This window comes from Diadema antillarum, unplaced genomic scaffold (genome assembly GCF_040938485.1).
Source record: "Diadema antillarum isolate AM-2024a unplaced genomic scaffold, OU_Dant_1.0 seq00000675_RagTag, whole genome shotgun sequence".
In the NCBI taxonomy this organism is placed as follows: Eukaryota; Metazoa; Echinodermata; class Echinoidea; order Diadematoida; family Diadematidae; genus Diadema; species Diadema antillarum.
In genome coordinates, this window is record NW_027271581.1 from 1,026,937 (window position 1) to 1,099,025 (window position 72,089).

The 72,089-nt window shown below is 39.6% G+C and overlaps 2 protein-coding genes across 2 annotated transcripts; both read left to right on the forward strand.

Annotated features, from left to right (window-relative positions):
• The first annotated feature begins 22,733 nt into the window (after positions 1-22,733).
• Positions 22,734-26,235, forward strand: LOC139736992 (uncharacterized). Its single transcript, XM_071647666.1, has 2 exons — positions 22,734-22,908; positions 25,253-26,235. The coding sequence occupies exons 1-2, from the start codon at positions 22,758-22,760 to the stop codon at positions 26,233-26,235; spliced, it is 1,134 nt and encodes a 377-aa protein (XP_071503767.1). The 5' UTR covers positions 22,734-22,757.
• Positions 22,936-24,718, forward strand: LOC139737011 (uncharacterized). Its single transcript, XM_071647686.1, has 2 exons — positions 22,936-22,973; positions 23,015-24,718. The coding sequence occupies exons 1-2, from the start codon at positions 22,936-22,938 to the stop codon at positions 23,817-23,819; spliced, it is 843 nt and encodes a 280-aa protein (XP_071503787.1). The 3' UTR covers positions 23,820-24,718.
• Positions 26,236-72,089: the final 45,854 nt, after the last annotated feature.

The window sequence follows — 72,089 nt, forward strand, 5'->3', positions numbered from 1 at the left end:
ATCGCCGAAAAGGATTAACTTCACATCTGTGAGGCCATATTGGCGACCACAAGCATTATTAACAATTATGCATAAAGGAATTTTCAGTCGTATCTTTGTGTTTGTACGTTTCAGTATGATGTCAATATCACTTTTTTTCCCCAGTACGTGTTAAAGTTCCGTTTGAGACATATAGGAATATCTCAGAATATTACAATATCATTGTGACAGTCATTTTGGATGCCAAAAACTTTTGGCTGATTTGACAAATCCGCTCAACTGAGTTGAATGTTAGAATACAAATCATTGCTTTTCCCCCTGGGTTTAATCCCCCGCTTCGCGTTAGAGCACAATACTTCACCATTTAACTATAAGAAAATGTTAAGGAGTTTCCGCTTATACAGGACATTTATGGTCTCAAAACATTTATGTCTCAAAACCTTCAAAGACCTTCAGCACCCTCGAAATAGGGTAAAACCATCAATTTATTTTAAAATTTTCACCACTAAGAAAAAATATATTAACATTGGAATTTCTGCCACTTATTTTGGCTGTCATCTTGGACGTCTAAAAACCCTAAAGAATGGACAAATTTAAACAACCAAGTTTCGAGGGTCACGGTGCTGAATAGGGTCTAAAATTTTCGAAACTTTGACAGTTATTTTGGTGGTCATCTTGGACATCTCAAAACCCTAAAAAAGAACACGAATGTTGCATCAACCAGGTTTGGATTCAGCACCCTCAAAATAGAGTAAAACTGCCAATTGTTTTCAATTTTACACCATTTAGAAGGTAATATAGGGCTTACATGGAAAATTTCGTTTTTGACGGCCATTTGGGGGCCATTCTGGCGGCCACCTTTACTATCTCGAAACCCTCAAGGAAGCAAGAGCTGTATCCTGGAGTATCAAATTCAGCAAACTTAAAACAGGCTGAAACCACCAACTGTTTTATATTTTACACCATTTAGAAGGAAATAGGGGGGTCTACCTATGAATTTCCCTTTTGGGCGGTCATTTTTGGCGACCATCTTTACCATCTCTAAACCGTTAAGGATGCAAAAGTTGTATCCTGCAGCTTCGGATTCAGCACACTCAAAATAAGATAAAAACCACCAATTGCTTTCAAATTGTCACCATTTAGAAGGAAATACATGGGAACTTCCGTTTTGGGCAACGATTTTAACGGCCATCTTGAACATCTCAAAATCTTCAACAATGCAGGAGTTGCATCATCCAGATTCGGATTCAGCACCCTTGAATTAGGGTTGAACCATCAATTGTTTTCAATTTCTCACCATTTGGAAGGAAATACATGGGAATTTTCGGTTCTAATTGGCGGGCATTTTGGCGGCCATCTTGAATATCTCAACGAACTTCATGGATGCAAGAGTTGCATCATCCATATTCGGATTCAGCACCCTCGAAATAGGGTAGAATCATCAATTATTTTCAATTTCACACCATTTAGAAGGAAATAAGTGGGAATTTTCTGTTTGGGCGGCCATTTTGGGGGCCATCTTGAATATCTCAAAGTTATCAAGGATGCAAGAGTTGCATCATTCAGATTCGGATTCAGCACCCTCGAAATAGGGTGAAACTATCAATTATGTTTTCAATTTCTCACCATTTAGCAGGAAATTCATGGGAATTTTCGGTTTGGGCGGCCATATTGGCGGCCATCTTGAATATCTCAAAAACATCATGGATGCAAGAGTTGCATCATCCAGATTCGGATACAGCACCCTCGAAATAGGGTAGAGTAACCAATTATTTTGAAGTTCACACCATTTAGAAGGAAATACATGGGAATTTCCGGTTCTAATTGGCGGGCATTTTGGCGGCCATATCTTGAATATCTCAAAGAACTTCATGGATGAAAGAGTTGCATCATCCACATTCGGATTCAGCACCCTCGAAATAGGGTAGAATCATCAATTATTTTCAATTTCACACCATTTAGAAGGAAATACGTGGGGATTTTCTGTTTGGGCGGCCATTTTGGGGGCCGTCTTGAATATCTCAAACTCCTGAAGGATGCAAGAGTTGCATCATCCAGATTCGGATACAGCACCCTCGAAATAGGGTAGAGTAACCAATTATTTTGAAGTTCACACCATTTAGAAGGAAATACATGGGAATTTCCGGTTCTAATTGGCGGGCATTTTGGCGGCCATATCTGGAATATCTCAAAAAACTTCATGGATGAAAGAGTTGCATCATCCACATTCGGATTCAGCACCCTCGAAATAGGGTAGAATCATCAATTATTTGCAATTTCACACCACTTAGAAGGAAATACGTGGGGATTTTCTGTTTGGGCGGCCATTTTGGGGGCCATCTTGAATATCTCAAAATCCTGAAGGATGCAAGAGTTGCATCATTCAGATTTGGATTCAGCACCGTCGAAATAGGGTGAAACTACCAATTGTTTCCAATTTCTCACCATTTAGAAGGAAATACATGGGAATTTCCGGTTTGAGCGGCCATATTGGCGGCCATTTTGAATATCTCAAAACCCTCAAGGCGTCGGGGTAAAATTCGGAGCTTAAATTCGACTTACACAACACTGTACAACGGACGTGTCTACAGAATAGAGTCAATAATTAGCTCCAATGAAGAGAAGGATGAAACAAAATTCATCACGGGTAAACAAATAACAACTGTACAACTCATTTCGTATTAGGGGTATTTCTTCCCTCTAAAAGTGTGTCAACCTTTATATTAGTGTAAGCCAGTAAGAGGTTTGTAAGGCTATAGCATCTTCACTTTATCCAGTTTGCTGAGACCATGATTCTGACGCATATAGTGTTTTATCGTGAAAAAGCTGAAAATGTGAGAGTTAGTACTCTTTCATCTTTTCTTTTGTTCGAGCTTGACCATGGCAGGTAATGTTTCCCCATTACGAGACCTGATCAGGTTTACATCTGAGAGTGAGCTCTTTTTACCCGGTAGCCGACAGACGCGGTAACCATGCTTTCTCTTTCCCCGGCAGCTTCCCGGTCGAGCTTGATGTCGAATCAGCTTTGGTATAAGCTGCACGTCTATCCCATTGATCTCTGCTACCGGACATCGGCGGTTCATATGGAGGGTGTAATTCAGGTTGTAGTTGGCTCCACACTGAGATCTGGCTGCTATACGTTGTTTGCACCAGACGAAAGGCAAAGATGTAGAATGGAGATTTGACATTGAAAGGGATATGCGTGATAAAATTTCCAAACTTGCCTTTTGTGTAGAGTACCGTTTTTATCTGATCTGTTAGCTTCGTCTGTTTTCCTATGAATTATTACAGTCACACTATCAAAAAAACGTAGGCATATTTTGCATTCATTGTAGTTCGTTGTTGCATTGCCTTATATAGGTTATTGAATTCTGGCATGGGGAAACTGCTGTCATAAAAATCAGGACTAGATTCCTTACTACTGACAGAGAGAAAAGCCACACGGATTATTACTTTTAACATTTCTGGAACACACTATGATGCCTTATTTTTCTTCCAGCAGAGCCCTCAAGATCCAGGAAGAGTACTATTTCAATATTGGATCATTTTTGTATCAGTTAAATACAGGTAAAATCCCAGCCGTGTTTTCATCGATGTTCGTTAGGAATACGGTTCCAAGTCCATTTTTACCCTAAGAGACAAAAAACAAAACAAAACAAAAACAAAGCAAAACAAAACAAAACTTTTCGCCTTCTTCTGTATGTACTGTATCAGCTCTAAAATCAATATAGGGTAGGCCCTAACTACCACGGGACCAAAATTTGGGAATGACCTGGATAGTGAAATAATTGACTTTCAATCTCTCAATTTATTGAAGCATTGAACTATATTATTCTTCTTTCTAAAATCATATCTGCAGCGTCCTTCCTGGATTTTCTTCGACGTTTGTATTTACCTACTTCATAATTTCTTATTCCTTTCAATTTATAAATTTCATGTAAGAATAATTATGTCAAATGAATATCTGGGAATCTACGCCATACAAGCAATGCTTCTGTGGAGATTCCTGATATTTCACATGTTATGTCTAATTGTGTTACTTGCTTTATTCGACAATTTACTCATTCAATCTCCTGTTGTGTTTTTTTTTTGGTAAGTAGTTAAAACGTGGAATATGGAGCAATAAAAACAAACAAACAAACAAACAAACAAACAAACAAACCAATATATCATCTATTATTATCCACTCGTCTAATGCGATCGCGTAACTTTCAAACTTTCAAACTCACAACAACGCTATTCATGTAACAACTCACAATCAACGCTATTCAGACGGTATTTGTAATTACATGATAAAAAAAATAATTAAGACTACTCTGAATAAGTAATGTACTCAGTAAATTGACAAGGCATCTCAAAATCGCACACTGTGGCTTTTGAATTTTTTAACACTTAAATTGATTCAAAGACGCAGTATTCTCGGAGTGATTTTGTATTTCAAGAATATTAATACAGCAAACAGATATTTTACTAAACAAGAAAGCTCCCTATTCAGTGTACCTACATTAGGCGTAAGACAGAAATCATGGTGAAATTATAAGGGCAATAATGAAGCAGTCCTCAACAACCACTGACAACAAATTCATTAGCGTTAAAAGAAGGATGGAAAATTAAGAAAGCACTCTCAGTGACAAAAAAAGAAAGATATGAAGACCGTAATTATTTTGCTAACAATGTTGGATCAACAGACCCTAGTTTTCGAAAATATTGTTCTATATTGCAAGAAGAATATTATTCTTTATCTCCAGTTAATGATTAAAACAGACAAACAATTTCCGGTTTGGCTTGTCATCAACACCTTTAGTAGAAAGTTTATGTAAAAAAAAAAATATTCTAGCTTGGAACTGCAGTACTATTCATTCCAGACAACATAGTTTTGTTTATACAAAAAAAGAAATAATCGCAAGTGAAGAGATGACATCAGTGTCAATTCTTATAATGCTCATAATGTGATATTGTCAAAAGCATGACATACAAATCATAAAATTGGGAATATATACTTTGCTTGGTTTGGTTTATTTCTGCACTTTCTTTCTCAAAATACACAAAGAAATGAAAACAAAGTGATACAGATGATGCAAGAAAAGGAGATTGTAACATACAAATCAATGTAAGAAATGCCAATTTCATAACATCATCAGTCTGTTATAACATATGAATCAAAGCAACATACATACTGTATTTATATATGAAAAAAGAGAAATCAGTGTAGGGGACTGTCATCATAAGCAGAGGTTGACGTGGATGAGGCCCTATCTATATACACAAAAATATCATAACACCAATAGATCTACACATAAAACCTTTAATATTAACGTTTTATACTTCACACATTAGAGAAAGGAACAACAACAACAATAACGGAAAACAAAAACAGTGATTTGTTGCTTTAAGGAAAATGCACGCAGCACCATAAGTGATTGACTACTGGTATAATTATGTGACCCTGCATCACAAAACCAACAAAAAGTCGCCAGACATGGATTTTCAGTTACGGGCAGATTCTTAAAGAGCAGACTCTAAGCTTTAAAATGATGTATAACTCAATTCAAATGTTCTCCACTAAGTTATCTAAATAGTGGAAAGAAAGCACACACTATGGAAAAGAGTGAACTGAGAAAGGAGGCTCTGAAGTACAGGGTCTATTCAAGCGTTTAATCTTTACCTAGCTGTACAACCTGCAATGAAAGGGACAAAACACAGGATGTAAACTACCTGAGCAATAACAATAAACGGACTATCAGATCAAGATGAAATTGAGTATATTAACTCAATCTGTCCATGATTACTGCCAATTTTCAAAGCAGTAGAGTTATCCTTTCAAAAGTTATTAGACTTGAAAGTAAATAGCGTTTGGAGGATTTCAAGAATTCAAAATGGGACTGTAAGACATACGTGATAATTCTATTCTCCCCAAAAAAGGGTTGCAGAAAAACTGCTGAAAACACGCTTTCCCATTCATTTTATGGTCTCAAACTAAGAATAATGTAGAACAGGTAGCTCTTTCAGAAAATATGAGAAAAAAAAACTCAAGATTGACTCGGTTGACCCATTCCACCTTTTGTGGGTCCTCACGTACAACCTGCAATGAAAGGGACAAAACACAGGATGTAAACTACCTGAGCAATAACAATAAACGGACTATCAGATCAAGATGAAATTGAGTATATTAACTCAATCTGTCCATGATTAATGCCAATTTTCAAAGCAGTAGAGTTATCCTTTCAAAAGTTATTAGACTTGAAAGTAAATAGCGTTTGGAGGATTTCAAGAATTCAAAATGGGACTGTAAGACATACGTGATAATTCTATTCTCCCCAAAAAAGGGTTGCAGAAAAACTGCTGAAAACACGCTTTCCCATTCATTTTATGGTCTCAAACTAAGAATAATGTAGAACAGGTAGCTCTTTCAGAAAATATGAGAAAAACAAAACTCAAGATTGACTCGGTTGACCCATTCCACCTTTTGTGGGTCCTCACGTACAACCTGCAATGAAAGGGACAAAACACAGGATGTAAACTACCTGAGCAATAACAATAAACGGACTATCAGATCAAGATGAAATTGAGTATATTAACTCAATCTGTCCATGATTAATGCCAATTTTCAAAGCAGTAGAGTTATCCTTTCAAAAGTTATTAGACTTGAAAGTAAATAGCGTTTGGAGGATTTCAAGAATTCAAAATGGGACTGTAAGACATACGTGATAATTCTATTCTCCCCCAAAAAGGGTTGCAGAAAAATTGCTGAAAACACGCTTTCCCATTCATTTTATGGTCTCAAACTAAGGAATAATGTAGAATAGGTAGCTCTTTCAGAAAATATGAGTAAAAAAAAAACCTCAAGATCGACTCGGTTGACCCATTCCACCTTTTTTGGGTCCTCACGTAAAATCAAGGGGTGCGACCTTTTGTTCGTTTTGAGATGCAAGGACAAGATAGAAAGTGTAGGCGTGTGCAAGTGACAGTGCGTCGTGTGTGCACGTGACTGTGCAAGAGAGTATGAATGCTAATAGGCATATTCTTGGCGTAAGGCACGTGCTTGGCCGAAAGATCAATTCAAGTAAATGCCTCTGTAAAGTCATTATCATAGAAAAGAACTGGAGGGAATGGAATAAATCGGATAACATTTTTGTATGGTTAACATTAAGAAACAAAGGTTCAAATTCGCACCCTATGTGTCCCTATACCAGCACCCTGGGGTGCACATATAGTTATACCTTTTGTTACACAAGTAGGAAATCAAATACTGTAAAACGAGAAATGTTCGCGTGCATTTTAATTTCGCGAATTTCGCGAGCGCCAAGATTCGCGAAATTAAAATGCACGCGAAATTTCTTATCTACACTATATGCATTGAACGCAAGAGGCAATTCGCGAAAATTTCTTGCCGTGAAATAGGCCGTCGGCTCCAATTCGCGAAAATTTCGTGCCGCGAATATATCATGTTTTACAGTATCTTGATATTTATATTTGTACCTACTAAGATGCGGACATATCCATTAGAGTGTAATTTGATCTTACTAGTAAAACCTTGGTACTCGTGGTCCAAATTTTTAATTCACAATGCATTAATGTTTATAGTGCATGTTTGCATCCTTGATTAGCACAAAACCGAGGGTGCAAATTCGCACCCCTGCATGTTCAAAATTCAGCGTATTGCACATCTAAGGGTGCAAATTGCTTATTGCGGTGTAAAGTTGCACCCATTGGGGTAGTTGTATAGGGACAATTTGGGGGTTCAAATTTGAACCCGTATTTTTCAATGTGTTCAGCGCTGTCAGAGGTGAAAAACAAAAGGAAAATAATACATCGATCGAAGACAACTAACTGGAAAAATATTTCAATAACAGACACTTTCTTAGTTGAGCCCTAAAGATAAAAAAGTGAAGTACACTGCTTTACTTGATCAGGTATCGTTGTTCCAGACGTCGGGACCGTAATGTTTAATTGATTTCTGAGCTAAAACAGTTTTGGGGTCACAAGGTGGTAGTCTGTCGAGCGGCGAGTTGGATATGTGCATATTCAAGTTTAAGTGAAATATGTCATGGAATAAAAAGGGAAGTTGATTTGTTGCGTACATAAATATGCCTGTTTGTAGAATCTGGATGCCATGAAGCTTCAAAGTGAATGAGTGACTGAAGCATGAAGAACAATAAGTAATCTCAGCAATTCCTAGATAGGTAAAATATATAAATATTCTTTTTCTGAGATACTTATCAGTCGAGACCCGTACTTAAAACAAACAAAAAAAAAACACAAAAAGACAAGTATTGAATCTTTCGCGAAGATTCGTATTCTAAGATGAAAAGATACTATAAGAAGCAACAACATATAACTCTATGTTGGTGTATAATTGCACATTTTAAATGAGAAGAGGGCAGATCCACGTAGGGTTTTGCTCATCGTGTACGGTAGCTGTTGTTATGGACACAATACAAACTTGAATACGTCAGATACCATAAAATTTAACACTGTTTCCTTCGTTCTTTATTTAAGAAAGAATTTGCCCTTTTCTCATAAACTATTCGTTATTTTACAATCTTACTATAGTAACAACAAATATTTATAATATTGACAATAATAATAACCAAGGGCTCGTGGCATAATGGATAGGAATGCTGACTCCCAATCGGAGGACCCGAGTTGGAATTCCATCCAGATGATACTTCCTTGGAAAAGATGTTTTTATCCACCATGTCCATGTCGACCCAGGTATATAAACCCCTCAAAAAAGTTTGGAAACCTGAGTTTGATCAATCGTTTCTCATTTTTCCTTAAAATAATTTATTTGTGCTTAGTACCACACAAGGATTGTTCAATTCACTTTAAAATGATACCATACTTGTTATGATTATCGTATACATGGAGGTGCAGTCCTTACAAATATGAGGTAAAGTCAGAATTTAAAGGCTGCAAAATGACCCGATTTTTTACGTACTGATCAATGAATGGAGTTTCCTCGTTTTATAAGTGAGTTCCCCATTGTTTCTTTGGTGTTCATTTACTGAAACATCAGCATTTTTATCGAGTGAAAAATGTACCGGTATGTGTTTAACCAAACAGATAAATAAACAAACACACACACACACACACACAAACGATCATGACTCAAACTATTAAATTCATCTCACAGAACCTCGCTACATTAGCCACAACAAAGACATAAAGAAGTGAAATGGCATGGTCTTGATTATATTAGAGTTTCATCTTTATTTTTTCTTTATTTTGTCGTTATTTTGTCTTAAGTTAATGTTTACTTTGTCTATATATTGTCAATGAACATGATCGTGGCTCAGTACCTGGTGGACGACCCAAGTGCTTGCACCACCGCCTGGCACCGTGTCCTCATGTTGTTGATTAGCTTCGTGATTCGCTGCTGGGGAATGGCGTTCCACTCGTCAACAGTATCTGACGGAGTCCTGCCAATGTCGTTGCATTTCTGACTCTCTTCCCCACAGCTCAACCAAGTTGATCCCAAAGAAAAAATATTTTATGGGGTTGAGGTCAGAGCTGCACGCAGGCAAGTCCATTTCTCGTGATGCCCTCTCTCTCGAGAAAGTTGCGCCCAAGTCTCGCTCTATGACGTGTGGTTTTGCGTTGTCATCTTTTTGAAGCATCTCAGCTTCAATTTACCCTATGGCGCTGGCTTTTTGAACATTACTTACACGTGGAATGATGTACAACCATAAAATTCGATGAGCTATCAAAATTGCCTGGCATGGCACCACGGAAAACTTGAATGTTAAGGTAAGATGTCTATTGAAATTTGCCTTCATGGTTAACCAGTTGAGAACAAAAGACATAACACAATTTAAGAACATGTCCTCTATTTACTCTTCACGACCATTCTCATTCACAAGGACCGTTCTTCTTCATTTTGCAACTTTTCAATGCAGACCTTATCAGAGACTTTTGAGTACAGCTCTTTACTTGATAGCATAATCATAATGAGTAGGATATAATTTCAAAGATAAGTTAATAATTTTTTCCATTGATATCAAGCATGTACTGTATAGTGCTTACAAACTAGAGAAATTTAAACTGAAATTAGATTTCCAAACTTATTTTGAGGAGTTAAGATGGATGCACGTCACGAGACCGACACCCACGAGTCATACAGCCCACAAGTTATACAGCTCACAAGTCCTACAGCCCACGAGTCATACAGCTCACAAGTCATACAGCCCACCAGTTATACAGCCCAGGAGTTCGACACTGAGTAAATAAAGCCCAGGAGTTCGACACTGAGTAAATAAAGCCCACGAGTTCGACATCAAGTAAAATAAGCCCAGGAGTTATACGGCTCACGAGACCGACACTACGCACAAAAGGCTCATGAGACCGACAGTAAGCAAACAAAGCCCACGAGACCGACACTACACTTAAAAGGTCCACGAGACCGACGCTACGCATACAAGGCTCACGAGACCGACATGACGCAAAAGAGGTTCACCAGACCGACACTAAGCAAAGAAGGCCCGCGAGACCGACAGGATGAACAGCGCCACCTATAGACCAATAAATTGTATAGGGTGTCCTGATAATAGCATAGGAAGATATGAGAGATGGAAAAGAAGAGTTGCAATCTCCGGCAAGGTGTTACCCCATCAGTTGCCCCCCCCCCCCCCCCCCCCCCCGAAATGATCAGGATCTTTAATTGTGTTTGCATGGGTGTGTGTTTGTGAAAAAAAAATGAACAAAGTACAGTAAAAGTGTGTAACAGATCTTTCCACAATAAACCTGCGAGGGTGTTGATTTAGTATTGATTAAAAATAAAAAAAAAAAATAACGTAATCGTCTATTAAGGTAGCGTTAGGGATTCGGCAAAAAAACAGACGCATCCATGAAAACAGCTATTGTATTTCACGATAAAATGTACTGTTCGGAGGAGAATAACACAAGCCACAAAATTGAGGTGAATCCCTGCGATATAAAACGTTTTAATCAGTAGAATTACATTATAGTTACAGAGAAAATTACAAATAGATCTTACTGCAAAACGTCAAAGCAGGAGGGTAGAATATCTAAAATAGAATAAGCAACTAGTGAATTGGGAAAGAGAAGAGGTAAAATTTATATCTTGTCCATCTTCTAGCTAAAATCTGGGAAAGCCTATTAAAAATAGCATGATGGCGTTATCAAAGCTCTAAAATTAACCCATACATCGTTATTGCCCTCTTTTAAATTCATTTTGTGATTTTTTTGTGTCTCTTTTTAGGGGGATGAAGAATACTAATTCTTCTATTTTTTTGTATTTTTTTTTTTGGGGGGGGGGGGGGCGGGGGCATGAAGAATACAAATCAATTTTCTACTTGATAACAATGTCGCTCCCTGACACACTTGCCCCCCTCCCCAAAAGTATGTAGAAATACATATTTGATGACGTTCATAATTATGTAGATGGTCACCATCTTTCAATTGATAGCGTTACGAAATTACACCCGCCAGTACGTTATTTTTCCGTTCATGGAACACCCTGTAGAGGTGATTGACATGTAGATGGCGCTGTTTATCCTGTCGGTCTCGTGGGCTTTATTTGCCTACTGTCGGTCTCGTGGGCTTTCTTTGCTTAGTGTCGGTCTCGTGAGCCTTTAATAGTGTCGGTCTCGTGGGCCTTTTTTTGCCTACTGTCGGTCTCGTGGGCTTTCTTTGCTTACTGTCGGTCTCATGAGCCTTTATTGCTTAGTGTCGGTCTCGTGGGCTATGTTTGCTTAGTGTCGGTCTCATGAGCCTTTTGTGAGTAGTGTCGAACTCATGGGCTGTATGACTCCTGAGCCGTATAACTCGTGGGCTGTATGACTCATGGACCTAATATTGATGTCGGTCTCGTGGACCGTATGACTCGTGGGTGTCGGTCTCGTGGGATGCTCCCGTTTAGATGGGTACCCGGCAACGCTAGGGTAATAAATATTGCAGCCTTCGGGCGCCCTGGTAGAGCAGTGGCAACCCTATTAAGAGGCTACCCTGGATTAAGATTACCTCATCATTTTACAATAGGCCCTATATTTATCATAATACAAGAGGATAATGGCTCTATAAATAGACTGGATCATGACTGCGCGAAGCTGAACATAACGACACCACCACAATTTGATTACACCTTTCTAGGCAAGTAAGCAACGAAAAACACTGTATTTTTAATTGTTGTTGCCGCTGAGGAGCTATGTTGTCACAGTAACATGGCTGGTGTCTTTTCACCCAACTAATTCAGGGGAAAAGGAGAGTATATGATATAAGGTTGAGGCTGACCCGGGAGCCTCGGAAGTTATGGATTACAAACTATGAATTAGTCATCTCCCATAACACACACATACTCACACAGACAGACTCCAGGTTTATACTAGGTGTTACAGAAAACATTTCCCACTTTTGATCCTTCATTGTTCGAAGACTATACATCAGATAACACTGTCATTGATATAAGAAATAGCTGAATAGTATACAATTTAATTGAAAATATTTTGGATATGAGAGCATGAACCAGTTTCGTTAAATTCATGATTAATTTTAAAGTTAAGTTCCTGGTTTAGATCAAATTTGAACCCTCTGTACAAAATTGAAATCTACACAAGAACCAGTGATGTGTATGTGAGTGTGTGCTTACAATGACCCTGAACAATAGACATGAATACACGAGAACCACCTTTTTAGACCTCTGCTGACCAGGCTTCTAGACAATATTACTCCAAGGAACAGGAATACTTTTTAAATAATTCATGAGGGATTGCCCTGGGCACTGCTGGTCTGAATTCATGGTAAAGGGTAAAATGCATGCGCATTAAAAAAAAATGAGCACATGGTTTCAGATGCTTGCATACAATAAAGCTTCATTTCAGGATGAATAAAGACTAGCTGTGATAGTGGAATTTCTCATGAATATGTAATAGAGCATTCCAATCCTGGCCATTGTTCAGGACCATTGTCTGGGTGTGCTATACCACACACTCCCATACACACCCATTGACCCCTGTGCAAAATTAAAATTTTGTACAGAGGGTCGAAAACAGAGCAAAATCTGAAACCTAACTTTAAAATAAATCTTGATTTTGATGAAACCGTTTTATGCCTAACTTTTACATTCCCTCCAACAAAATTGTACACTCTTCAGCTACTGCTCATATAAATGTTAGTGCTGTCTGATTTATGGTTTTGGATCAAAAGTGGGAAATGTTTTTTGTAACACCTAGTATTAGCACAGTATATAGCAATGAAAGGACTTAAGGTGAACTAGGTGCTTTTACGCAGCCATTTTGATGACGTCATGGGTCATGTTCCCGAAGAGAAAATGTTCAGATATGAATGTTGTTCAAATAGAAATGTTATTGTCAAAATCTGATGGAAATATAACTCACCTGCTACGCTGCACACGCACATAGTGATTGTGAATAGCAGGGTCCAGTCGAAAAGATGTTTATCATGATGCTGAACAGAGATCAGATTGTGCGTGAAATAAAATAATAATGATGATGATAATAATAATAATGATAATAATAATAAATAACACTTTCAAAAATCAATAATTTAGATAACACATATCAAACTCATCAAAACAGAATAGATTATAGGTTTTCCTGGTCAATTTCATATTTCTGTCATTCAAGATCCTATTCCAAGCATTCAATTTCACGCATTCCAAGCTCGCAGCATTGAATCAGCAATCAAATTCAAAGTCCGGTCATTCGGATTCACTATCGGAGCATTTAAATTCGCTGTCGGAGCATTCATATTCAAGAGAGGAGCACGCATTTCAGCAATGAGTTCAAATTCATCTCCAGCTGGCATTAGAATCTTGTCGGTCATTCAAATTCGTGAATAGGCAACCAAGTTCCAAATAACTGCATTCAATTTAAAAGAAGCCCTAAGTCTAGTTTTCATTCAGCTTTGAATATATTGGGATTTGTGATGCAGATTATTTATTTTGCAGTTTAGGTCCACCGGTTCATTCTAAAATTTGAACTCGGTCTTCACGAGAAGGAATATACAGGCACATTAGGCACTATATAGTCCTACAGTCGAGCATAATAGGGAAGGTTGATTGACACCTTTTGAAAAAAACAACAAAAACAAACATTTTCGACTACATTGAACCTGATAACATGAGCATTGTATATTTATGGGATTATTGCATATTCAATGAAATTCAGGGATCAAATTCCTACTGCAGGCCACCAAATTCCTATTTGTTTGTTTGTTTGTTTGTTCATTTCCATCTGAGAAAATAGGTGGATAGCCCATATTCAGCTACGCTAAGCTGGTCTTCCATGGAGCCCAATTGGATGTGAGGTGGGACCACTTCACCGGGTTAAACACCCTGCTCTTTGCGATGAATGAATGAATGAAGCGGGATCTTTTACATGCATGAGTTGTGCAGTCAATTTAACGAGGAAATGTAACTATTAAATCTAACGAGGAAACGATAATGTATATGGGCCCCAGATGCTGTAATGACCTTTCCCCAATATAAGAAACTGCTCGTCTTTATATTCCTTTAAACGCAAATTAAAAGGGTCTTTATTGAGTGCATATCTTGCAGACACTGAATAATTTGTAATGTTTTATGTAATATTGTGGTATGTAATTGTCCGATCAAACATTCTTGTCAACACGCTGCAGATTGCATTTTGTGCCTTGCCATCAGGCTCTCCGAATTCATCATTAGCAATTCCACAATCTACTTCGTTTCCCTCTTTTTCTTCTTCCATCTACCTCTCTCTCACTGTCTATACCCAGAGCTTGACGGCAGGCACCAAATGAATTAATGGCTATACATGTTACTTATTGTGTCTTACTGATGATAACCTTGTGATAGTTTTAATGCAAGAACAGTTTATAGTGTATATACCAAATTATGCAAATCATGTTCAACTCCGGAAACCAAAGATAGCCTAGTCACAGTAATGAATCACATTTAAGTATATTTTTGTCCTTTTTTTATCACAAAAGCATACTCCGCTTTTCTTATATTGTACCATTAAATTGCCTAGTCTTATTTTCTATCCGTTATCCGTTTCTTTTTCACAAACGTGAAAAAGGTCCCGCCTTACTTCTCTTTGTTCAACCCCATTCAATTTTGACCAGTTATCATTACGATTGCTGTGTTATCACCGTGTATATTGTTTGTTTTCTGCACATTGTGTACAAATAAAAAAAAAACCCTGTATTATTATTTCTGTTGTAACATTCATAAATGAGAAGTATGAAAACAAAATGAATTGAAATTGAATTGAAATGCAGTAGATTTTTTTAAGAAAGAAGAAAGGCATACACAACCCATGAAGGCTTGCATATAGTGTAAAGGTTCTGTTTAAAGGTTCTACATTGATATGTGTTCAAGTATTCTTTCTTTTTCATCTCAATAAATTTCAAACTGGCAGGTCCAATCAGCAGTGCGTCCAAACAACACAACGACAATCTAATGATATGCCATGATGACCACAGTGACAATGCGTCAATAAAAGACAAACTGACACACAATGATCTCACTGAGTCACGCAAAAGTAAACCAATAAGATAGCAATAAACAACAAGACGTATACAATGTTTGTGTTATCAGTTTCAATGTTGTCGAAATTGATTGTTTTTTTTTCTTGGAAGGTGTCAATCTACCTGCCCTATTATGCTCGCCTGTCGGCCTGTATACAGTGCCTAATGTGCCTGTATATTCCTCGTGAAGCCCGAGTTCAAATTTTAGGATGAACAGGTGGACCTATACTGCAAAATAAAATCATCTTAAATTCCAATATATTTAGGGCTGAATGAAAAAGGAACACATTTAATACACGGCTCCAAACTAACTAAATTCAGGACTTCTTTTAAATTGAATGCAGGTATTTGGAACTTGGTTGCCTATTTACGAATTTGAATAACCGACGAGATTCCGTCGCCAGCTTGAGATGAATTTGAATGCTTACTGCTGAAATGCGTGCAGCTCCTCTCTTAAGGCCGTGTCACACCTCTCCGGGCAAGCTACTCGGACTTGTTGCTAGGAGGGATTTTCCAGCACGCAGGGGAATTTCCCCGGGCGCACAAGAATGTTTGCGAGTTTCGCACTTGTTTCTTACCTACTAGAGGCGTGCGACTTATCTTCTACTTGCGTGTATTCCGTGTGACCTGCCTGAGAGCTTTGAAACCGATCAGTTTACGACCGACTTACAGGTACTGAGAAATACCTGCGTTAGAGTTTCCCGAGAGGTGCTGCCGGTAAGAGTCTCCTACTGGTGTTCTGCTGTTCTTCATCTCTACGAGCGAACCCCCACGACTCACTCGGAACAAGTTTTGAGCATGCTCAAGGCCTTGTCATACCGTATCTGGGGAAGTTTTGCGTCTTGACTTGCGGGGAAACAAATTTGCAATCCGGAACTCTCCGCAGTTAGTCCGCACCTGACAGTACCTAGCGCGTATCTCGCCTGGGTTGTCCTGAGGTGTGCACGCAATTCCCATTTAACGGGGATGCCCGGAGAGATCGACGCAGACCGCCAGCAGGAGGCCCTTCGCGGCAGCACCTCGCAGGCAACTCCCACGCAGGTACTTCGCAGTCCCCGTATGCAGCCAAGATAATGACATTCTGTGGGACTTCTGCCATTCCTTCAGAGGAATTACTTCACTGAGTTGTCAGCACCCACGCGACTGGTACACAGGTCACACAGTATACCCGTAAGTAGAATTTAAGTAGAACGCGTCCAGCAAGTAGGACACATGCTCTGACTCGCCCAAATCCTTGTCCGCTCTCAGAAATTTTCCGGTATGCTGGAAAATCCCCAGAAAGGTGTGACAGGGCCTAAACATGGTTGCGAGTAAATATATTTGCGTGCGCACCACGGGTGAGATAACGTGCTAGTTACTGTCATGTGCTGGTCATCTGCGGGGACCTCCGGGTAGTAAAAATTGTTCTTGACAAGTCATACGCAAGGCTTGCCCGGAAAGGTGTGACACGGCCTTAAATTTGAATGCTCTCATAGTGGATTTAAATGCTCCGATGGTAAATTTGAATGCTCCGATAGTGTATTCGAATGACCGAATTTTGAATTTGATTGCGGATTCAGTGGTGCGAGCGTGGAATGTTGAAATTGAATGACAAAAGTATTAAATTGACCGGGAAAACCCATTAATTGAGATATAGCATTATGTACATTTGATATAGATTTTCCCGGCCAATTTCGCACTTTTGTCAGTCTAATTAATTCCTTATTGCTGCATTCAATTTAGCATAATTTAGCGTAGATGACATGTTCGCGGTATTTAAGTTTGATGATCTCTTCATTCAAATTCTTTTTGTAGCATTCAAATTACCTTTAACCTCTTCTAATTAATCCCTTTTCAATTGAAATTCGTAAGACAATCACCATTTCGTTATTTGTTCATTAATATTTGGAAGGAAATCACCATTTCGTTATTTGTTCATTCAATTTAGAATGATAAAGTCACATGATTGCGTAAATGCTGCGCTCGTTCATTCAAATTCAGTTTTGGAGCATCCAATTTAACATCTTTTGCAGTCAATTTAGGGGTGCACGTCACGAGACCGACACCCACGAGTCATACAGCCCACAAGTTATACAGCTCACAAGTCATACAGCCCACGAGTCATACAGCTCACAAGTCATACAGCCCACCAGTTATACAGCCCACGAGTTCGACACTGAGTAAATAAAGCCCACGAGTTCGACACTGAGTAGATAAAGCCCACGAGTTCGACATCAAGTAAAATAAGCCCAGGAGTTATACGGCTCACGAGACCGACACTACACACAAAAGGCTCATGAGACCGACAGTAAGCAAACAAAGCCCACGAGACCGACACTACACTTTAAAGGTCCACGAGACCGACGCTACGCATACAAGGCTCACGAGACCGACATTACGCAAAAGGGGTTCACGAGACCGACACTAAGCAAAGAAGGCCCACGAGACCGACAGGATGAACAGCGCCACCTATAGACCAATAGATTGTTTAGGGTGTCCTGATAATAGCATAGGAAGATATGAGAGATAGAAAAGAAGAGTTGCCAGGGTGTAATCCCATCAGTTGCCCCCACCCCTGAAATGATCAGGATCTTTAATTGTGTTTGCATGGGTGTGTGTTTGTGACAAAAGAAAATGAACAAAGTACAGTAAAAGTGTGTAACAGATCTTTCCACAATAAACCTCCGAGGGTGTTAATTTAGTATTAATTAAAAATAAAAAGTAACGGAATCGTCTATTAAGGTAGCATTAGGGATTCGGAAAAAAACCAGATGCATCCATGAAAACAGCAATTATATTTCACGATAAAATGTACTGTTCGGAGGAGAATAACACAAGCCACAAAATTGAGGTGAATCCCTGCGATATAAAACGTTTTAATCAGTAGAATTACATTATAGTTACAGAGAAAATTACAAATAGATCTTACTGCAAAACGTCAGAGCAGGAGGGTAGAATATTTAAGATAGAATAAGTAACTAGTGAATCGGGAAAGAGAAGAGGTAAAATTTATACCTTGTCCATCTTCTAGCTAAAAACTGAGAAAGCCTATTAGAAATAGCACGATGGCATTATCAAAGCTCTGAAATTAATCCATACATCGTTATTGTCCTCTTTTAAATTCATTTGTGGTTTTGTCTCTTTTTGGGGGCATGAAGAATACAATTCAATTTTTCTACTTGATAAAAATTTCGCTCCCTGACACACTTGCCCCCCCCCCCCAGAAGTATGTAGAAATACATATTTGATGTCGTTCATAATTATGTAGATGGTCACCATCTTTTAATTGATAGCGTTACGAAATTACACCCGCCAGTATGTTATTTTTCCGTTCATGGAACACCCTGTACAGGTGATTGACATGTAGATGGCGCTGTTTATCCTGTCGGTCTCGTGGGCCTTCTTTGCCTACTGTCGGTCTCGTGGGCTTTCTTTGCTTAGTGTCGGTCTCGTGAGCCTTTTTAGCTTAGTGTCGGTCTCGTGGGCCTTTTTTGCCTACTGTCGGTCTCGTGGGCTTTCTTTGCTTAGTGTCGGTCTCATGAGCCTTTATTGCTTAGTGTCGGTCTCGTGGGCTATGTTTGCTTAGTGTCGGTCTCATGAGCCTTTTGTGCGTAGTGTCGAACTGATGGGCTGTATGACTCCTGAGCCGTATAACTCGTGGGCTGTATGACTCATGGACCTATTATTGATGTCGGTCTCGTGGACCGTATGACTCGTGGGTGTCGGTCTCGTGGGATGCCCCCCCCCCCCCCCCAATTTAGCACACATACTTATGCTTTGGTTCTTTATTCTTTTCAACACAGTTATGGTTTTGTAATCATCATTTCATTTCATATTTTCGTATTCATTTTAGAGATTTCGGCTATATTTTTTTTTTTAAATCAATGTGCTTATTGAGTCTCCCAGTCCGAAGATCTGGCCGTTGAGCGCTTTATTCCGAGTGTGTCGGCCAGTTCTAGAAAGTCAAGGTTATGATCATCAATGCTCCTATTATCGCTCTGTCTTCTTTGGATATACGTCTGTATCTAACTTATGTTGTCAATTTGTCATGTCTGTAAGAAGATGAAGTTGATCTGAAGTGCTGGTACATGTAGGCCTATAATGACATGTATGAAAGAAAAAAGGAGTTACAGAACAAGAAACGCGTATTTTACAGGGTCAAAAATATATGATACTTTTACTGCTAGACAGTGTGTGGATGAAACAAGGGATCACATACAAATACACGTTTAAATGTTCTCCCCTTTTCCAAAAAAAAAAATAATAACTTGACGTAAATTTGAATTCAAATGTTTGGAATTTGACTGCCCATTCGATGGAATGACTTAAATACCCCTTTCGGTGTGATGGCGAATTTGAGTGAACGTAGAGTACCAGTCAATTTGAATGCCCCTTTTCCGAATACACATTCGAAAGCCACAAGTGCAAATTCCATTGATCAATATGCAAAATAGAACGCACAGGTTGTAATTTTGAAAGACAGACAGTGCGATAACGAGGGGTTTTGCTAAATTGAATGAATCTTCCATCAAGAATAAATGAACTGACAGAAGAGCGAAATTGGCTGGGAAAACCTATATAAACCTATATACTCAACACTGATTTCAAGGGATTGTATAGTTTTGGTTGAGACCTAACTTCAGGTTTTAAACATTTTTTTGTTGAGATAATGAGAAGCGTCTTACGAATTGTGAAAGAGCATTAAATTCCAAGAGGAATTCAAAGTTTATTTGATGAAAATTAAATTATTGCTTTTAAAATGGCTGAGATATCCAAAAAAAGAACAATCCTAATAAAACATAGTTCGGATACAAAAGGGAGTTTGTTCCAAAGAGATGGGGAAATAAGCCCTGTCACCATACCGGGTACAGGTGCGGAGACCATGTGCTAGTTGCACAGACTGGCGGAAGAGTGAAGAGAACGGGTTGAAGTGGAAGAGCGGAGAGCAATCAAGTCTTTGAGATAAGATGGGGCAAGATTATTACATATCTCAGAAACAATGAGAAGGAATTTTAAAGGTGATACGTTGATGTTGTATGGGGAGACAGTTGAGCTTATTGAGAAATATAATTACACCTCCTGATATTGTATGATTTTTGGCGAATTTTTCATATGGTAGGATATTTTGTGATGAACATCTTGAACATTTTTCGTACGAAAAACTGCTACCGATTAATAATCGATAATAAGGAAACAACCACTGTAAAACAAGACAAGTGGATAGGCGGTGGATGCCTTTACAAATCGTAGACTGTACAGTTCGTAGACTGTATCAGACGTTCGGCGTAATAGCAAAGACAATAGTTGCACGCTCCGCCAATATAGATTGTGCTTATTATTATTGATATTATTATTGTTATTATAGTTATTATTATCATTATCATGATTATCATTATCATTGTTATCATTATCTGTTATTATTTATTCGGCATTTGCAAGACAATACAAGTGATTCAGATAAACAAACAAAAGCAACAACAAGCAAAATACAAGAATACAAAATGTCAGACTTTCCTGGCCTGGTGAGCTTCGGTATTCCTAAGTTGCCGGGGTGGAAAAATACAATCAAAATCACTATGACCTTTGGGCCTCTCCAACGACCTAGCACATCATAGAGTAACTTGAAATTTTAGTGTTTTTTTATTCCTCTAGACCTTTAACCATTGACCACTTGTCCTTACCAATATCATTATACGGACATGCAGAAAGCTCGGAAAGCAGATTAGAAGTATGTGTATATGGCTGTGGCAAAGAGAATGTATTTTTTTTTTCATTTTCGTATACAGCTATAACTGTCCGTACGTGACCAAGTTTAAACAGCAGTATAGTGCACGAATTCGACATTAACTTACCATTTTATTGGTGAAGTATTACAGCCAAGAAACATTGGAGTCACAATCTAGATTAAGGAAATGTGCGACATAACTTCCACGCCAAATCTGAAATAAGTGTTGCATAAAGTCGGACTAACTCTGACGACCTCCTCCTATTGGTTGTGCCAAATACGATCTAACTGAACCCCAGGGCGGCACCAGCTCACTGCGAGGAAGAGGTACAACCAACGCGTGATCCTTGGGGATAATTGAACTGGAATATTCCAACACAAACCTCTCCGTGCGTGCGTTTGGGTAAACCGGTGTGAAAATATATAGAAGTTGCTACATGTAAAATCAATTAATTTCGATATATTATTTAATGAAGGGAATGTACGTGTACGACAAAACGAATAAAGCCACGAGCGCAAGTTACTTGTAGTATTGCTCTGTAGTTCTTCTGGTGTTGATTTGCAACCTTTCTCTCGCGTAATTAGCACAAAAGCACACTCACACACAGAAAGACACAAACGGACAGACAGACATCCACACACAAACACTCACATGCTTCTTTATAGATATACACTCAGCAAGAAAGAAAGTAAACACTTTTTCGAGTTCAAATTTTTCATAGAAGATTTTGATGAAACGTCAGTGTATTATACTAAAACTCATTAATGGTAATTCAGTTGGCTATCAACCTAGCAGGTCAATACAATGAGAAACTTTACGCATGAGTGCACACATTTGTTTTTGTCCTCCAAGGCACAAGAGTAAAAATTGAAAAGAAAAAATGACATATTGTCTTTCATTTGCAAATATCCTTCAAGAAAATAACGGTGACAAAATAAAAAAATAGTTTAACACAATGAGATATGGAATAGCAATACTATGTTTTGACTTTCTTTACCTCCTTAAAACCTCACACAAAAACCAAAGTGGGAAACTCAAGGAGGAAAACAAGAATTTTCTGTCAACTCAAACTTCAAAAATCATAGGGAGTAAAGGCACGAGATTATTAATGGGTTTTAACGGACTGCAAGGAAGTTAAAACAATTTACTCTTGAAGGACACAGTAGCGATGTTGCCGGGCAGATATAGGGCAGGGGGGATTACGCAACAGGTGACCCCTGCTCTTGCTGCCCCTCTCGTTTGCGGGGGTAAGCGCACGCGGTGAAGAAATTGCTTAGGTAGCGTCATTCGATGGTGGTTTGTCGTGGAAGCAGGAAGTAATTGAGGCGGCTCCTAATATTGGATTTCGTGCATTGTCTTACACATTGAACTTCGAAACTTTGTAGTTTTCTATCATCTTCGTGCTACTTTCCCTCCCTTGGAACTTTTTGGGGTATACCTTCTTGCCTTTGAAATATTGGATATCATACGTGAACTTACATCGTCGATTCTGGGGCACTGTCTTTGCATTTTCGCATCGGGACGTTTGGGCCTAATTTAATATCATCTTAGTTCTGCATTTCACAACGCCGGTTCTGGACTTTCACTATGCCGAAGTCGCGGAGTAAGATCATGAAGAAGGTGATGGGGAAGGAGCCGCCAGCGCCGCCCTCGTCGACGCGTCGTCGTGGTCGAAAGACAACCAAGAGTGGGGAGGAGGACCCGGCAGCTGGTCAAGGCGGATCGCCTGCAGCATCCGGTGAGTACAGTGTGTCTGCGTGTGGGCATGGTGACGCCTCTTGGCCCACCGTGGTCGACGCGGTGGTGCGTGAGCACCACGTGGCAAGCAAATCGGTAGATCTTAGTCCGGTTGGTCAATTGATTGACCCACCTGACACTTTTGATGCCCTTCCCCAAGCCTTGTCGTGCGTAGGGGATGAGCTGGGGAGCGTCGTCCCCATGTCGGTTAAAGAGAAAATTTGGAAGGGGGAGTTTCTTGATTTGGGCATCCTCCTCAAATCCGACGTAGGTTCCCTGAGTGAGGAGGCGTCATTCAGCCTCGTGCAGGCTGGAGGATCTCTGCAAGTCAGGAGTGCGAGTCGCACCCCGCAAATTGCAAATATTGATATGTGGACGTCGGCCTTTCTGACATACGCTTCGGTGTATGTAGAAAAGCATGGAAATCGAGCGCGCGAGTTGTTCAAATATATGGACACAGTTCGATCAATCGTGCGCTTCGGAGGCTATAATTGGCGCACCTATGATGTGCAATTCAGGCTGCGGCAAGCGCGACAGCCGCTCCGTTCGTGGGCGACTATTGACACGGAGCTGTGGCTAACCGTAGCCACAGCCCAGCCCAGAGCAGCGTTTCGTTCGTATACTCCGTTGCAGCCCTTTCGGGCGGGAGCTGGGTCAGGAGCCGCCACGTCATACCTGCGAGGTCGTCGCGGGGGGCCTTCCTCACCCCCGAGAGATAGGAGAGCGGGGGCAGATTTTGCACGCGGACGAGCCAATCACTGCTTCGCATTCAACGCGGGCTCTTGCAAGCGGGCGATCTGCAGATTCGCACATGTCTGCGCAAATTGCGGCTCCTCTACCCACACAGCTCAAGCCTGCACGCGGGGCGCTGTCAATGGCACCCAAAAAGACTCTCGGCCCATCCCCAATTAACATTGAGCGCGTGATCCCCTTTCTGCGCAATTATCCGGATAAGACAGCTGCAGTTAACATTATTGAGGGCTTTCGTTTTGGTTTCCGTTTGGGTTATACGGGGGAGCGGGTCGCTCACGAGTCACGGAACCTGGTCTCAGCGACAGCACACGCGCAAGTTCTACATCGTAAATTGTTCAAAGAGGTTAGCCTGGGGAGAATAGTCGGTCCATATGTCTCACCTCCTTTTCCAAGATTTCGCTGCTCCCCAGTTGGGGTGGTGCCAAAGAAGGTGCCAGGGGAATTTCGCATGATCCAACACCTGTCAGCCCCTCGCGGTGCATCCGTAAATGATTGCATTGACCCGCGCGATTGTCAGGTCAGGTATTCTACTTTCGATGACGCCGTTGACCTCGTAACGCGTTTGGGGCAGGGGGCAGTCATGGGAAAAGCGGACATACAGTCTGCCTTTCGTCTTATCCCCGTGCATCCTGATGATTTTGAGCTACTGGGCATGCGCATAGATGGTCTATATTATTACGATCGTTGTCTTCCGATGGGCTGCTCGGCGTCGTGCGCGATTTTCGAGCGTTTCAGTACCTTTCTTGAGTATTGTTGTAGAAATATCGCTGAGTCGGATGGCGTATTGCATTATTTGGACGATTTTTTCTTCGCAGCTAGCTCTCGACGTGAATGCGCCAGTCTAATGCGTTCTTTCCTTGCAATGTGTGAGCGGTTTGGGGTGCCAGTGGCTAATGACAAGACTACGGGTCCTGTCACCGTTATCGAGTATTTGGGGCTCACAATCGACTCTGTTTCGCTTACTGTACAGGTCCCAGCAGAGAAGGTGGTGGCTTTGCGCGCTGATCTAGAGGAAGCCACCTGTTGCCAAAAGCTTACACTCCGGCGTTTGCAGTCGCTAATAGGCAAGCTTAATTTCGTCTGTCGCGCGGTCGCACCTGGGCGAGCGTTCTTGCGGAGACTAATTGACCTTACAATTGGGATAAAGCAACCATTTCATAAGGTTAGACTGACCCGCGGCGCCCGAGAGGATTTGCGTGCGTGGCTCACCTTCTTAATGCAGTTCGTTCAGTTTTTATACAGACGCTTCGGGTAGCATTGGGTTTGGCATCTACTTCGATGGGGAGTGGGCGCAGGGCAGATGGCCCGCCGGGGTGCTGCGGGAAAAACATTCCATCGCATATTTGGAGTTTCTTCCCATTGTCATCGGAGTGCAAGTTTGGGGAAAGCGCATTGCTAATCAGAAGGTGCTGTTTTGCTCAGATAATCAGACGGTAGTGCATGTCATAAACAAGCAGAGCTCTAAATGCCCACGCATTATGGCCCTGGTCAGAATTTTCGTAGTGTGCTGCCTCGAGCGCAACATTTGGTTCAGAGCACGTTACGTCCCCGGTTGCCGTAATGACATAGCTGATTCTTTGTCTCGTTTTCAGATGGAGAGATTCCGTTTGTTGGCACCACAAGCAGATCCCCACGAGACCCCCCTGCCACGCCAGCTGTGGGAGAGCTTGTGCTAGAACGAGAGAGACTCCTATCCCAATCCCGGGCTGCTAGCACGCACAGCACGTATACACAGGCATGGGAATCTTTTCAATCTTTTCGATCGGCTTATCATTTCAGCCTCAGCGCTAACCCCACGCTCGAGCAGATTGTGCAATTTATAGCCTACCTGTCCCTTAACGGTTACGCAGCTGCCACGTTGGCCACCTATATCGCGGGGCTCTCCTTTCATTTGCAGTCACGCGGGCTACGTGACGTCACACAGTGCTTTATCGTTAGGCGCATGCTGGACGGCAGCAAACGTGGTCGCATCTCCAGGGACGTGCGCTGCCCGATCACCTTATCCATATTAAGCCGCATGCTTGTGGCTCTCCCACACGTGTGCGCTTCGTCATTCGACGCGTTGCTGTTTCGAACTGCTTTCCTAGTAGCTTTCTTTGCGTTTCTCCGGGTTGGGGAATTTACCGTCCGCGCCCGAAACCACACCCCCACTCTCAGATTGATTGACGTTCGCCTGCACAGCGGCAAGGCAGCTTTGGAGCTACACCTCCGTTCTTCCAAGACTGACCAGGGGGGTGCCGGTTGTTATATAATCTTGCCTAGCAACGAATCCAAGAGCTTATGTCCAGTAGCAGCCGCTAGTGCCTACGTGGCTGTGCGTCCACGTGGTAGCGAAGCTTTCTTCGTGCGTTATGACGGGGCCCCCCTAGTTAGGAAGGATTTCAATAACATATTAAAGCGCTGCGTGGAGTTCGTACGCCTCCCAGTCGCACTATTTTCTTCTCATTCGTTCCGTATTGGAGCGGCCACGTCAGCTGCCACGGCAGGCATTCCGGATGCAAGGATTAAAGGCATGGGCCGGTGGTCGTCTAATACATTTAGACGCTACATCCGAATTGATAAGATTTTCTCATAATAGCGCACATTATTGTGGCGCTTATTGAGCGTTTCGGGGTTTACAACCCAAGTAAAGTTTTGGTTTGAAAGCGAAGATAAGTTTTTATCAATCTTTTGAAAGCCAAATGTTCTTCACTCTTAGCTTTAATTATATGTTTCAAGTTGTGGTAAGGGCTACCCAATCGTTATTATCGTATACTGAGAGTTGTAAACTGAGAGTTATCAATATGCCAGTGCATTACAGTTGCATTACAGTTGCCGAACGCTGTCTTACATTAGTCAAAGTACAGATAGGGCAACAAAGTTTGTTTTCATGCCAAAGTTGGCACCCTCCCCCCCCCCCCCCCCCCCACCCATTTCCATTTCGGATACCGCGCTTCTCGTCTCTTTTTCTCTCTTTCTCTCTTATCACAATACAGGCGTAAGAGTGATCGCAGACGGGGATTCAGGGGAGCGACGAAGCGGGCTCGGGCTATCCTGCTGGGACTCGCTCTTCGGACATGCATAGTAATAAGGTCATTAGCATCTCCACCTTCGCGTTGCTGCCTGGTCGGCTCCGTTTACACAGGAGGTCAGAATCATCGACTTTTATAGTGTGCGTTTACACAGGAGGTCAGAATCATCGACTTTTATAGTGTGCGTTTCAACCCGGGGCAACTTTATCATATCATTCCTTGGTAGTCGCTGTCAGGCAACCATGATATCATCCCACTACCGATCTCGAACTGCCTGGTCTTGGTGTTATACATTGTTCCGAATGGATTAAAGCACGATACATATGAACTAACAAACAGACAAGCCAAAAAAATAAATAAATGAAGCAATATTCTCGCGTCATTATAATGTCAGCCATGGGCTGGAGCACAGGTGTATTTAGCGGCAGGGAGCAGTATTCTTAAATGGACCCAAACAGGCCATGGCATTGACTTTCGACAGAAGCCGGTTCCCCGCAGGATTGTAGGTTCTGCTTCCTCTTTTCCGCGTTATTCGGGTTTACATACTTGACTGTTTTACCTTGTATCATACATTCCCTTGTTTGGGCCCTTCAAGACACAGTTTAATATTGTGGCCAACCGTTCTCATATAATAATGTTAACTTTATTGGCATGGATTACAACTAAACACGTAGATAAATGAATACATTAGTAAGTAAATAAATTAGAAATATAATACAAACTCGTAAAGTAGCGGCCCGTCAGTGTTGTGCCATCTGGATTATTGTTCGGCCGTGTACATTCATGTTTCACTATTATAGGTTGTATATATGTTATATGCTAGTCTGGGGGTAGCGGGCATGCTCTAGTAGGGTCTTGATTGGTTGCGTATGAATTTAGGGGATTATAAAGGAGCTGCTCCGTTGAGCTCCTTGGATGATTGGAGATAATGATGTCCGTACTTCTCGGTGACTCTGTTATCCTATGGCGGCGGACCCTGGGGGTCCGTTTGGCCGTATTTTGATAAAATTAAGCCGCTATAGGATAACATCTGCTTTAAAGTACAGTTTGAATCGTTCATAATTATATTCCTCTCGAGGTAAAGGGGGCTTTGTTCTGGTAACATACTTTTGGATGCAATTCTATTTACCGGCGAGTAGCGAAGCAGGCTGACCTTAGTACCACGAGGATGGATTGTTATCTAAGCCCTCCGTAAATATGCGAGTCTTGGGGCAGTCGCGCTGGTCGGTGACTGCCTCAAGGCGCGGACGCAAGGGATCGGAGTTGGTATATGTGCCCTCGTGAAGCACTTGTTAATGCGACCAGAACAGGTGTTTGGGTTTTATTTCCTGCCAATTTCGCTATCGGTGCGGCGGGGCAGATGGACTTTTACGGGTGGCTTTGCTTTCGCTTGATATACCAGTTGAGTAACATTGGTTTACTATATGAATTAAGGGCCCTTGTCACAGAGGCTATAAACCCCCTTCATCTCGGGATGCATAATGCTGTGAAGTGTATTACTATTGTACGTGTTTGGAATGGTGTAAGAAGTTCTCACTATATAAAAATGTATATGCAAGATCGAACTCGTTATTATGGATAAGCACGTTGTCATTCGATTGTATGGATTATATAACTTATGGCTTCCACGATTAAACCACCATAACCGCAGATTTGGTTTTCCATGTCTTTTTATTGTGTCGTAGCAAGGAGTAATGGGTTTTAACGGACTGCAAGGAAGTTAAAACAATTTACTCTTGAAGGACACAGTAGCGATGTTGCCGGGCAGATATAGGGCAGGGGGGATTACGCAACAGGTGACCCCTGCTCTTGCTGCCCCTCTCGTTTGCGGGGGTAAGCGCACGCGGTGAAGAAATTGCTTAGGTAGCGTCATTCGATGGTGGTTTGTCGTGGAAGCAGGAAGTAATTGAGGCGGCTCCTAATATTGGATTTCGTGCATTGTCTTACACATTGAACTTCGAAACCCACCTCCTCCCCGTCCGCCTCCTGCAAATCTTGGATTGGTATTTCATTTCTTATGGGTGTTTCGATAATTGATAACAAAGTACATAGGGGGCAAGCTTACCTACGTATTTCCATACGGTCGTCGTAATGGACGTTTCGGTTTTGATGGAAACGGATGTGCCGATTAATGATTACAATATTTGAATGGATGTCAGGGAGGCATGGGTTGTAAGGTAACAGTGGGATAGTGTGGCCATTCTCAAGAGCGTAGCTTGGTTGCACCGCGCAGGTGGACCGCAGGGGAATTTTCCGGCGACATTTTCCCTTCATAATAATGGTGGTTGAGAAAGCTGAAGGGTTTTTTGCTGGTTTTTCGCCCCTGCTTGGGGGTTGCCACACTTTGCAGCCGTATTTTGATAAAATTAAGCCGCTATAGGATAACATCTGCTTTAAAGTACAGTTTGAATCGTTCATAATTATATTCCTCTCGAGGTAAAGGGGGCTTTGTTCTGGTAACATACTTTTGGATGCAATTCTATTTACCGGCGAGTAGCGAAGCAGGCTGACCTTAGTACCACGAGGATGGATTGTTATCTAAGCCCTCCGTAAATATGCGAGTCTTGGGGCAGTCGCGCTGGTCGGTGACTGCCTCAAGGCGCGGACGCAAGGGATCGGAGTTGGTATATGTGCCCTCGTGAAGCACTTGTTAATGCGACCAGAACAGGTGTTTGGGTTTTATTTCCTGCCAATTTCGCTATCGGTGCGGCGGGGCAGATGGACTTTTACGGGTGGCTTTGCTTTCGCTTGATATACCAGTTGAGTAACATTGGTTTACTATATGAATTAAGGGCCCTTGTCACAGAGGCTATAAACCCCCTTCATCTCGGGATGCATAATGCTGTGAAGTGTATTACTATTGTACGTGTTTGGAATGGTGTAAGAAGTTCTCACTATATAAAAATGTATATGCAAGATCGAACTCGTTATTATGGATAAGCACGTTGTCATTCGATTGTATGGATTATATAACTTATGGCTTCCACGATTAAACCACCATAACCGCAGATTTGGTTTTCCATGTCTTTTTATTGTGTCGTAGCAAGGAGTAAATGAACATTATTTCTTTATTTTATTCTTTTAATCCAGCAATTTAGCAATAATTCAATACCATTTGAGAACTAAATGATATTTACAACCTTCCTAATTTGAAAATGCACCTCAATTTTTTAAAATTTTGGTTGAGATTGCTTCTTCTCTCTTTATTTTGAATCTTTATTTTCCTCCACTATTTTTAGCCTTTGTTAATCTTTTGGGCTAAAAGATATTAATAGAGCTCAGAGATTTATTTGTGTTGCTGAATTCCTGTCTCCTAATGTGTTGAAATTGTCTTTTATTCTTAGACGGGTGGGCACTTAGCACGAAAGATAATTTGTTCATTTTTTTTTTTTTTTTTTTTTGGGGGGGGGGGGCAATTTTTACTTTTGTGCCTTCGTAGAGACAAACAAAGGTGCTCACTCATTGTGTAAATTTGTCCTTTTCATTGAACTCTGCTAGCTAATAATTGTGACCTTCTATATTGTGCATGATACATTTACTTTTGGCCAAATATTCTATGAAAAATATAAACCAAAAGTGTTTACTTTCTTTTTGCTGAGTGTATTTGTACGCGCATACGCTCATGTGTGTATACTGTAGGCCTATGCATATTAATATGCACACACACGCACAATTTGTTAGGTGTGTATGCTATTTCCATTTGAATTCGTACGGTATAGTTAAAGACGTGTTTCAAGACTCGGGTGTTATTCTTAAAGGACAAGTTCACCTTCATAAACATAAGAATTGAGAGAATGCAACAATATTAGTAGAACACATCAGTGAAAGTTTGAGGAAAATTGGACAATCGATGCAAAAGTTATGACTTTTTAAAATGTTTGTGTTGGAACCGCTGGATAAGGAGACTACTACAGCTTGTGGGTCATATGCGTACAACAGTATAAAGAAAATGTAAAAGAAAATTCAACATATTTTCACTTTTTTCGCATAATAAAAGAGCTCTTGACTTGCCTCTTTCTAAAGGCAGGGGGAATAATATTACCCATAACATTTGTCGGTAACGAGTCAGGGGAATGTGTACTTTTTTCAAAAGATGGCATTTTGTGAAATTCTCTTTATATTTTCCGTATATTGTTGTACGCATGTGACATCTAAGTTATTCATACACTGGAGTAGTCTTCTCATCCAGCGGTTACTGCACAAAAACTTCAAAAATTCATAACTTTTGAACGGATTGTCTGATTTTCCTCAAACTTTCAATGATGTGTTCTACTAATATTGCTACATTCTCTCAATCCTTATGTTTATGAAGGTGAACTTGTCCTTTAATTTAAATTTTGAAATCGAGTGTCAATTTTCCGTTGATAAACTTACTTATAACTATTGCATTATACATTGTACTGCAAATGTATACATATATATATTTTTTCTAAATTTTATGCAAAGTTCTGGTTCAAAGTGATGAAACCAAAACAAGTCTTTTTTCTCCCTTACCTTGGCACTAATGATCTTTCGCGTCTGATGAGGATATCTTTATTACTAACGGACTCTAGATAAACCAAGCCCCCAAAGCTGATAATAGGATATTCCAAGGCAAACAACGTCATGCATATAGTTAAAGTAAAGCCGATTTATGCCAATTCCCATGTCCTCGCGTGAAAGATTTATTGAATGCATTCAATGAATGGTTGTGAGTACAATGTTCCAATATTCCTGAGCTTTAGTGTAAAAATATGTGAGATGTGCTAAAATACATTCACCAAAGTGATGCCTTAACGACATCATACATGTATGAAACGAAAAAAAAAAAGACTAAGAAAAACACATTCTCGTTATATATGTTGAATGAGCGTTTATTGAACTCTAAATTTTGTCACTGTATGCGTTAAGTGTATGAAATACAAATGTGTTTGAAAGGACCTTAATGAACTATTACATCTTTAGAATGACTGTTGTATACACATTCTATCTGCCAATATCTACCAGCACTGATGCTTTTAGATGTTACGTTTTGTCTCAATACTTTGGGGGTTTTTTCGCACAATGTCAAAATCAGTGAAATGTTTGTGTTGTATAGTGCTGTTTTTTTTTTTCATCGCTAAATCTCAAGAGGTCGTTTTGCTATACAAATGTAATAACAGCTACACTACAACACACATAGCGTGTTAACACGTATCATATACATTTGACTACATTAACTGCATAGGGCCTACTCAAGCTACGGTCACGAAGGTTCGTACGAACGATGCGTTCGTACGAATGTCACTGTTCGTACGAATTCTGAAGTTCGTATAGATTCGTAGATGGGGCACAGATTCTTACGGCCTTCTTACTAATTTCGTACAAACGCTGTTTATTTCGCAAGAACAAATTGTGTACCTACGCCCTACGAGTCCCTTACGAACACCTTACAAACTCGAAGAATTGTTCGTAAGAACGCCGTACGAATCTCTGTTCGTAAGGCATTCTTACAAAGACATAAGAGTCCTCTATGAACAACTTAAGGCTTTATTACAATCATCGTAAGAATTTAAGGCTTCAAGAATATTATTGTCTCTAGACCCTGCAAAATCTTGCGTAGTTGTTACGATGTATGTACGACGCCTTACGAGGAGAGGGTTTCGTACGAAGTTAAAAAAACAAAATCTTGGACAAGACCATCGACCAGGCTACGAACTTACGAACGGTCTACGAACGGTCTACGAACGCTGGTTTCGTACGGCCTTCTTAAGAAGATCTTACGAAAATGTCTACAAATCGTTCGTACAGCGTTCTAGCAGTTCTTAATGGTATTTGTGACCGAGCCGTTACATTTGATCTGATACGATTTGATATAAACTTATTCTCTGTACACTGTGTGGCATCGCTTTTCAATCCCTTGTTTCTTCAGTGTCATCACACATTATGATAAAATCATATTCATAGTAAATTTGTGGTGCTACACAGCTTGATCGGCTATTTCTTACAATTTCAAGGATTTTCGTATGATATTCAAACTCAACAGTGCTAACAAAAGCAACATTATAACTTTGACTCTACTTAAACACACGCATTCCATGCTTTTAACCAAGGTTCTTTTTGCTGTCACGTAGGCAATCCCTCTCATGGTTATGCAACGCATTTAAATGCTTGTTTAATAATCTCCTCTTTACCGACCCTTTTAGTACAATGTACTACTATTCATGTACTAAGAATACCATTGGCACTGTGTGTGTAGTGCAGTTGCAAGCCCTACAGGCTATACTTTACCAAACGCTGACATTGCCAAGATTAAATTAAAGCTACTGATCATAAATTCTACGCAGGTCACTACTATTAGTATTAAAATCCCTTCATCCAAGACCACGGAATTCAACCAACCAACCAACAAATAATTCTTACTGTACGTTTACGTAATTTCTGTAGGAATACTCTCCACTGCACAAATATATAAACAAAATGAGAGAGAGAAAGAGATAGATAGAGAGAAGTGTTATAAAATGAATCAATGCTGAACTTGAAATATGACAGCTCAGTAACATGAAACAGAAAATAGTATACAGATATCCAGTGCTTGGGGCACCCTATACAAAAATGTGTCACAAGAAACATGGCGTTTGAAAACTGCTGTGGAACAGGTGAGGTTTCAGAAGATTTTTGAAGCTTTTGATATTTGAGATATTAAAAACATGAGAGAGTATATCTATATACGCTGTACGTATTAAAACTATATTTTTTAGCCTTTTAGATAAAAATTGACTATCGTCAACATCGTAGGGCAATATCTGTCATGAGAGTATATTCAACAATATTGCACCGCGCGAAATAACTAATTTTCTACATCTATATTACCAAACACTCTTGTCATATCAAATGTATGCTGCATCAGTAATACAACCATAATGTATATACACTGACCAATATCAACCACAATGAATATATACAGTAATCTAGATAAAGTCATGGATAATATTCTTAAATCGTTTTGAACACAATTAAAAAAAAACAACAACCGTGAATTAACCGAACACACTCATTTTTTTTCTCTTCCGTTTGTTTGAATCATTGACAAATAAACTATGACATTGCAACTGATAGGCAAATCACCCTTCATCGCGTAAAAAATAAACATCGATTATTCAGTGTGTTAATAATTGTACCATGGGCATGCAACCATATTCGGATAGGACTCAAACCAATGATTTCCTGATTACAAGATATGCCAGTTGATATGGGTGTCGTATCCACTTAGATTATTAAGTTTCCACCTGACAGCCAGTGCTGGTTCTTATCCCTTGTAGCAGCGAGTATACTGCATATTTATTCAGTAAGGCCTAATGGATTTTCCGTCGAATTCACTTTACATCGATGAAGATCAATTGGTTAATCAGTTTATGAATGAAAAAAAAAACACACACGTCAATGAAAGAATTCGTTAATAGGATTTTGAATCAGCTACGACGTGCGTTTCTCTACCTCTCTATACAATGGTGAAAACGCAACATTTTGACGGATATTCTTTTTAGAGTGACCCATCGCCCATGGATAAAAATGAAGTGAGTTTTCGGCTGCTGTCCAAACAGAATCAATGATGGAAATGCCGATTCATGGTTACAGGATGGCCGTATCGACCAGATTCAAACAAGATTTCTCAGTCAATATACACCCCAGCCTGAAATAGAGGGAGTTGGCTCAAACAGCAATAATTTTGTAAGCTTTTAATTGAAAAAAATGAAATTGTTACCATGGCAATGCATTTTTCAACATTAAAGAAGGATATGTTTTGCTCATTTTAAAATTGTATACGTTAATCACATGCACATTATCCCAAATTAAGTGCTAAAAAACGGATTGAGTTATGCAAAGAATCTGGTAATTTCTACGATTTTCTTTAAAATGAATGTTGTTACCACGGCAACACAATGTTCAACATAAACAAAAGATGAATATTGCACAATTACATCTAAAGCGGTCACATGTGCCGAATTTCAAGTAAGTGAAGTGCTCAAAAGTTGACGGCGTAAACTGAATATCCACAATATTTTTGTAAGACTTTCACTCAAAATATGCTGTTACCATGCCAACACATTGTTTGACAAATACCAAAGCTGAACTTGTTTTTTTTAATACAATGTATAATTACTACAAGGTCCTCCTCAATTGTTTTACATTCTTTTCGATACATAATGTTCTGTTTACCTTATTCTCTGTCGTCAAAAGAAATGTAACTTATATGTTTTGTCGAAAAATGAAATAAACTTTGAATTGAATTGAATTGAATTGAAATTTTCTACGTACATGGCGGTACTCTATTATGCCAAATTTCAAGCTAATTGCTAAAAAACTATGGGAGTAATAGCTGATTCCACAACATTTTGTATGATATTAATTCAAAATACACTGTTACGATCACAACACTCTTCGACAATAAGAAAAGATAAAGTTTGCACATCTACATACTATAGTGGTCACATGTGCCACATTTCAGGCAAAGTAATTCAAAATCGACTGTTACCTGATTCAAAGTATGCTTTTAAAATGGCAACACAATGTTTAAGAATGACAAAAATTACATACTAAAACGGTCGCAAGCCAAACGCTCAAAGACCGGGGAGTTAATTGAATCCACGATATTTTTGCAACATTTTCAGTGGAAAAATGCCGTTACCATAGCAAGGCATTTTCTTACATTGACATTAGATAAATTGATTTAAAACTCTGAGAGTAGTTCGATTAACAACATTTTGTAAGAACTTTTTGAAATTTGCCAGTGCCATTGCAACGCATTATGCGATACCAATAAAAAAAGGTGTTTTGCATATCTTCTCTAGATAGCGGTCAAACGTCAAATTGGAGTCAATTGCTCAAAAACTGACGGAGTTGTAAAAATCCACATATTTGTGTAATATTTGTATAAAAACTGCTGTTACCATGGGAACAGATTTCTTAACACTGACAAAAAAGGTGTCTTGCACTATACATTTCATTGATTGCATGTGCTAAACTTCAGCAGACTTGCTTTAAAACTGAGTAGTTCGATCCGCATCATTTTATGTTTTTTACCAAAATTGACTGTTACCATGGCAACGCATTACGGGATACTATAGCGATTAAAGATTACCTGCACATCTACCCATGATATCAGTCACACACGCTAAATTCTAGGTCAATGGCTCGAAAGAGAGAGAGAGAGAGAATAGTTCGAGAACCAACATTGTGCATAATTTTTACAAAGAATTTGCCGTTACCATGGAAACGCATAGATCCATATTGATAGAATAGGCGTCTTGAACGCCTACCTAACATAGCAGTCACACATGCCAAATTTGAGGTCAGTTTACTCAATAAATGAGAGAGTAGTTCGAGCCACAGGTTTTGCAATCGACTGACTGCCCGACCTGAGATTCCTTTACACTTTATGTGTCGGTTGGGCACAAGTTACAATCTGATATGCCTTGTGATCAATTGATTTTCTGTTTCTCTTAGCAGATGTTTTTCTCTTGTTGGAGCTAATGACTGAAATGTCGACAATGACGACATTTCGGAAATCATTGACCACGACTCCAACTCTACAAGCACGGTATCTCCATTTAGAGATTCATTGTAACGGTTATTATTCAAATACCTCGAGTATCGGATAATTGACGCGAGCTTACAGTGGACAGTACCTTGAAACGTTGATGGTTTAATTGTTTTTTTGTTGTTTTTTTTTGTTTTTACTGGAATATATCAAGCCACGTTCTAGTAATTGCACCTACACTTTAGACTATTCCCTTACGTATGAACTTTATACTCTGAAAATAGCAGCTCTGATCAAATATTTTATTCTTTCTAGGAGGTACTAGTCGATTACACCTCCTTGCTCATGCTATAAAAAGTTTCACCTCCAGTATTTCTTAGATAAATGAAGAGTTTGTTCGCAAAATACCAGTCATTATAAAGTCCATATTTGCCAAATGGATATATGTGCGATTAAAGGTCAAGAAAAATAGAAAGAATAATAAGACAAATTTACCTATATATGTGACCGTGCACCTCAAAACGAACATAAAGTCGCACACACTGATTTTGCGTGAGGACTGAAAATAAGTAATATGGGTCAACCTAGCCGAACTTGACTTTTTCATATTTTCTGAAAGAGCGGGTCTTCTTTTACATTATGCTAAAATTTGGTATCATAAAACGGGCAGGAAAGTGTGTTTTTTTTAGCAGTTTATCTCGAACATTTTTGGTAGAATAGTGTGATTAGGTGTGTCTTTAGAATCCCTTTTTCATTTCTGAAAAACCTTGTCCACACTCTTCACTTTCAACTCTAATAACTTTTAAAAGGATAGTGCTACTGCTTTGAAAGTTGGCATTAATTATGGACAGAATGTGTTAATGAGGCATGCTTAATCTAAGTTTAATCTGATAATCCCTTTATTGTTGTTACTCTGGTGGTTTACTTCCTGATTTTTGTCCCATTCATCGCACAGCCAGCGCGGTTTGGTAAAGATTAAGCGCTTGAATAGACACTGTACTTCTGAGCCTCTTTTCTGAGTTCACACTTTTCCTGAGTTTGTGCTTTCTTTCCAATATTTAGATAGGTTAGGAGAGTCCATCTGATTACAGTTATACATCATTTAAAAGCTTAAAGTCTGCTCTTTCAGAATATGGTCTTAACTAAAAATTCATGTCTGGCGACTTTTTGTTTATTTTGAGGTGCAGGGTCACATATGTAGTGACCAATATATCATTTAAAAGGTATTATTTTGTACTTTATGACAGAGACCGTGCTTCAACATTTTCAAAAATGGACTTATAGGTTTTTGAGAACAAACTCTTCAAATATGGGTGAAATGGGTATTTTATGTATACGTCGACATCAAGGGAATGCTTTGAAGAGTAAATTCATCTCTGAGAAAGAATGTTAGGACGTGTGTTTCTGCTCAAAACTCAGTGGAAATGTCAAAACCGTGATCAAGAGCTGATAATTAATTGCAAATGAATCTTAATTACTTATGGATTCACCCATTTTATAAAATGTGCATCGTAATTTTGACACATAGAGGCTCTCTTCAATATGACAGTACTAAATACCATAGTGAAACGAAAAAAAAATGCAAAAAAAGAAATGTTTATCTGTCCTTGCATTCAGACTTTTGTCATGTTTGCAGTGTAAATCTCCATGCGCATGGCGGGATAACCGTACGACATCACCGGAAAGACCTGCACGAGGCGGCAGAGGTGTGGTTCAGGAAGGCCGTTGTACACCACCTTGTCTCGATTCTTATTGGCTGAAAAGATGTGCAAGAAAACGGAATGGTGTTATAATTGTTATCATCATCTTCTATGAAGGTTGAAACAAGAACAATATATATTCAGGTTTTGCTCGATGTTGTTGCAGCTATATTTTGCATTTAATGTTGGATAAATTTGAATATATAGGCCTTAAGCAATTCAGTGGAACATACCCAAGCTTAACCCATTAAAGACGAGTCCAGAAAATACCAGGGCAGGTGTCTACGGGAATGCGTGTTTTAGCAAAATCAGTCTGTCCTCAACGGATTGAGCTTTCTCTGTCATCTCTAGCATCTGCGTCTTCGTCCATCGACCCTAAAGAGCACGACGGTTGGTTGTAGATGCATCCACCTCAATCTTTGGTTATCTGTTTTCTTTTACAAAGTTTCTTTGATGTGTCAAATAGAAGCTTAAATGAAAAGCACATCGAACATGATGAAGTATCCCAAAGATGAGAAGGTGTCCCAAGATGATGAAGTGTCCGAAGACCCCATTTAGTGCACTGTCAGCTCCAACTGCGGTAACTTTTACCAAAATTTTGTGGTACCGAGGGAGCTAAAGTGGTGAAGAAATATCCAAAGACCATACAGGGTCAAAGGATAATGGAAGCCGCCTTACATAAGATGATAGAGTGTCCGAAATGACGAGGTGTTCAAGATAACAAAATGTCCGACAATTATGAACTGTCCAAAGATCCCGTTTTCACACTGTTAGCCGTAATTTCGGTAATTTTCGCCTAAACTTTGCGGTACCGAGATGCCGGCCTCCGTACCGTTTTGTTTGTGTGGGTGTGTGTGTGTGTGTTGGTGTGTGAAGGAAGTCAGAGATCATGAAGTATCCGATGAAAAAAAAATACAACGAGCAGGCCCTGGTGCCTATTGAATTTTTCCTAAACCCACAGATAAATGTTGATTGAGTGAAAGCAGCAACACTCGTAGAACACAGTGAAAGTTTGAGTTTACAATTATAAAGAAAATAAAAAGAGAATTTCACAAAAATCCACTTTTGTATAAGCACGATGAAAGAGCACTTGACTAACCGCTTTCTCAAAGCAAGGTGAACAACCGCTACCTTTAACATGTTGTCAGTATAAAGTTGATAGAATGTGTTATTTTCATGAAGATTTTTTTTTTTTTTTTGGTGGAATTCCCTTTTTATTTTCTTCATATTATTGTTCACACATGAAGCCATAACCTTTAGTTGTCTCGTCATTCAGCGGTTCCGACACCAAAGCCTTAAAAATGTATAACTTTTGCATAGATTGTCCGATTTTCCTCAAACTTTCATTGATGTGTTCTACTAACGTTGCTGCTTTCACCCAATCCACATTGCTCTTTGGGTTTGGGTCCCTTTTAATCAAGGATGGCCTATATCGGAGGTACGCTTTCAAAAAGGTGACCCCAGGATCACAGAGTGGTACTCCCGGGACAAGATGAGACGCAGTCCCCTACCCTTATTGAGGGTGATGGGGTTATCGGAGTTGACATACAGTCAGACCATTATGTTATGTTACTCCCGCACGCAGTGCGCACGGGGCTGCTTCGTGCGGCTGCGTGCAGGTTCGTGCGATCTCGCACGGGAGCGTATGGCTCCGTGCGCCCCTGTACGCGCCCGTGCGTAGTCGTGCACCTCCGTGCGGATCTGCACGCCCCCGTGCAGATCCGCACGCCTGCGTGCGAATCTGTACGCCCGCGTGCGGATCCATACTCCCTCGCACGGGCCCGTGCGAGTGTGGCGCACGGACCCGTGCAGCTCTGCCGCACGGACCCGTGCGGCTTTGGGGTGCGATTTCGCACGGCCCCGTGCCGCCAGTGCTTGGTTCCCGCATGATCCCATCCCAACCTCCCTGGTTCCCGCGCAGTGCTTACATGGTACATGTACAGTACGTGTGTGTTATCAGGCGTGTACCGCGTGCGAGTCCATGCGCCATTCCCCTCGGTCGGCATAATTATGAAATGAGACGATTCCCGACAATATGTGCGTACAAGGGTTGTTATTTGCGCATTGCCAGTCAGTTGGCAAGCCGAAAACCCCGTCTAGAATATCCAAGTTCTCGCACGCGTGACCACGAGTTGACCCCGCAGAAGATGATCAGTGAATTACGTTTTCACATGATTTTTTTTTTTTTTTTTTTGATTTGACAGGTTACGGTTAGAACCTGAATGCAATACTGTTCAAATTTTCCACGAACGACATGAAAGACCATCAACTTCGAGCATGGCAATTACATTGTATTCATTACCGATGTACGGCACCGGAAATTATGGGTTCTCGTACTCGTCTAAAATTCTCCCACAAGTCTTCTTTTTCATCGTAGGGCACCAACGAACGTATATAGTAACATGTAAACGGAAGATTATGTAAGATGATACCTACAAGGTGTGACGTGCGTGATGATTAGATGGGTCAACAGCCAGCTGAAATCATAGGGATATCGGGATATCATGCCTTTACTCTGCACGAAATCGCGAAAATATCGTACTGTCCCACATATAGAAATTGACGTTTTCTGGATGCCCTTGTTTGTGTGTTATGAGCGACCCCAGCGTAACTGACATGGTCAGTTATAAGCGTCTACTAGCTGTGATATACTGTACTTGTGTCTGTGGTTGGGCATTATGTACAAGTAGCCTACTGCCTCTTTCTTGGCCTCTCTCTCTCTCTTTCTCTCTCTCTCTCTTTCTTCGATTGTTTGTCTTCCCTTGATCTTGTAATTCATAATACATTGTATGTTTATTTGGTTTGTTTTTGTCAATCCTGATGATTTCTTCGACTGGAAGTGCTGTCTGATTCTCAGTTTCTTTCTCCACGGTGAAAATCCAATTGAATTCCCACTGAAAATAATGCCACCAATCATTCAGTCCACCCTCTCTCAATTCAAAGCATCCTAGGCATACACTCAATTACCAGTATACTATAACTACTAGTTATACCGTTCACTTCCGTGAACACAGTTACATTACCCGTATATCGAAATTCCGCTTACATTATCCACTCTGTTATTGTTTTTTGTTTTGTTTGTTTTTTCTCGGTGAAAACAACATTTTGACGTAGCAAAAGAAAACTGTTGATCCCAAGGACTGGTACTATGGGAGGCCATTGTATCTATTCTCACTACATTAGTAGGCCTACATATGAAACTAGGCAAAGAACCTTTGATACATCATTACACATACCCTTATCATTATTTAGTAAAATACCAGTACATTCTTTTTCATTATTATTATTAATAACAGAGAAAGGAGCACAATCGACGAGTTGTTTTCCTTTATAAATGTATATACATACACGTGTATCCATATATTTATTACATGTAGGTGTTGAAAGAACTACATTGTAGTAAAGTTTCAAGGTATCCATCAATCTTCATGGCAATGTATCATACCAGTACACATAACAAAAATATGTATAGTATGTTACCAAAAGTAAGAGCTGTATAAGCAGTTTTTCTTACTCTTTAGCAGCATAGTCAAATGTGGTTTATACTATTTTATTCATTAATTGATTTACTCATCTATGTATTTATTCATTCATTTATTTTTGTTGATTAATTTTTTGGTGGTGGCCTTGGTCTCAGTCTCCAGCTAAGTCACATGTAAGACCCTTATGCAATTAAGGTACAACTGTCGGCGATCTTGTGAGTAGGAATGCGAGTAGGAACAGTCTGTCTCGACTACGACAGTGATGTACAGTGAACATAAAAAAAAAAAAAAAAAATATATATATATATATATATATATATATATATATACACCGTGTATATATTCGTCTGGTGCAGCTCATGTAAAAGGCAAAGGCATGTACCAGCTAGTTTGAACAATTGCAGAGCTACACTGTGTCAAGCAGATCTATGCAAATAATTTGCCATCAAGTTTTCACACTGGCAATAAACTACACTATATCATGTTACACAAACAGGATTCTGAATATTGCTTGAATATTTGTAAGTGAAAAATAAAGCTAGAATATCACAAATGCTTTTGAGGCAATACCATGTAAATTACAACATTGTACATGCCATCTGCACTTTTGGCAAGGTTTTACTTAATTGAGACAGAGATAACTTCAATAACAGTCCAAACTGCATAAAGGTTTGAGGGGGTAAAAATGCCCTTGAGTACTCTGAAGGCAGGTATGTGTATCTACTAGTACAGTGTATTCACACCCCCAAGGTTACACATATACATCAAATAGAGGGTCACATAAACCAACAGCTGCAAAAGAAATTTGAAGATGTGCATGACTACATATGAAGTGTATTTACTGTAAAAAAAATAAAACATGTTCAAAAAATATGAACTTCATCAACAGTCCAAACAGCAAAGAATTTTTGAAGGTGTTGTCTGTAATATGAAGCATGCTTATTGGAAACAAAACGGATATAACTTTGAATACACTTCAAAACATCGATAATTACTAGAAATCAAAGGAGAAAAATTTCAGTACAAGTGACCCTTATACGTGTAGCACCTGGCAAAATATTTATGTGAAGAGATCTTTCATCCCAACTTTACCATTATACTGTACACAATCTTATCTGAAATGTCCATAGGCAATCTAATCGTCCAAACATCTGTATTAACTGAATACACATGTACTGTTAAAGTGAAAATTTTGTGGTTCGAAATGTACACGCTTTCCGCGCAACCAGAAACTAGCGCGAAAATAAAAGCATGCAAATATTTTTGCTTGCCATATGTTTCTGTGCCTGATGTCCTGATTCCACAGATTTAAAAACACGTGAAGCTCTTCTTATCCGGCCAAATGCGAACAATATGTCGCTAAAAAATATATATCCACTTTTACAGTATCAGTACATGTGGACAAGCAGTATCAGACACATTTAAAATACATGTATACATGTACACAATGAATGTGTGTCATTTTTTCATGGACCTTATGAATAAGTGAATGATATTTGACCCCGTTACCAGTAACAACACTCGACTTGTGGAGTATTAATTGGCCTACATAACTGATAAGAACAAGTTCGTTCATGCGAACATACAGGCAGATTTGGTGGAAACTTTTTGTACACATTTGCACATGTAATGTATTATCATCTGTCTAACTGCTGTGTCAGAATCTTCATTTTCCTTATCCCTTCTTGACCGTTCAATTCCTTTTGGTGACAGACCTTGTGTATTTACCTGTTAAAAAACAGAATTCTTACATCTTTGAAACCTCTTCTGAAATGGGTCAGAACCCAGATATCAACAATACAAGATGAATACTCACTAAACCTCTTATAGTGCTTCATTGGTGATGTACAAACATACCTTCAGCGGCAATTAAGACATGCCCCCTGTTGAGTATTGGCTGGAAGTGCAGCTACTACTTCATATACAGTAATGTACTCGCTTTCATAACGTTTATCAAGGATATCATAGTTCCATGCATTGAATATCTGTAATGGTCGAACTTCACATTTACTACAACACCCTTTTGCTTTTCAAAGGACATAAATGTACCATCGTCTTTACTAAAAATTTGAAAAAAAAGTAAAATAAATGTTCTTGTAAAGATGAATGAAGAATTAAGTTGATAGAACATATATGTTTTATCAATTTCATTCTTCTTGTTGTATCATACCACATATTTAGCACCTTTGTGAGGTAGATTATCGTGATCACATACTGTTCATGGCCGGTGCAGCCATGGGGGCCGTGGGGGCTCAGTTTTTGTGCACCATACAGAAGGTGTCAGCACTTTGGGCCCCACACTTTTTTCAACCCGGAAATAGGTACCGGTAAGTGGCACTAAGAAAAATATAGATACACCTTGAAGTATGGTGGTGGTAAGGTTATGTTCTTTCTCTGAATAGCTTTTTCTTGCTTGTCAGGCGAAAACACCTGGAAGTGGACTGGTAGAGGTGAGCCGAGGACCTTTTTTTTTTTTTTCGCTTGTCAGCCGAAAAAACCGGAAGTGGATGGTAAGAAAAGATATTGTGTGTTTTTTTTGTCATCTTGTTGTTGGTTGTTTTTTTTTTTTCCTGCTTGCTAGCTCATGAAACCCGGAAGTGGGCCCCCACACTTTTTTGAAAATGCTGTGCCGGCCATGCTGTTCTAGGTTTTTCAATGAACTGACAAAGTCTCTTAATCAATGTTTCTGTTCTTGTTAGAAAGTCATTAAGCGCTTGCAACAACAGTGCTCTACGGTACTTGATAAAATCTGTCAGAGATTGAATGGTGTTCATCCAGGGAAACAAAATATAGCAGTGTGCAATATGATAAGTAGATCTTCTCGTTTATGTCCTGCAGGTTATCCTGGAGGCCATAAAGAGGAGAATCATCATAAATATGCACGGTCAGGTACCGGTACTGTACTGTGGTAACCGCAGCAGCGACCCCAACGCTACTGGTTACGACGCCCCGCGCCGGGGTTAGTACTGGGGATACCTACATGCAAGTGTACAATGCGACACAAATAGAGAAAGGATTAGAAAATGCATAACAATTTTTCCAACCATTACTCAAAATTAATCATAATTAGATGATATTCTAAACCATTATTCATAATAACATGTCCCTAACATTATGTTGGAGTAAACCCCAATTCAAGCAGAGGCAACTACAGACAGACATTGTACAATGTACATGTACTAAACATGTACACGTACTATACACACATTTACCTACAAGGAGTGTGATCTGAGAATTATCAATCATAACATATTTTTTTTTTTATCTCAGTGTCATTGACAGCAAAAAAACAATCAAACAAACAAAAGTAATAATTGATAACTCAGCTCACACGCCTTGTAATTGAAACCTCTACCAGAATAATTCAGACTACACTCTCTTAAACCTAATTGTCACAAGTGTGGAAGACTCTACATCTCTATGATTTACTGCAAATATACCGGGTACTTAAAAATTAAAATATGAAAAATTAAAAAAGCCCACCCAGTTCTCAGTCACTATACGTCCATTGCAACAGGGACAGCACTCGATGATTTCCTGAAAATTATCTATACCGTTAGTCAGGGCACCAGCTTGCCACATCTACAGGTAGGACCCAGGTTTCGACGCCCAGCAGATAATTCTTATTAAATTTTATACTCAATACAAACGTCTGACTTCAACAATCAACAAAGTTATCAATCACATTTCTAGTTTTTATAAACCCTGTTTGTCACTTGTCATCCTAATCTGATGGTGGAATATTTAGGGGAAAAGCAACACAGTGTCAGCAGAAATGCTGATATCAGCCATTTTTAGGGGTTCAAAACAATATGATGCATTTTGTATGACAACGCCGTAAAATGAAATTCACTCATGACCATTATTTTACTTTAGTATCAATTTGTTTGCCATATCCTGATGTTTGATTTCTGTAATCGCCTTAAGCAATTGCATGACTGAAATTCGTAATTAATGAGCAAACTTGTAGAAGGCGTTGGCTTTGAGAATGTGGCACCAGATTTCGACAATGAAACAACAAGTTCTTGCGCTGGTGTGATTGCTGGTTTGCGTTTACAATGTAGTGTATGCGTACTGTATGCACCATGTGTTTTATGTGTGATGCGTGCTGCATGATTGTGCGAAAAATCGCTTAAAATTGAACAGGAGCGCATTCAAATGGGAATTTGTTTAAGGCATATCATTATTGGCCTTTTAAATAGCTCAATTTCATATCGAAATTCTCAGGTAAAACGGTGCAGTTTTGATGGTAAACAAGGAAATGTGCTAAAGTGTCGAAAACTAACTACGACAAGCAGCCCCATACGCATCTACGCTGTGCATGATAGAATGGGCTGCCGGTTGCAGTTACGAAAACTGGCACCCTAGCTGTATACTAGTATACAGCGGCAGCGTTATTCTGATCATTAGTTCTTAGTATAGGTGATCCCGATGAGCCGTAAAATCCAATCCATAATCTCAGGGCCGCCAACATTGGAAACTAGTAGTAGATCTAGTTGTAGTTCAGTGTTAGACTCCCATGCTATAATTTGGGTGTCAAAATGAGTGAGATCAATAGAAATGCATGCAAATGAAATGAAGCTTTAGACGTGTAAACTGAGCAGTCAGTCTGAGGATGATGAGGTGAGTGAGCTGTGAGAAAGGACCAAAATGAGCAGAGTTGAGCGAGTCTCACTCTCAATGTGAGTGAGAGTTGCAGTTGGCATGAAATCTAACCTACTACTACTAGTACTAGATTCTAGTACATCTTTGCACACTGTACGGCTAATGAGCAGCGCTAAAGTAATTGTAAATTAGATGTTCGGTCATGCCATCGCCACATAGATTACACATGTATGCAAATATCACACATGATGTCCCCTGTCCCCCTATTCCCACATCCTCTCCCCCTATTCCCAATACTGGCAATAGTCAATTCTGATGTCTGGATGTGGGATGAGCAGTAATTAGGCGTACCAGCCTGTCTGCCTTGCCTTTTTTTTTTTTTTTTTTTTTGAACTGACGATACAGTGTAGATGAGGATAGACCTGGAAGCTCGACTGCTGCTATACAGCAATCTTCCAGTATCTTCGGTAAAGGTTTAGTAGGTAAATGATCACGGGCATGGCACCACGGGCCACGGCCATCGCCGGCCACGGAGTTTCATTTGACGAATTAGCAACGCTAATTTCAATGTATGGGACTACCTCCGCACAAATCGTCATCATCAGCAGCAGCACGGATAACTACAATACACAGCAACAGAACGAAAGTTCCATTACGCTGTGGTCAGGTGGAGATTTGACTTACAACTTATTTTAAGCGGCTTTGAATTTATCTGTGGATGGCATTGATGTATCATAGCAAAGGGCAGATCTGATCCAGAGTCCCGTATGGTTTGCTAACGGTGCATTTGCGGTCAGTCCTAAAGTCGACCCGCCTTTTGTTTTAGACGGTACAGATTGGGGACCCTAACTCTAAACCTAACCCTAACCATCAAACCCTAACCCTAACCCTTATCCTAACCCTGGCCATAACCCTAACCCTAACACTCAGACTCTTAGGCCCTAACCCTTAACCCTAAACGCTAACCATAACCCAACGTATTTCCCATAGGTCTAATATGCGCCATGCCCCAATCTGTGCCGTCTAGGGGAAAAAAAAAAAAAAAAAAAAAGCAGGCGGGACACAGAAAAAATGCCTTCGTTCGATCCAACCCGGTACCCGCAGAAATGGTTTGACTGCATGGGGTGGTCGGTTGGACCCTCTGGAACACCCGTAGGCAGTATGTGATTCCAAATTATGGTGTTCATGAAATTTTACAGTCCACTTAGAAGCGACAAGATCAAGATCTTATTGTTCGAAAAAAAGGTCTGCGCATTATAAGACTACTACTGTACACACAACAGTGGTACCCAGTGAACCGTTTTTTTCTTTTTTTTTTCTCTTTTTTTTTTTGTCCTTGTCGCAATCACTGGCTAGCTATGCGCCCTCACTCGGCTTAGAGCAGTTGATGTAAGAACAGAAAACTGTTGATCCCAACATGGACCTACAGGTCCATGATCCGAAGGACTCCTTTACAAGGTTACAGCTTGTTATTCCAAAGGCTCTTTATTCCTAAAATTCGTTATTCCAAAGGTTCATTGTTCCGAATTTCATTTTCGGATTAACTAATCTTCAGAATAACGAACCTTCGGAATAACGAACAGCACCCCTTTACAATGGGAGGCCATTGTACACTTTCTCTTTTCTACTACAGGCAAGAACTCTAGATACATTACTACACATGCCATATTCTCATAAATTAGTAACTTCCATACCGTTACCTTCTTTTTTCATTAATAACAACAATTATCTAATACATGTAGGTGTTGACAGAAATACAGTGCAGTTTAGTTTCAAGGTACCCGGTACTAGAGTCTATCCATCAATCTTCATGGCAATGTATCACACACATAACAAGAATAATACGTACACTACTGAAAGTAAGAGCTGTATAAGCATTCCACAGTTTTATCTATTTTTTTTTTTAGCAGTATAACCAAGTGTGGTTTAAACTGTTTTTATTGATTGATTGATTGATTGATAGATGATTGATTGATTGGTGAAAGGCAAAGGATGCGAGTCTTTAAGCCGGAAGTTGAACAAAGGACCTACGTTCCTTTGAAAGTTTGGGACATGACAAAGTCTCGGCCAGATCAGAAATAACAATCTCCTTTAAAGTGCCGCGGTGTATAATCTCAGATTTAAAGGTGAAAGTAAGGAAAGGACGCCACGTCTCTAAATAGCTCAAATTCGTCTAGGGGGATTCCAAAATAACATGCCAACCCTATATAGGTTTAAAATCTCGTCTCGCGGATTTTTGTAGTTAATCGTTGCACATAATTATCCCATGCACATACAATCGTCAATACACACAATAACAGCGAAACCACTCGGGTATATATTTGCTACTGAATGTGCCAGAGTTTTCTGCGAGTTTTCGCTATTATTAACAGACAAGTCCACCTTCATATTCATAAGGATTGAGAGAATGCAGCAATATTAGTAGAACACATCAGTGGAAGTTTGAGGAAAATTGGACAATCTGTTCAAAAGTTATGAATGTTTTAAAGCATTTGCGCAGTCACTGCTGAAAGAGCTAGGAGACTACTACAGTGTATGATGTGACATGCGTATTAACTATCCATGAGGAAAATAAAAAGAAAATTTCACAAAACTTTTTGAGTAAAGTTCACATTTCTTCAACATGCTACTGACGTATGTTAAGGGTAATATTACAAGCTAGTTCGGAATTCCACTCTGCGCATGAGCAGAAAAAAAAGGTCATTCGGACCAACAGGCACGTTGGTTTTTAAAGTCACTGGGATAAGCGTCTGTGATGTATTATTATGTATAATGATTATTCATGTAATCCCCATAAATGCTGCTTGCCAGCACATCCACCTGACAGCAAAAGTGGTATTTGGCAATATCGATAGAAAGAGGTTGTTCTTACATTCAATGTAAGATAATGAAACGGATGCTTTCCCAAGTGTTAAATGACGGATCATTCTGGCCATCTGGTCTATGCGAGTTCATTCTCTGTTTAAACAGGATTGATGAATACCATAAATCGTTGCGTAAAGCTTATGCATTATGTCGCTCTGAAAACGAGTGAAGAGCCCCTTAACCGACTGAGAAAAAAGAAAGGTCATTCGGACCAATGTGCCCATAAGCTAACTCCGAAATGGCTTATTCCCCCTGCCTTCTGAAAGAGAGAAGTTGAGTGTTGTTTTGTTATGCGAGAAAAATGGAAATATGTTGAATTTTCTTTATTCTTTCTTTATATTGTTGCACTCATGTGACATCGCAAGCTATAGTTGTCTTTTCATCCAGCCGTGACTGAGCAGAAACTTCAAAAATTCATAACTTTTGAACGGATTATCTTTGTATCGTTGTACTCATGTGACATCACAAGCTATAGTTGTCTTTTCATGCAGCTGTGACTGAGCAGAAACTTCAAAAATTCATAACTTTTGAACGGATCATCTTTGTATCGTTGTGCTCATGTGACATCACAAGCTATAGTTGTCTTTTCATCCAGCCGTGACTGAGCAGAAACTTAAAAAATGCATAACTTTTGAACGGATTATCTGATTTTGCTCAAACTCTCACTGATGTGTTCTACTATTATTGCTGCATTGTTCACTCAATCCACATGCCTATGAAGGTGAACTTGTCCTTTAACTTTTGTACCTGCTATAATGGGAGCTGCTTTTGTTCCTCGAAGCGAGAGGGTCAGCTTTCTTCTGGTGGTCAAGTCTTTTATGCTTTTTCATCTTGATGAATTTCACTAATCGTCCCCGATGCTATAACACAAAAGAAGAAAACGTTTTGTTCTTGTCTATGCGTGCCACGCGTACATTGAACAGAGCAGAAAAGGACCCTTGAACTATGCCGCCAGTGAGGTGGTACCACACGCACAATGTATATTCCCCAGCTGTGTGTTCGTGTGTTGTTGTCGTCAGTGTTCGTCTCCTAAGTTCGAAGAATAACTGAAGTCATTTAGACATGTAATCGATCAGGGTAACATAATATTATGGCATTAGTATAGAGAGTTGAAGATTGTAGGCCTAGTTATTTCGCTAGAGGCTAAGTATCAGAATAAGGCCATAGGCAGTGTTCGCACCAGCAATAAGTGTATGCACTATTAAAAATCAACGCTGGTTTTCACCCAAAGCCGATTTGGCTCACACTTACTATAAAGCACTTGAAATAATGTATGTGTATGTACTCGTATATGCATATGTATTACTATACATGTATGTGTACATCGTCCATTGTGTTGGACTTGGAATAGCTTTATAAGAAGAGGAAATCTCGAGTAAGGCATTAATTTTGTAGTTCCAGAAAAGTTTCCAATAACAAAACTTTCTAGAAGGCTGGACGCGAATGACGGCTTTCAGAGGCGTAAACCCGCCTTCATACAATGTATCGCACAGGGCGTTCTTTTAGTGAGGGTTAGGTAATATCATTAAGATTGTGTCATTTATTTATTTATTTATTCATTTATTAAGTCTTCTTTAAAAGCAGGTCAAGTAGTCCCATTCAGTGCCACAAAGGCCTGCTTTACAAGGGAGTCCTGTGTCGCTGTACATCGCAACATTACATGTGCACACACGTGGGTAAATTTAACAAAACGAACACACTATAGTAAATGGGATACGGCTAAATAGCAATCGGTTTGTAAGAACATAAAACACATAGGAAAGAACATAAAACGAGCAGAGGAAAAAGATGTATTCAAAGTTCATACACTTTGCTAGTGCAAAGGGTTCATATCAAATGAGACTTGAGAGATTGATGTTGGCGTACACGATTCATAAATGTTTGCAATGAGGAGGCTTTTTGAATACAAATGGGTAACTCATTGAATAATTGTTACTTGCAGCACGTGATAGAACATTTCTTTATTCATATTCATGATTAAGTTTGGGTATATGTAATTGGCAAAAAAGGTATAAAAATATCAAGATTAGTGGCAGAGTCAAGTCAAGAGAATAAGATGAGATCCAGTCTCACGAAAAGCGAACAAAGTAAAGAAGGTTTCAAAGAAAAATAATTTGCGTATATAATGTATGCCCCCCTTTTTTTCATTTGTGCACACTGAACATTGTCATATCTGTCGAAATCATTGATGAATACTTGTGCTGGCTAGGCATATTGTATTTCAAGAAGGATTCATGTTCAAATGGAAGTATTGTCTTGGACAAAGCGCACGTATACATTGGACTGTACATGTAACTTCTCGACGGAACGGAGTGTATAAGAGAGATTCTTGTTTCCTCTCATTTTTTAGAGGGGCAATCCTGACAATTTTTTCAATTTCACATCATGTATGTACATAAATGAACAGATCAATGTGATCCTTGAGCAGATGAGCCTATACTTGGAAAAACAAAAACAAAACAAACCCTAACAAATTACAATGAACAATGTGGGTGACGTATAGACTATAGGCAGATAGGGATGTCTACGCGCAATTCCGAAATGAGAACGCTTGTTCTGTGTGTGATTATGATATGCATAAGAAACTGTAAAACTCGGTTCCTAGCTGAAGTGTCATGTATCCAAAACTAAAAACTAAAACTGCAGTTAATATTTGTATGCCATTACCTTATTGAATGAGCTTATGAAAGAGTGTGGAACACTGACAGACGTGAACAGCGTCATCTCCGCATATAATGGCAAATGCATGTGTTGCGTTGTTGTTGTGTTGGTGTTTTCTTATTCTTGTTTTACCAATTTTGACACTTTTGGGTTTGCCGTTCCGCGTTCCACTGTACAGGATTACATCGTTTTGTAGTGTGCCATAAAGCTTGCTCTTTCATTTTAAAATTTGTGAATGTGCTTGTGTGTGTGTGTGTGTGTATGTGTGTGTGTGTGTGTGTGTATGTGTATGTGTGTGTGTGTGTATGTGTGTTTTTTCGACTGGAAATACAGGTCCTACACAATTATTCGTCATACTTTTAAAGCTTGAAAATCATTCTCAATGATTTTAGAACGCTAAACAGTATCAACTGGTGCGCTATACCGCTAGCGGGAAAATTTCCCAAGTCAGAAAATAGCGCGCTATCTCGAAACATCGGGCTGATGTGAAAACGCCTAGTGTTATCTGATATATAGTTTATGAATTATTAAGAATCACGAGTGGAAGATGTTTTCTGAAACACCTAGTACAAGTTTCCAATGTATTACAGGCACGACAGGCGCACTAGGCAGAAACCCTTGTGTGTAGTAAAGTCTGTGTGCGCCAAGACTATTACACGCTCCACTGCACTGCAGCCGCTCCCAACAAGAAAGAGATAAGATACAATGCACGGTAAACATGATAATAGGCATGAATGTTTATTGATTCATTGAGCTATTAAACATTTTGAATAAAAGTGCACATTTTCCAGAACGACTGAAATCTAAATCTTGCGTAAGCTAATTTTTAATTGAATTCATCGACCCTTGCAGGTTATAGTTGATCATGTGTCTAAGCTCCTTGATGGGCCCATTTGCAAGTATTTTGCTGACATTTTAAAAACTTCAAGTTTGAATCAATCTGTATAATGATGAAAGTGCTAATAACCTACATACGTACGTCTGTAGGATAAGGATGTAGGCTTGTAAGGTGATCTTTGTTTGATTGTTTGATATAATACTATTTATTTTCTGCAAATCAGCATACCTAACTTACATAAGCAGTAACATATTGGAAATAAATGATTATACAAAGTAAATTTAATACAGAGTCGTTTGACTTGCATAAACAATGGTAATAAAAGAAAATTAATGATTTGATTTACTATACAGTATGCAATCCTATGTAGCGGTGATTACAATAACAATGTAGCTAGGAAGCGGTTATGCAGAGGGCCGTCATTCCTTCCGCAATTCTCTGGGTGCTTACATGAAACAGGGAGGCGATTTCCTCTCACCTCCCTGCATGAAACGAGACCTTTTTGCCCGTCGATAAGAGGCAGACAGGTTGGTAATCCAGCTGTGAAGGTAGTCAAGCGGTACATGGCATCCCCCTATCCACGGTCAACTATAACATGTGCCAATGAACGATGGAAATATCGACCGGGTGCGAGGTATGAATAGAGCGTGCGCTGATGAGCCCACAGAATCTTTTGTTCTACACAAAACCAGGTACCTGAAAGAGGTGACTGGGGAACTAAAAGCGAACCCACATATCTAACTGATCTCAGCCTTGATCGCTATGTGCATGTTCGTACGAGTTCACATCAGAACAAGCAAAAAACTAAATCAGGAAAAGGCACATAATACTGTGAAACACGCAATTTTCAAACAGAAAGAGAACAAATGCTAATAGAATTAACTCTAATTTTTTTTATTAAACCCACTTTTCTGAGCATTAAAACACAAAGAAACATGACTTTAGGCCACTAAAGCAGGCACCCTTGTCTTCATTTTGGGAACCTGGTATCAGTTGCTCCCTCGGGAACCTGCCTTACCAGGTTCCAGTTATTCTTCCCTGAAAAGATGACCTGCCCGAGGAAAAAAAAAAAGTTACGTATACTAGATTCATTCAGCAGAAGGATGGATGAAAAGGACTGAATGAGTGCCTGAGAGCAGGGAGGTGAGAGTGAGTGTTGCGAGTTTGTTAAGGTTTATTTATGAGTAGATATGTCCAGCTTCCAATTCTTACTATGATAAAACTCGATATTCTACACATCAAAAAAAAAAAAAAAAAAAGGGGGGGGGGGCAGGAATTTTAATGTTTTTCATTGTTTTTTGGGGGCTACCAAATTTTCTCTCTGTCCACCAAAAATTTGACATTGATGATTTTGGTGGCCCCATCGGGCCACCAAATAAAAAAAAAGTTAGTGTGGAGCCCTGTGTTAGGGCTCTGATCATGGAGTTACCACTGAATAAAAGATGGACGGTGGTTCGAACCCCAGTTTGGGTTTTGCACAACATCTTGTTTTCGTTTTTGCTAAGTTTGTAACGCTGTATTCCGTCAGGCTTAGAGAGAGTAATAAAGTCAAAGACTTGATAGTTATTCTCTATCCAAGTCACCAAGACTAATAAATTCTTTTCCCATACTGGGGAAAACAAAAATCGCGACCCGCACAGTAGCGTGCCAGCTAGAACCTCTTTGGCCAGCACCTAGCGTGTTGACAAGGTCTCGTGGCTGAAGATCGAGTCTAATTCGGCACACCGAGAACTGCGAGAAAACGGATGAACGCAAGAGAGAGTAGCGCTCGGTCTCACCAGGGAGGTGGGTTCCACCTCCCTGGTCTCACGTTCATCCGTTGTCTCGCTGTTATTCACAGCCACAAGGCCTTGCCAAAAAGTCTCGCATTCACCGGTTCTCTCGCAACTAGTCTCTTTCACAGCCACGAGGCCTTGCCAAAAGGCTAGCCAGCACCACGCACGGTAGCCTTTTGTCAAGGCCCTCTCGCTGTATGGTGTAGCGAGCCCAGCCGAGTGGGTTATAGTGGCTATTGATATCATTCAATCATGAAAGAATTTTATTTTTGCGGATAGCCTGTAGTCACCCTAATCATGACTGCAGTGCATACATCGCCGGCAGGTAAGTTGGATAAGTGGATAAGCAACCCACAAGAAGATTGGGAACATCAAGGAGAAAAAATGAAGAACAAAGAACAGGCATACACAAATATAAAAAAAGGACAAATGAGAAGAAAAAGACAGACGGGCTGAGTAGTCCAGTGTTATTGTTCCATTACTCATAGCAGTGGTGGATCTAGAGTAAGTGCGCACACAGAACTCAGTGCTGTGGGTGCACCGGGCGGACACTCCTCTTATTTTTGGTTTAAACAAAAGAAATAAACACGAAGGACCGATGCGACCGCGCCCCTTTAATTTTGCAAAGGCGTGATCCCCTGTATGAAATTCCTGGATCCGCCCCTGAATAGAATTAGTATTTCGAGTGGAAATTCTCATCACGTGTAACTTTAACACTTATCCATTCATGACTTTGATAAACGTTAACGAACATTTTGTTTCTCTTTATAATAGTATATCAAAAGTGTTCATTAGGCAGTATGAACGTACATTAGCGAACAAAATTTGTAGTTCGAATCATTCAATTATTAAATGGTACATGTTCCCAAGATTCAGTCCTCTATGTTTGTTTGTTTGTTTTGTTCTATTTTGTTTGTTCGTTTGTTTGTTTTTCTTTTGCTTTTGGCGTCCGGACATAAGTACCGATTATATAAATAAGCAGTTGAATTGCCGGACGCTGTAGATACACGTGTACGTTCACCTCCATTGTGAGGACGGTAAAGCGTGCTACCTTCTCGCGAGTACACGTAAGACGCGATAATTGATTTATTTTTGTTTTACTCGCTTAGGCTCTTATACTGATGTCGGACACCGAAGAACGTATTCCGAATCACTTACCATTTCAGTGTATTAAAGGGAGAAATAAAGGTGCAGCATCTTAAGTACAGCGCTAATTGACCAGCTTTGGGACCGACTTAAACTAAGACGCTTTTGACTTTTTTTTTTTTTTGCTTTGTTTCACCAACCACTCACCAATGAACTTTTATAGTGATGTCGGACACCTAAGAGCGTATTCAAAATCAATGGCCCATTCAGTGTATTAGTATGACGGAGTATAAAAAGTGGAGCTTCAAAGCGCTCATTGTCCAGCTAATTGTTGGCCGTCTTACACGTAAGACGCTATTGATTCTTCATCTCTGCTTTATCCACCTTTTAACAATGGATTTTTCTCGTGATCTCGCACACCTTATAAACAGCGTTTTCAAAGTCAATTGCCCTTTTACTGTATTCGAGGGACAGCGCTAATTGGCCAGCTTGTAAAAGCCAGTGTGACTATAATATGTGTCATTTTCTCAGCTTGTTTAAGCCAGCGTGACAAGTGTATAATTACCGGGATTTTGCTCAGCTTGTAAAAGCCATCGTGACTCGTTTATTATTTACTCAGCTTGCTTAAGCCAGAGTGACTCGTGTATCATTTTCTCAGCTTGTCGCCCAAAGTGACTCGTGTATCATTTTCTCAGCTTGTCGCCCAAAGTGACTCGTGTATCTTGTTTAAGCCAGCGTAACACGTGTATCATTTGCTCAGCTTGTAAAAACCATCGTGACTCTTTTATTATTGGCTCAGCTTGTTTAAGCCAGCGTGACTCGTGTATTATTTTCTCAGCTTGTTTAAGCCAACGTGACTCGTGTATCATTTTCTCAGCTTGTTTCAGCCAGCGTGACACGTGTTTCATTTTCTCAGCTTGTAAAAGCTAACGCGACTCGTGTATAATTTTCTCAACTTGTAAAGAAAAAGCCGGCGTGACTCTTTTTTATTATCTGGAAGTCAGCGTGCCTCGTGGATTATTTTTCCTTGCTCATCGAAAAACGCAGGGCGAGTGACGTGTACTCTGTCGTTTCTATGTTATAAACATACTCTACTTTTATACGTGGCACCGCCATGCCACGTCTGAACAATGCCGACCGTGAGAAGGTCATACACTGGTGGCACGAAGGATTGACGGCCAAAGAGATTTTTCAAAAACTAAGAGAATCCCTGGTCGAAGTGAGCTCAATGACAGTGCGGAGAACCATCAAGAGGTACCTCGCGACCGGGTCAACTGGTGACCGTCCAAAATCCGGTGCACCCTCAAAGTTGACGGAGGTGCACAGGATGCTCATCGACGAAATGATGGGAAAAGATCACGAAACTTCCGCTAAGGAAATTCAGCGTAAGTTGGAAGTTGATTTCGGGGTTCGTGTCGCTGAACAGACAATTAACGAGGCCAGAAAGAAACTTGGCTGGAAGAGGACCCGCCCATGTTATGGTCAATTGATCCGCCAGAAGAACAAGGCTGCGAGATTGTCATACTGCCTGAGAATGGTGGAGACGCAGGAAACTTTCAGCAACGTTGTGTTTACAGACGAATGTACTGTGTACATTGAGAGGAATCGCCCCGGGTCGGGATTTTACTGGCGCAGGGGTACAGAGGCCCCAAGGAAATTTGATCGTCCAAAGCACATGGGCAAGGTGAACGATTATGGGCAGGAATATCGTACCATGGGGCGACGCGACTGGCAATCTTCACAGGGATAATGAGGAAGGAATTTCTCATCGAGAAGTTATATAGTGAGTACCTGCTGCCATTCACCGAGGCAACATTCCCTGACGGGAATTTCCGTCTCGTCCAGGACAACGATCCGAAACATCGGAGCAAAAAGTCCGTCGAATTTCTCCGCACAAACCACATTTCATGGTTCCCTACCCCACCCGAATCTCCTGACCTCAATCCAATTGAGCATGTTTGGGCCCACATGAAGTGGTTTGTGCGGAGACACGTCAAGGCGACAACAGAGGAGGAACTGAAAGTTGGCCTGGAGAGGTACTGGCAGCAGGTACTCACCCAAGAACTCATCGATCGGCAGATCGGGAATTTACGTCATGTAATTCCCGAGGTAATACGATGTGGTGGGGATTCCACCCACTACTAGGAGTGTTTTTTCCTTCATTGTTCCTTGAGAATATTGACGGGGGAGGGGGTGTCCTCATTTTCAATTCTAAGGGACAATTCGCGTAGTTAAACGCATCTACACAATTGTACTTTGCACACATTAACTGACGTGAATCATTTATACTTTTCGTGAATTTTTCTTGTGGAATGTATGATTTTTTGCATGCACTTTGTCATGACGTGTTACCGCATTGTAACTTTGTACGCAGTCAAAAGGCTGATGTGAGAAAACTCCGTCGAGTTGCAAGGAATCTTCTAGTTTTTTTCTTTATTATAATTGTTATTGTTGAAATTGATGTCAGTAGTTATGACATTGTGATTTTATGCAATTTTTATCATCAAATTATTAGTATTCTTATCACGTTTATGGTAATTTTGATTCTAATCTTTATTATTCTTATTATTGCCATTGAAAGACGATGTGTATCTTACGAGTTTTCATTACTGTTCTCCTGTACTTTTAATGAACTGTAATATACTTTTATGACGTGATTCAAACTTCATTCGCAGTATGCATTACATGTACGATACCAGCAACGAAGGGTGCGTCCAACAGTGTTTGTAGACGTATATTGTTATACAGTGTAATGAAACATATTTGTTGTTGTAGGGAGGTGGCTCCATAGATGGATAGATAGAAAGACATAATGTATAGACAGATACACATGTAGCTGTATGTCTTGAACCTGATTAGGAAATTCATGTACACGTGTAGTGCAATATGAATTTCAAGTGTACTTTACAATGTACATGTAGGCCTACGATATACTTCTGCTTTCGAACCTGTTGACTGACCAGGAAAAGCGTTTTGTTGAGTTGTAAACTAAACTACGACGTATGACGTGCAGTGTAAGCCTGTACTATAGTGTACAATAAGATGTTCATTGTGGATTGTTGACTTTATACAGCTTACGATGAGTAAAATGTAGTATACTGTGTACATGAACGTGTTATCATTTATGTAGCATTCTTCCATCACTCCTCGAAAATTTGGCATAATTGTCTGTTGAATTTTACAATGCTGCTTTTGCACTTTCGAATCTGTTATGAACGTAATTTTCAGTGAAACATAATGAAACTTTGATACAATTTATTTCGCATGCGATTGATGAATGTGTGGATTGTTTACATTTCTGTACGTTCATGCCCGGGAAACTCAGTATCAGGCTGACCAGGGTAGCTGTGTTTGCATGAGTACCCAACGTTTAGTCCATCAAAATACAGAACATTTCTGTCGGCATGTTACAAGACTTTAGCCATTGACAGGCGGAAGTACTGTACATGTAGAAGTTTCACAACTGCAAACTGTTATGTTTACGTATACATGCAATGAATGACAAGAAATTGCTAAGGTAAACATCAATGCACAAACTACTGCAAAGACTCATCGCATTATACACAAGTACATTCACAATAGTAAAGGTGCACATGAGTTAAGAAGAAGTACCTTTGTGTACATGGAAAAGCCAACGAAATTGCTTTCACGAAATCAAGTTATTTAGCATTAGTCTTGTGTGTTTCTACATTGTACACTGTTCATCTGCGCACGAGCACTGAGGCTAGGGGTCATGACATGTATATAACAAAACTACTGTACATTTATCGTGGATATCTGTTCGCTATGACACTGAAATTCACATGTATTATTAGATAAAGTAGCACGTGCGGGTTTGAGAGACGAGGTTGGGATGTTGCCCGTACTTGTATTTACTTGTGATAAGTATTGGAATTGCCTATGTCACTTAAATCATATCCTTCATTACGAAACTTTTTCTTACTTTGGATGAGAGACCTGTGCTGCATATTGTATATAATTATGTATCCTCACTTTGAAAATGAAGCAAACCTTTCTTTAACAATATCGATATAAATTTGAGATATAATTCGAAACCTCTTTCGTATAAAGTAACCTGTGAATCGCAATGGTTGTTCCTGAGTTAATGTTTGTGTACATGTAGATACTCACAATTCTTACTAGTGGGTGACTTAGACAGAAGTCCTTTGAAAACATGTTCTATATACTTTTCTTTATTACACTGTAGTTGTTTAATGGACGTTTTATGAAGAAAACATGAACAGAAAATTAACATGCAAGTACATACATGTATGTAGCCTACATGTACAAGTCGAAATGATAATATGTGCATTTGAGATTTCAGGCACATTTCGAATTCATTATGAAATGATATGAGAAAAATAAATACCAATCAACTAAATTGGTGGAGCCAAGAAGAAGGTTTAATAATTACGAGTATACATCTCTGAGTCTGTTGGGTGTAAGGTCGCATGCACTGAATGTCTGATGTGTTGTGTGTGTGTGTGTGTGTGTGTGTGTTGAGGCAAGATGGGGGAATGCTTCATCTATGGTTAACAATGAAGGTTAACATACCGCTGAACGTTATATATATATATATATATATATATATATATATGAATATATATATATATACATATATATATCGATACATATATATATAAAGCAGAGTATACGCATACACAGTCATATATGAATACACTATAGGTATTTACATACAAAATTCTCACCCAAATATATATATATATATATATATATATATATATATATATATATATATATATATAAAGATGAGTAACAAAATTGCAACAAAGTTCATGCTATATTCCCCTACGGTTTATTTCTTGACACAAATTTTCGAGCGTCTCGCCGCCCTTTCTCAAGTGTTGATACTTGAGTGCTAGAAAGGTCAAAATTTGTGTCAAAAAATAAACCATCGGTGAATACAGCATGAACTCTGTTGCAATTTTATTAATTATCTTTTCATCTTCATTTCATTTCATTTCATTTTTATTTCATTTCCGGCCAAAGCATATTATATGACAATTTCATATAAACAAATTTAAAAATTTTGCCAACACGTGGAGTATATATAGTATATATATATATATATATATATATATATATATATATATATATTGTATATATATATGTATGTATACATATATATACATATATGCATACATGTACACATATTGTTGCATACGTATATATATATATATATATATATATATATATACACACATCTATATATATATATATATATATATATATATATATATATATTTGCAGTATCGTCTTCTCGCGATCGCTTGCAGGCAAACAGGCATGGGCACGGAGCCACACGCAGGCGCACACATACTAGTAATGCAGATGCAGATGCAGATGCATTCTTACTCCAAACACCCAGAGTAAAACATGGGTATGGTGATCGTGCTTTTTCCGTTATGGGACCAAAATTGTGGAATCAGTTACCTCTTCAGTTAAGGGAACTGTCATCGACAGAGTCATTCAAATCCAAACTTAAAACTTATCTGTTCCTTTCATACTGAGGACTGTAATTGCTGTATGTCATTAATATTGGATCAATATTGTATTTTTAATTGGTATATGTTGTATTCTTTATTTGGTATATATGGGATTGTTTTTGTTTACCATTTTCTTATTTGTTGAAATGTTTGAATATGTATATGCATGTAAATATATGATATCTTTTCATTTTTGAAGCGCCATGAGCACTGAAAAGTGGACCTGTGCGCTATACAAGTAGCCACTATTATTATTATTATTAGTAGTAGTAGTCATGATCATGAGCACACACTTACAAAGGGGATATTTATGTACAATGCATGCACGCACGGCCCCCAATGGATTCGCACGCAGGATGCTAGTCCACTACCAGTACCTGGACTGCCTTCGTATACGGTGTGTACTAGTATGGTGTGTATGGTATGAGCAATATCGCACACGGAAATACCGTCGTTGAGGGCGTGTAGTATAAGGAGAGACCCCGTGCAGATCTTTTTTTTTTTCGAGGGCAGCAATTAGGCCCCCCCCCCCCCCCAAAAAAAAAAAAAAAAAAAAAAAAAAAATTGTTGTATTGGCGTAACACACCCGACCCTACTTTCTTTATTATTATTTTTTTTTGCTATCGATATCAAGTATCTTGTTGATTGCGATCACGATCGCAAAAACCCGGAAGTGGAAAAGGCTCTGGGGACATCGGATGTACGAGGAAGAGATCTAGCTTGCGACTCGACTCGCATAGCCTCGCTTGATCAGTACTAAGTACTAGTATGTCATCTGTTTCCCACACGGACGCGTATCTATATATATAATACGCGAAGTTGTTGTTGTTGTCGCGACCTTATGTACATTGTATTTCCTGTTTTATTCCGGCGTTGCTGGTTTGTCTATCTCCTCCCGAGCCGTCGGCTCCGGGCAGCTGCGACCGGTGCCGTCGGCCGCAGGAGAGTATCCTGCATCGAATGGCGCGGGTTTCGTCCCCTCTCAGCCTCCGTGTCGACGTCGAGGATGAAAAAGAAAAATTAATCAGATACTAGTAGATGCATAATGCATTTTTGTGCGTGACGAAAGAGCCGAATGTTTTAATATTCACCAATCCTGCGCTGGACTCCTACTTTCTCGATACACAGTAGTGCATCTTTTAGCTTGCAGAGACAGTGGGATACTAAAGATAATGGGTGCAGCGAAATTTCTGACATCTTCCGGCGGACACGCAGGCATGCACACAATGTACTCTCGGGTGGGTACGGTATGCCAGTGTGTGGCCTGCGCCTGTGTATGTATTGACGATGGTCACACGAAACACTATCTGGGTGCGCGTGATATGTACACTCATTATGGTATAATACACGGCGCGGTCATACAAGTACAAGGGCATTTACGTACAGCGACGTTCGCCATTATTGGCGTGCCCAAATGAAAACAACGAACGCTGTTATTTTATTGTATTTTGCACAACTGCAGGATACTATGCAGCTCAGGTATGTCATTTTGTTCACTCTCAAGTCGGGTATCATTGTACTCAGACTGTTCAGGACGGCTAAATATCCACTTAAATTTTGTCCTTGCCGATCGTACCCTTCCATATCAGAGTACACGCGCCGCTGTTCTTTCGTTTACTGCATGCATGCATGGCTGCTGTAAACATGAATATTCATGAGACAAGCGGACGCGGGGGAAACCCTCGCTTTGCTGACCGCCAATTTTTGAAGTTACAAGTGGACATCAAATGTGTGGTTCTATGGTGCATCAAACCAAGTTTTGGTGACAAAAATAAAAAAGAGGGAGCAAATGACGACAAAAATATTCTTCTTTCTCCCATAACGTGGGAAAAGAAATATTAAAGAAAAAATATGAGGCCCTGAGACCCACGGATTCCAATGACAATGATCTCTCCCTCCTCAAATATAACAATGATGATTATAATGATGATAATTATCATAATAATAAAAAAAAATGATAATAGTGATAGTTATAATACTAATAATAACAATAATGATGATAATAATGATGATAATGTACAGTCTGAAGCAGAAGAAGAAGGACATTCATGATTATGATAATAATGATAACAAAAATGTACAGTCTGAAGCAGATACGCGGGTGGTTCTATGATCCATCAAACAAAGGTTTGGTGATAAAAACAAAAAGAAGAGAGCAAACGAAGACGAAAATATTTCATTTCTCTCAGCACAATAGTAACAAAAACACTAGGGGTCTATATATGAAGTAGTCCTCAGCACAAGATTACGTATGTTAGTGCAGTGAGCAGTTTTGGACAGTTTGCGCAGGACTGTCTTCAGAAAAGCTTTTTATCAAGAGAAGAAAAATGGGGGATACAGATTTTTACAATTCTTAACAAATTAACATTTCCGCCTCCTTTGGTTGATCATTCCTATGTTATGACTCTACCATCTGTCTACTCTCTCCTCTCCCCTAAATAATATTAATAATTTTAGTAATAATAATGATAATAACAATGACAATAATACACTGAAATAATGATGATAAAACAATAGGCCAATGCAAATGAATGGGGAGGGGATGCTATGATCTATAACTTAAGAGTGGGCGGAAGAGACACAAACAGGTACAGGATTGTTTTGATGTTTAAAATGAATTTGCAATGATAATGAAGCTATTTGAAATGTATATCAGTCGTAGAGTAACCTTGACATGACGGAAAAAAAGATATTCACTATCCTTGACCGATAAACTTTTTTCCTTAATTCCCTTGATTCATCCCCATGTCAATGAATAATATAAAATGATAAAACCGAATGACTATGATCTCCCCTCCCACAAAATAACAATAGCAATAACAAGAACAATAATAATAATAATGATAACTATGATAATGATGGCGGGAACGATCCCAACCAATGGACTGGATCGCAGGGCACGTACTACAAATGTAATATTAAATTTTTGGGAAGGGTGGTCATTTAGAGGACAGCGCGTCACAATTAACGAAATGAGAAAACTTTCCTTTTTCAATTTCTTCAATAAAAATGTACAAAATCGTATCATGAGAAAAAAGAATAAAACCACTCAGACCCGAGGATTTCCACGGGTGCTGCTATAATAATAATAATAATAATAATAATAATAATAATAACAATAATAATAATAATAATAATGATAATAATAACAACAATAATAATAATATAAATCGTAACAATAATAATAATAATTACAGTAATGATAATGTACAGGGTGAAGGAGATAAACGGGTTAGAATATGTAGACATACATATTCATAAGACATGTGCGGACGTGGGGAAAAAAGGGGGGTGTTCTATGATCTATTAAACCAAGGTTTGGTGATAAAAACAAAAAGAAGAGAGCAAATGAAGACGAATATATTTTATTTCTCTCAGTACAATAGCAACAAAAACACTAGGGGTCTATATATGAGGTCCTGCTCAGCTCAGCTATACCGTTTTGCTTTTGTCGTTTTGGTTATTTTTCTCTGAATATTTGTTTTTGTATTTTGTTCGGGGGGGGGGGTGGAAATGTGTGTGTGGGGGTGGTGGTCATGGGTAGAAGAGAGCACACTTTACCAACGAAAGGATGAGAAAACTTTTCTTTTATTTCATCAATAGAAATGTCCAAAATCGTATATAATCCTTATTATGAGGGGAAAAAATAATAAAACCCCTAAGACCCGTGGTTTTCCACGGGTGCTGCTAGTTCTATCAAGATTTATACAGTGTATACTTTGCATTCAGACTGCAATGTACTAGTATTGTGCAGCGTTTCGCCATAGGTTCTTCTGTGGAGAACTTACGCGCATCTCTATATGTGGGACTGTATAGAGATCGCCGTGTGCGATGAAAAGATCGTACACATGAGGTCAATTTGCACCTATCTTATCTCATTCAAAATAGTAAAATATGAAGTGATAACATTCAGGATAGGGATTTCAACATCTTTTAATTCTGTGAAGGGGTATAATTCCAGTAAAATCGGCCCCATAAATGATTTGTAGAATAGAGGAACGCAGCACATTCGGTGCGGCAGTTGTGACTGTTTACTGAGCACGAGTTGTACACGTAAAATGCACGTAAAAAAAAAATCAGCCCGCCCGACCCTATTTGAAAATCTCATGTTACGCCAATACAACTTTTCTCTCTCTCTCTCTCTCTCTCTCTCTCTTTTTTTTTTGGGGGGGGGGGGGGGGGGGGGGGCTTAGTGGACTCGCGCGATGCGAGGACTGTCGCGATCGAGAAGACCTCGCGCTACCGCCAATGATGGCGTATGAGAGAATGAGAAAAAAGAAAAGAGTCCCGCATCGGGACTAGCAGGATGCTGGATTCGCACGGATTCGCACGGTAGCGTGCCAACACCACGCACGGTACCGTGCCAACACCTCGCACGGTACCGTGCCACGCACTCGACGGTGGCACGCAGCTGCACGGAGGCGCACTGACTGGCACGCAGCCGCACGGAGGCGCACGAGGGCGCACGAAGGCGCACGAGGTCGCACGGGGTCGCACGGGGGCGTACAGAAGCGCACGCACCCGCACGAGGCCGTACGAAATGGCACGGAGCCGCACGCACCCGTGCGAAACCGCACGAAGCAGCCCCGTGCGCACTGCGTGCGGGAGTAACATAACATAATGGTCTGACTGTATACGGCTTCCCAGACTACAGCTCAACCACCGAGGCGCTTTGTCTAGAATGAACAGATCTTCATCTTCGAAGTTTATGTTTAATAGTTGTCTTCAGATGGCAAAAGACGGCCGAAATTGTTGGCAGAAGTCCTTGTTCTTCAATTCCATAGCTCCTTGTGAAGAGCCTGCTTGATTTCACAGATGCAATTCTCATGGTAACCCGCCTGCTTTTGGCAATGAATGGTCAATGAATGGGGGAGGGTGGTATCCCCCCCCCCCCCCCACACGAGGAAGATTTTGCATTTTCTGACCTGAAATTCAGCGATCTGGCGCACATTTTTGGTAAAATTTTGGGGTTTTTCCTTTAAAAAAAGTAAGAAAATGAAATATTCCTATATAATTGAATGACTAAATCGTGGTATTTCAGCTCTTAATTGCTCTGCCTGTGCGACATCACTGTAAAGGCCTACTAATTAGTGGGGCCTATCAGCGGCGTAGCCAGGATTTGATTTTAGGGGGGGGGGGGCGCGGTTAGATGCGATGGAGCGAAGCGAGCGAGGGGGTACTGGAAGGGTGTGGGAGGGGGATTTTCCCTTCGACGGTAAAAACCTTTTGCATTTTGATGTTGTAAATGGTGCAATTTGATGCATTTTTGCCTGTTTTATCGCCTTGAAACAGTCCCACATGATTCAGTTCATTTTGATGTAGATTATCATTGAACAATTTTGCCTACAAAATTGTATGATTCAAAATAAACTTATTGTACCAATTATTACACTGAGTCTGGTGCAATCTTTTGGTACATTACCCCCCCCCCCCCCCCCAAAAAAAAAAATAAATAAATAAATAAAAATAAAAATTAAAAATTAAAAATTAAAAAAAATAATAAAAAAATAAAAAATAAAAAAAATAAAAAAAATAAATAATAATAATTGAAGAAATAAATAGGGCTTTTTCAGGGAAGTGTTAAAATCATGGAATTTACAATGCAGCTCTTATTCCGAGTGTGCATCATCTGGGTGTATGTACAAAGTCTAGTGAGGTAGATCTATAGGGGAAGGGTATGGGAGGTCGATTTCCCTCCCACTCGACCGAGCTTTTGCGTTATGAGAATTGAAATAAAGCGATCTGAAGCACACTTTTTTTCGGAAAATTCGAAAATTGTCATTCCCCGAAGTATACTAAGTCTATAGAGGGGACCAAGCAATATTCGAGGAAACTTTTTTTTTTTGTTTGTTTTAGAACTGAAATTCAACAATCAGGTGCACACTCTTGTTAGAATATCTGGAAATTTGTCAATCAGAGAAGGCGGGAGGGGAGAAGCCCTATTCCCCATTCCTACACGAGGGAGATTCTGTATTTTCTGATTACATTTAAACGTTTTGGTGCACACATTTTTTTTCAATTCAATTCAATTCAAACTTTATTTCATTTTTCGAAAAGAACATAAACATTTCACTTTCTTTGGTAACAGAGAATAAGGTTACATATAATCAAAACAAAGTAAATTGAGAAAACATAATTGTGGAACCTTGGGGTAACAAATATGTTGTAATGAAAATTGACTGAAGTGATATAGACGATACAACATTACACAAAATATCGAAAAATGGAGGGACCCACTAAAAAGACAATGCTTGCAGAATGTGGGCCCCTCAGGAACAGAATGTCAATAGAAAATGAACTGATGCAAAAAGGGGGAAAAAGGTTAGGAATAAAGTCAGGAAAAAAAGTTTGGAAGCCCAATAAGAAGCCAGAGTAAGAGACAGACACACATACACAGGCGAATGACCATTAAACGAGAATAGGGATGACAAAATCTATAAAGGGGGACTAAAATACAAGACAGAACTAGACAAGACTGACATAATAGGAAGACAATACAACGGACAGAAAGGCAAAACAGATGCAGCGATCCTCGACAGAACTATATCGAAAAAATAATGGGATGCGTGATAAGAATACGGAAATACGGAAAAATAGAGAGAAATAGATGCGGAAGTAATACAAGTAAAATCGAATCTACTCTCTAAGTGTCTCAGGACAACGGGGACGAGAAAATACGTGACAGTGTACTATTGGTAATCAAAATTCTTCGAAAAGAAATTCAAACGAGCCAACAGGCTGATTCAATTCGTAGGAACATAAAATTGCAATAAAAAAGACTTTAATCCCCTTTTAAATGAAAATATAGAGGATGCATTTTTTATGTCATTATGTCATTTTGTGGGATATTTGTGGCATATTTGTGTCATACTTGGAAAACTGTCTATGTTCAACATGTAGCCACAGTCTACTTGTATCCATGAAGGAACTTTCGAGTTTTCGGAATAAAAGTGATAAATCTTGTGCACTTAGAATTATTCAGAATTTTTTGTAAATCTTAAAAGTGTACTAAGGCCCGGAAAGGGGCACAGAGGGGAGGGTTTGGGATGAGATATGATCGCCCTCCTTTGATAGCACGAAAGATTGTTTTTTTTTTATATTGAAATTAAGAAATCTGATGCATACTTTGGATAAGATATTTAGACAAAACGCAAGAAAATTTTCCTCATTATTGGGGGACAAAATAACATGTTTGACCCCCCCCCCCCCCGCCACCGTCGTCCAGAATCAACGTCCCTGCATACGAGTGGGCTTTTGCATTCTTACAATACAAATACAAATGAAAAGTTTTGATGGAAAATTCGGAAAGCTGTCAATCCCGAGAGTGTACTAAAGTTTTTTATGGGAAACAAAGCGGGGAAAGGGTTGATTGACAGAAGATATCCCCTCCCACCCGTGGTGGATATTCTGTGTTCTTTTTTTTTTTTTGTAAACTGAAGTGATAGACCTGGTGCACACTTAAGATAAAACATTTGGGAATCTGTCCAGGGGGGGTATCCCCCTCCAAAGCGATTTTAGAATTGAAATTTTGCAATGTGTTGCACACTGTCCTTGGATGAGATATTTGGACAGTTTTCTATCAAAAAACGCAAGAAGATTTCCCTCATTTCGGAAATCATTGGCATTATAATTATACGTTTGCCTCCCCCTGCATTTTTAGAATTCAAATAAAAATATCTCGTAAATACATTATGAGGTAATCTCGGAAAAAAAAAATTAATCCCAGAAGTGTACGCTACTTTTTTTTTTTGAGGGGGGGGGGGGGAACCCTCCGTTAATTGAAAGTATCTAGATATCTCCTCCCACCCATCACGGAACTTTTGCATTTTTTAAAACTGAAGTAACAGACCTGGTGCACACATTAGATGAAACATTTTAAGATATGTCAATCTAAAGTGTATCAAGTAGAAAGGACTGAACGGGGAGGGTGTGGGAGGGCGTAGTCCTATTGCCCTCTTAATACCCGATAGAGATTTTGTATTTTCACAATTGGAATTCAGCCATCTTTGGGTGAAATGTTAAGACAGTTTTTTTCCCAAAAAAGTAAGAAAATTTCCACATCTCTGGAATTACGAGGAGGAGCAAAATGATATGTTTGAGCCCAATACTTTTATGGGGGAACCACCCCCCCCCCCATCGACGCCTCTGCATATTTATGAGGGAGCTTTTGTAAGTGAAAGATCTGCTGCACACTCTTTGATAAATTAGGAAATATGCATCAATCTCAAAAGTGTACAAAGTCTATCGAAAGGGATCCATTGTATCGGAACTTTTGCATTTTTATAATTGCAATTCAACGACCTGGTGCATAGTTCTGGCGGCATTTGGACAATTTTCTGCAAAGAAAGTTCGAGATTTGCTCTCATTTCGGGAATCGCTTGGGGGACAAATGATTTGTCTGCCAAAACACTTTTATAGGGGCGTGGCCTTTTGTCACCCCTCCCCCTTCCCCCCGAGATAGATTCAACGCCCCTGATCATCCCTGAGTATGCCCATAGATGCATCCTGACCGAGTCATCAGAGTCATCGTTGTTTCTCAGCAATGAATCAGGAAATGGAGGGGGGGGGGGGTTCAATTATGGCGATATTGTTTTTGTTATTGCTTGTTTGTTTCTTTGTTTTCGTACATATTTTGCAGAGGGTCCCGAGTTGCTCCCGTCATGTTTACATGTAGGCCTAGCTATTTGACGTGGTCAAAGTCTGGGCCATACCTTACAGTGAATGTTGATATTACTATCTTCGCCAGCGAGGGCTTGAGAAAATCATGTATATGATTATCCTACAAGATAGAATATTGTTCAGCTCTGTTACCTGTCTGAAGACCAGCGTACGAACGTCATGCCATATACCAAAATTGATACGATCACATTTCGGCTTCCTCCATTTTTTTTTTTTTCAAATTTCAGGGGGGGGGGGATGATTGTACAGGCCACCCCCCTCCTCCATTTCAGGGGTGTTGGGAGATTCATACCCCCACCCCCCCCCCTCCGGGATTTACGCCCATGACATATATATATATATATATATATATATATATATATACACACACACACACACACACACACATACAAGTATGTATTATACGTGTATGTCATTTATGTATATATATAGGCCTATATGTATGTACGTATACAGCCGCATCAACATAATTATGTGCTCCTGCTTTTGATTCACAAAGTACATTAATTTACTAGTGTATTATAATGCTCGCATTATTTTCAATGTAAACCGTTGTCCGCTATGAAGATAATGCAAAAACAAAAGCCTGATAATTGAATAAAAATTAATTCTGCTTCCTGTTTTGTATTTCTTTCCTTGATTGTTGTTTTTGTTTTTGTTAATCATACACATCATCATTCACGCACAAAAAAAGAATTATCATTACCTTCTCTGAGCCTTCATCTTCATCTTCTTTCACCACGACGATGCTCTCTACCTGCAGTCCGCATCCAACCTTGTACTCTTTTACCCACGCGGGATTTTCCACTTCAACACCTTGTGTTGCTAATACAACTATGCAGGTCGGTTTCTCCAGTTTGACCTGTTTTCAAAATGTGAAGACATACCGATAATCGTATGGTCAGCTCAGAAGGGAAAGGGAATTTAAAGTCAATAAAACATCTTTAACAGTACGTGCTTAAGAAATATTTTAACATTTTGTTTACTTGTTTTATATGTTTCGTTCGCTCGACATGATCCTTCACTATGTTGTGTGATAGACATAACTCTTACAAATTTCCTACTTTGGGCTTTCATTGGAACTTGTAGTGACTATGTTTTAGGAAACTCTTCTTATTTGTATCTCTGTCCAAAATCTTGAAAATATTTTGTTGCGACACGGATTGTCGCCCCTACACGGATTGTCGCCTCCTGCTCGGGGCGACAATCCGTGACGGGCGTTGGCGGCACGGATTGTCGCCCCCTACACGGATTGTCGCCCGCCCTCGAAGCACATTTTGCTGGGTAATATCGTTCTGGACATAATCATTGAAATACTAACACATAACTTACATGGCTACATCCATGCAAACATGCCATGTAAAAAGTCATGGTGAGGTTTCAAGGAAGTGTGTATGTGCGCGTGCACATGATAATTTAGTGTCCGTTTGTGCGTGTGTGTGTGTGTGTGTGTGTGTGATGGAAGAATGTGTTTATTATATCAGGTTTTTTTTTGCGTATGTGTTTTTAGCTGCCCGTGGGGAGGGATACCTAGTAAGCTGTTGCTGGCATAAACATTGATATTGATTTTATCAGCAGCTTTGAATTTGATGAGTTTGTTTGGCAGATTTGTATATGGAGCTTGCGTGCGGGCGGATGCTGCTTTTCTGCATTTGGACTACGTCACTGAGATTACACGTACGTTTGTACGTTCATTTACGAAAGATGGAAAAATTGTTTTCTTTGATTCCTCAGTATGAGACGCTTATATAATTGAGAATTGGTAATATCTATTCAGAATTTTGCAGAGGAGTTTGTTCTCGACATGAAATTGCTGTTTGTTGTAAGTAGAATGCGTTTCCAACTCAAGAGAGCTGCATCTTGTTTGTTCTACATGCGAACCTCCGTGATGAAAACTATGCTATGTTTGTTGGGTTGTAGAGACTGCCTAGATCAGATACATCTTAAAAGGGTATGTTATTATTCGGGAGTGAGGATTAAAGTATGGGATAGTGAAATAAGAGGTCAAAATATTGAGTTTCTGTAAAATGCGCGTAAAGTGGAGAAAGTGTTTAGCGGAAGAGCAATATTTCAACAGAAACGACGAATTTAGTTAAATCATCAGTTGTCTACCATTACGTACAGGTTAAGAGTACAATCTTAATATTCTGCAAGCACGTACACATGTCCCTTCAGATATTTCGTTAGGATTTTGAACTGAATCAGATCTTTGCAAACTATGTTAAATGGTATTCAAATGTATGTGCAGTACTATTCGTCACGGACGTTCGCTGCTCTGGTCATGGTAAACTTCAGCGGTGAATAAAAACTTGTTCCTCTGGGAACATCCTAGTATAATTGGGTTCATATTAAAGCTTGAGTTATGCTCTTTCAGGTAAGATGAATAATTTGGAGAATGTCCTACTTTTTAAATTTTGCCTTGTTTTGGCTCAATTGTACATCGTTCAAAATTCTGACCCTATATATATATATATATATATTTATATATATATATATATATATATTATATATATATATATATATATATATATATATTATAATGTGTGTGTGTGTGTGTGTGTGTGTTCGAGAACACAATGAACAATTGTGTAGTTTGTAAGGCTTGAACACAATGGACAAAACTAGGAGGGAAGGGATTCCTGATATGCTCTACAAAGATCCCCTTTTCTCGGTGACAACTTATTATAAATCGGATCTGTTTTGTCTGTACGATGTAGGTAA

Excerpts from the sequence above, each read along its gene's own strand:
- LOC139736992 (XM_071647666.1), top strand. The coding sequence starts at position 22,758 with ATGCCGAAGTCGCGGAGTAAGATCATGAAGAAGGTGATGGGGAAGGAG. Across the intron at positions 22,909-25,252 it reads CGGATCGCCTGCAGCATCCG|ATGGAGAGATTCCGTTTGTT; the intron begins GTGAGTACAGTG and ends TCTCGTTTTCAG.
- LOC139737011 (XM_071647686.1), top strand. The coding sequence starts at position 22,936 with ATGGTGACGCCTCTTGGCCCACCGTGGTCGACGCGGTG. Across the intron at positions 22,974-23,014 it reads CCACCGTGGTCGACGCGGTG|TCCGGTTGGTCAATTGATTG; the intron begins GTGCGTGAGCAC and ends GGTAGATCTTAG.